The sequence below is a fragment of the Dryobates pubescens genome, chromosome 15 (assembly GCF_014839835.1).
Source record: "Dryobates pubescens isolate bDryPub1 chromosome 15, bDryPub1.pri, whole genome shotgun sequence".
NCBI classification, from domain to species: Eukaryota; Metazoa; Chordata; class Aves; order Piciformes; family Picidae; genus Dryobates; species Dryobates pubescens.
The window spans coordinates 9382442-9451974 of record NC_071626.1 but is presented as its reverse complement, the minus strand read 5'-3'; the positions used below and the strand labels follow the sequence as shown (position 1 = coordinate 9451974).

Here is a 69533-nt window from a genome sequence, read left to right as displayed (position 1 = left end):
GCAGTTTGGGCTTAGCCCATATTTTTTCAGGAGACAGAGTTGGCTACAGGCATTAGTCAGAGGAGACAGCATGTATAGGGAATGTCCAGTGCAGGATAAATGCTGTTCTGGGCGTGGATGTAGCTCCCCAGTTTCTTATCATGGGAAGGAAAGGTTTAGGTTAGTTTTACCAGAAGAGGGGAGGGAGCAGATCTGTCTCTCTTTGCACCAGGCACTGCATGTCCCATCTCCTGTGCCGTGCTGAGGCTGGGACCCCACAGCTGTGTGCACCTCTCATCCTGCCCTGTGGCAAACCGTTCACCACCTGGCCCCTGTCTTCCGTTAAAGGCACACGTGAGATACATCATTTCCCGGAAAAGCACTCAAAATACACTTGCTTGCAATCATTTGATCCTTGATCCATAATTTCAGTTCATCAGTTAATTAATCACTTAATAAGACTAATCACTCTTCCCTGGAAGATACTCATGAGAACAGCCAGGATAAGTTGCTCCCATCTGGTTTTCTGTTCTTGTCTCCCATTTAATTTTTGGGCTCTGTGCTGGTGTTAGCAGATCTGTAAAGAGAGGCATGTTCCAGCACCATGGCTGCCCCAGCCCAAGGCCTTCCCCACCATCAGCTGTTGCTGCAGTTGGGGCTAATTGGAGAGCTGTGGCCTGGCTTTGTTCACTGAGCAGCAGGCTTCACCTTCTGAGTGTGAACACTGTGTTCAGGTAGCATCACCAGAGGTTTGCCAAGGTTTAAATGAGGAAAAACAAGCCCAAGCACCCAACCCATTCTGCCTCAGAAAGCCTTAAGATAGGATTTCCAGCTTGCATGACTGTACTTCCACTCAAAGAGGCAGCCGAGTATTGGAAAACTAATGTTCACATTAAAACTCCATTTCCCAGTAGTTCCTTTTCTCATTCTTATAACAAATGCATAAAAAATAGTGAATTGGGTTCTTTTTCCTCACTAAACAACAACTAGACTGTATGCCTGTGCCATATGTTTAGTCTCTGCTGTCCCTTGCTTCTTGAAAAACCCAGAAAACAAAGGAAAGTCTTCAGCCTTAACACCTTCCCCCTGTGGAGGATCCTGATGATTATACATGTCTTCAGGTCAGGCTCTTCTTCCAAAGTCATTGTCATTGTCTTTAAAGCCACAGAGCTCACTGATGGCTCGTGGGCTCTTGCAATCAACCTTGGCCATGTATGAACTGGCTCCTGCCACAGGCTGGTTGTTCACAGGCTGTGAAACCCAGTGTCCTTCCCTTGCCTTCCTCTTCACATCCCATTTTTCACATTGCACTTTTATCTGCTTTCTCAGTGTGCTGTTCTTCCAGGCCAGGTGCTTTGCTATGATGCATGGCCTCGTTTCGAGTGCCTTCAGCCCTCTCCCGGGTACCCTGGAAGCTGAACTACAAAGGTACCCTCCTCATGTGGCAATTGCTTGCCAGATTTTGGGGGGAAACGTTTGACTGGATTTTCAGGAACCCTGGAAAAATGTCCATAAAGCAACTTCAGTGTGCACATACTGCGAATCTGATTTTTAATTTGCTGCCTGTGCAATCTGGTGGGGCTGAGAGCAGGTGGCACCTGGCGGATTCGCTGCGTGTGTTCAGACCAGCCATGTCCATGCAGTAAGGTCCACGCAGGGAATGTGCTGAGTTTATTATCCTTGGTAGGAGGTAGTGCTTTAACTGTGAGGTTTTCGTCTTCTTCCATGTCCTGCTGTGCTGAGTTCTTCCCATGCAGGCTGGGCCAGTCTTGCCCTCAAGGACAGACAGAAACCTGGCAAGGGCAGGCTTCCCCTTCTTAAATCACGTTACTTCTGTAGGATGGGCTCAAAGCCTGGCCTTGCGTTGCCTGCTCCTTCCATGCTACCAGGGAAAGTCACAAATTTATGGCAGACCCAAAAGTTGTCATTCTCTGAAGTAGTGCTTTGTCTTGCTTTGCACTGACCATTTTTAGCATGTGTCAGCTCTCTCCCAAGGCTTCTTTAGCTTTGATTATCAGTGCCTGGACTGTGTGTATCATGGGAGAGGCGGTGTCTGTCATGCTCCTTGGCTGCCAAACACTACCCTTTCCAGAGCTGTAGAGAGAGCCTGGGTCCAGCTGTCTCCTTGCAAACTGTCAGCAAGATTGCCTCCTTTGATCTGCACTCAGTGCTGGATTTTATCCCAGCAGCCAACAGGCTAATTCCACAAGTTTATTCTACAAAGCTCAATTAGAGCAGCTGGCACCAACAGCATCCCTGCTGGCTCCAAGCCCACAGAAGGAGAGGAAGGCTGGTGCAGTGGCTGGGGTATGAGCTTCAGAGTCCTCAGGCTAGACTGCAAATCCTTGCTCTGCAGCTGTCCTCCAGACCACCCATGTAAGCTTCCTCAGTGGGAGCTTGGTACCTCCATGCTGCACAGGGAGCAACAACATTTCCCTGCCTCACCATGGAGCAATACGTTAGAGATACAAGCTATCATGGTGATGACAAACCGTGTCGACAGAGGCAGAAGCAGGTCACGGCTGCTGCATCTGGGAAATGCTGCATAGATCCAGCTGGACCAACAGCAGGGAAGAGGATGGGGCCCCGGGTGATGTAGCGTGTGAGGCACACTGTGCCTTCTCACCACTGAGTTAGCGCTTTGCTTTGCAGCTGTGGAAGCCCTGCTCTGTGCCCTGCGGTTCTCCAGTGCCTGAGTTACATTCAGCACTGCTCTGAGAAGGATCCTGTTGTGTGTGAGCAGAACCACTGGCAACATGGGCTTTCTTTTTGAGGGCCCTTGCCCAGCACAGAGGCACCCAGTTATCTCCTTCAACATCATCAGTGTTATGTGAAAAATCATGATTTTTGTGGGGCTAAGCATGCTCTGCAAATGTCGGTGCCTGGCAGGTCCCTCCTCTGGAAAGCTTGCTGTTTATGCCAGCCAGGCAGAGATGCGAGCAGGACATCAGGAGGCAGAGAGTCCAAGCGATTTCTGCTAAGGAGTGGAGTCAAACCCTATTTGTGCAAGACCTAGTTATCAAGGCAGTGAGGAGTCGAATGCAGATGCTACCTATGTATTACAGGCTGTTCCTCTCCCAGGGACTCTCACTATATTCATTACAAAAGAGAAGAGTGGCAAGGGACATGCAGCAGCCCAGTGAGCCTGCGGTTGCCATTCTCTCCCCTGCCCCTTGCTAAGTCAGAGATGGGGCTGGCAGACACGCTTGGCCAGAGACAAATGTGCCTCTTGGGGTACAGAGAGTACAGAGCCTCGGGGCTATTCCTTCCTCTCCTCTTGAGCAGATTTCAGTGCCATCTGCTCTCTTCTGTCTTTGGAGGAGTCAGCCGGGTGCTTTTGTACCTTCTGGCAAAGCTGTGCTGTGTATGTCCCCCATTGGGCATCGGGCACCTCAAGGCAGCTGGGAAGGATGCACAGTCTCAGCCTTGCTCCAGAAAGCTCACACTGCAGCAGCCCAAGGTCTTTCTTTCTCTTCCCTGTCTGCAGGCTGTCCCTCAAGATGAGGCACTTCCCAAGGTCACAGCTGACTTCCAAGGTCAAGGCCAGGCTTTTCTGTGCTCTCTGCAGGATGGGCTGGGAAGGGACCTTGCTTGCCCTGCTCACTCTGAAAAGGACCCGCAAGCAGTGCCAGGCCCTCGGGAGAGAGCAGCAGGGGCAAGAGGAGATGTGGAGCAGCCATGGGGCAGCCATGGGGCTTCCTGACCTGGGAACTGCTCAGCAGGGTTGCTTATTTATCTGCATGCTTGAAGTATCTCCCCACTAAGCATTCCTGGACAATCCTGGGCCTGGCACCAGCTGGAGACCAGAGAAGCTGCAAAATTCTGGGGAGGTGGGGGAGGCTTGGTGATGGCAGGCAGCTTGCTAGGACATGCTTCTTCAAACCTCGTGGCTGCATGAAGCTCAGAGTTAAGAGCTTTTTTGTCTGCCCTCCCCCCTTCAAACCGTACCTGCCTCTGGATAGGCTGGAGTCTGTCCCAGGCAGGAGTGAGTCAAATCCCCATGTCCAAATGAGTTATGTCACTGTGTCCCTCTGAGCTTTCCTGCTGGAAGGAGATGGGGAATGAGGGGAGCCCTGGCAGACTGAAAATGGCCCCTGCACACCAGAGGGAAACTGGGCAAAGGTCCCACTGCTGTGTCTCCTGTGGGAGCCACGTGTCTCCTCTGGCTCCCACGTAGTGCAGCCTTGAGCCTCCGTTGCTGTGCTGAGCTCATCCCACAGGATGGCACTGCCTGCTCAGGAACGGGCAGCCAGGCCAGCACTTCTGGCAGGCATAAATTCAGCAAATTAAACTGTGGTGGCAGATTCTGATTGACAGGTCCCTAGAGAGCAAAGTCCCTTGTTTTCTCCATCCCTGAGGGAATCAGGAGCAGCAGGAGGAGCAGCAGTAGAGAAAACACTTTCCCAAGCCCAGTGCTTTGCCCTTGCAGATCTTTTTCTGGGACTCAGCCTATACCTGCATATTTTGACCCCTTTGCTGAAGCTACCAGTGCCAGGCCAGCCAGCTGCTTCATTGTGGACTTTCCACAATGCCAGGAGCCAACCACTGGTGCTGAGGCCAACTTGTCTGAGTGCTCATTGCACACACGAGCTGTTGGACCCAGGTCTTTCTTTGCCCAGGTTTCATGGCCTGGAGGTTTCAATAAAGGGCAAGCGAAATGAGGCCAGCAGGGTTTGGCGTCATTCACACGTTACTCCTCTCTGCGGTGTAAAACTGGCACAAGTGACAACGCTCTGCCAGAATGGTTTATGTCTGCCTTGGCTTTGCCAGAGCCAGGTCAAAACTGGGATTTGTAGCCCAAGAAGATGAGGGCTTGGGTGAGCATCCAGCCACCAGTCTCCTGCCTCTGCTGCTAAGCCTGCAGGGAAGCAGCATGGCCCATTGTGGTCCTGGATCCTCTAGTGGAGTCTTCACAGCAGCTGGATGCTCAGCACCCTACTAACAGCCAGTGGATGGAGCATCCACCATGGACACTGGGACATTACAGATGTCTGTCCTGCCCTCGTGAGCACAGGTGCCCAGGAAAAAGTCTTTGTAGGGCCTGTCCCATGTCCTGGTCTGATGGAGTTTCTCCATCTCCATAGGACATTTTGGCTTCATGGCTGCTCTGCAGCTCTGCAGAGCCCCCAGAATGTGTGGGTACACTCAGCTTGGTCAGGACTTCTTGTAAACATCCTTCCTGAGAATTGGGATGCTGGATACTACTCCCAGGCTTCAGTTTAGTTAGGTGGGATGGCTTGTTCTTCACTCTTGGAAGGAAAACTCAGGCTGGTGGCATTTAATTCATATCCTCTTCAGTATATGTCCTTGACCACTCTTAAAATTTACCTTCCCTCTGCCTCCCTTCCCTACCAAAACCATTGCCTTTCCTTTCTGTCTCTCCAGAGGGTGTCCAGAAAGGCCTGGGCAGAGGAGGGGAGAAGCACCCAGCAGCTGGAAAACACCCAAGGAGGGGATGCTGAGTCATCTGGAGCCACATCAACCCTTGGACAAACCTCCAGGACATTCAGCTGTCCTGCCCTTTGCCAGACTTGCTTACCTAACAGCTTCCATTAGGGTGACTGTACCTCCTCACAGACTCCCTTTCTCCATCAGATTTCCTTCAGATTCTCTCCATACTTGGCCTCAGTGCTTGGCTTTTGAAAGGTGAGGTATGTGGATCCTCCCCTGTGTCAGTCCTCACACTCAAGCAAGACAGCAGGCTTGTGTGATGTTTGGCCTCTCTCTCTAATCATTTGGCACTAAAAAGTATCTGCAGAGAAAAGTACTGGTCTCCATACCTGGGTCTTAATTTCCTCCCTTACCAAACCATTATTACTAATTACTGCTCCTAGGTGTTTAAGCCATTTCAATGATGTTGTTAAAAGACCAGCATTAATTTAATAGGTGAGTATCTGGGTTTCCCCACATGAGGGGCTCTCAGAATGTCTCCCACAGAAGCAAAACTCAGCCAGCCCTGGCTGTGGTCCATACGAGAGAGGCCACAGAGGAGTGCTGAGGGAGACCCACCAGCACCAGAAGCCAGGCATTGCTCTGCAGGAAGCACTCCCTTGCCTCATACCACCCCCTAAAGGAAGCCCACTCTTCAGCCATGCTGCCTGCCTTCCTGGAGAGGGAAGACTTGGCACTGTTGCCAGCACTGTCCAGCATCCCTTGGGCAGAGGCATGCCCTCTCAAGCTCGGATCCTTTGCCAGAGCCATCCTAGGGGATTGCTCCACCTAAGTGGGGCAGCACTTTCCTTGGAAGATACATCTGTTTGCTTTTCATCCATCCCTGGCCAGCATTTGAGAGTGTGTCGTCAGATTCAGAAGCAGGGGCTGTCAGAAATCAGCCCCATGCAGAGCTGTGCACTGCTATCTTCTGGCACCTGAAAGGAGGCAACGACCATTGCACCAGGAGAGGTTCTGGGGCTGGGGTGCAACCTGGCTGAAGATACCAAACCAGACTTTGCCTACTGCATTTCCACTCATACTACCTACATTGCAAAGGGACTGCTGGCTCTCCTTTCCCATTACTGGGAGGATTGGGCCTTGGGCAGGGAAAGTTTTCCAGGATGGGCACAGGGTAACATTGTAGGTTCTCACACCCACCTAAGCATTATTATGCCCTGGGAGAGAGGGGTAATGAGTGCTTCCACCCACACAGACCTTTGCTTTCAATGCTACCCCTTTAAAGCATCACTTCATATGGCAGATTAATTAGTTAATGTTTGCAAAGTGCTTTGCACATGAAAAGTGCTGTATATGTGCTAAGTATTTGTATTAATTATGATGGCATGGAGGCTGGCCCCACCTGAGCAGCACTCCCCATGCCTGGTAAAGCCCAGCCTTTAAAAGCCAGAAGGAGAAAGAGAGAAGCAGAGAAGACAAAATAAGACCATCTGTACCCAGCAAGGAAAGAGCACCTCATGCAGTTGTGTACAGGGGCTGAGTCACGCACCCCCTCCACTCTGAGCTGGGCATTGTGTGGGGAATGGAGCTACATCTCCCCAGTGCCCCAATGGCATGGGGGGTGATAAGGGAGCACCCTTTTGCCCCCAGCTCTTCATTGAGCTGGAGTTGGAAACATTGCGGGGAGGATAGGAAAGATGTGGAAGGGTTTCTTTAGCTCATCCTACCAATACCTCTGTGTGCCAGAGCCAGGAAGGAGGATGAGGAGGGAACAAAAAGGTTTTGGGGTCTGTGAGCTAGACGAAGTGGGGAGGTGGTTGTGTCCTAGACATGTGCATGGCAGGGCTGGGAGCAACTTGGTGTCCCCCAGTGCCTGGCCCGCTTTGCTACTTCTCCCCTCCTTGTGCCCTCCTTCTTGATGAGACTGCTCTTGGGAAAGGTCCCCAGAGGAGGAGCCGAAATGGGGTGGTGCATGGCCCAAATTACCTCAGTGGTGAATACTGCTGGCTGGCCCATGAAACGCATGTGCTGACAGGCATGCTGGGGAGGTATGAGGTGAGTATGAGGGGATATTGAGGGGTGAGATGGAGGGGATTGTGCTGGAAGGGAGAGCTGAGGAGAGCCAGAGTGGGGACCCACAAGTGCCAGCCAGGAGAATCCAGATGCTGAGTGCAGGTACCAATTGAGATGCTGAGTGCAGGTACCAATCGAGATGCTGAGTGCAGGTACCAATTGAGATGCTGAGTGCAGGTACCAATCGAGATGCTGAGTGCAGGTACCAATCCAGATGCTGAGTGCAGGTACCAATCCAGATGCTGAGTGCAAAGCAGGGAGCAGGGAGAACTGCCATGCTGTGATCACATTGTCAGGTGTGCCTTTACCTTGCTCCCCACCTGCTGTCACCAGATGAACCCTCTTCATCCCACCTGCACGTTCAGCTCATGGTCTCACTTACCTGAGACAGGTCAGACCCTGGCTGTACTTTGGAGAGGCTTTGTCACTCAGGTGGCTGCCCTTCCCTCTCTGAGCTGGTGGTGACAGGGTCTGGTGGGGATCCTGGTCTGCTCCAGAAAGCCATGGAAGGTCTCACAGTGAGTGGGTGCTCAGTGGGGATCCAGGGGATCTCAGCACATTGCTGGCACCCCTGCTGCCAGTGGGGGGGTTGGAGGTGAAGGGACATGCCAGGAGCCTAGTCCCCTTTGCTGGGCTGTCACCTCCCTGCCCAGCTGTCACTTCACCCGTTTCTGGATCTGCAGGTCTGGTAGGAAAGTCAAACTCCCCAATAAATTCACACCACCGAGGACCAAGTTATAAAAAAAAATTCTTTATTTCATGTACCAGGATTTTTTTTTTTTTTATCATTTTCTCTTTTTAAAATTTTTTTTCTTTTTAACAGTCTGAAAAAAACCACAAAATAAAGAAAATGGAGGTTGGTTTCTTGTACTGGTTTGAGCTGGACACGAGCAACATCCTTGGAAAAAAGCCTCCCCACCAGCCCTCACCTGCTGCCCACACGCTCTCCCTTTCCTGCCTGGCCTGGGGGCACGCTCGGCGGCTCTGTGAATGCTCCCCAGCTCCAAGTGGTGTTGGGCAGGTGAGAGTGGCTGAGGATGGAAACCCCAGTGCCACCCTGCCTCTCACCGGGGTCTGGGAAACCGGCATTAATTTATTCCTTGGGGGGCATCTGTGGTGGTGAGGGGGGGCGTCCCTGTGAATCTTTTCTCATGGGCTTTGGGGGGGGGTCATGGGAGGGGCTTTCAGTAGGGTCTGGGCACCCAGCCAAGCTGCTTGCATCCTCCTCAGGCCTTGTGATGTTGTTTTGTGGGGGTCACCCCCCTCCTACTGCTGCCCCTCACCCTACCTTGGAGCAAGGAAGGGATGTTAAGCAGTAGTGGGAGGGGTACAGGGAGGATCAGGCTGCTTTTAAGCAGAAACCCCACTGGGACCCGAAGCAGGGGACTGTGCGGCTCCTAAAACTGGAGCAGCAGGAATGGGGACGGAAAAATACTCCAAAAGTGGGTCTGAGCTGCTGAAAGGCTCAGCGGCCCCATCCTGCAAACCCCTGGCCTCGTGCCTGCCCAGGCCACTGCCGCTTTTCGGCAGGAGTCCCAAAAGGGGCTCTGTCCTTGCCCCAGGCTGGCCAGTGACTCACAGGGCCCCCCTCTGCTGCCCTGCCACCATCTCCCCACCCGCCCGTGTCCACAGCGGCCGTCATGGGGGGGAGCTGGATTAAAAGTGGTTCCTGGCACCCCCAACGCCCCGTTCCCCTGGCACAGCAGGGAGGCAGTGAGCTGTGGCCAGGCCAGTGCTGCTGGGGCAGGATGGCAGGGGCCCAGCTCTCCTTGCTGCTGTGGAAAAGAGCGCAGCAGTCCAGGACCCACTGGCAAGGGGAGGATGAGGACAAAACCCATCGGGAGATGCCTGGTGGCTTTGCACCTCTCCCTAGCACGGCTGCCGGGTCTTGGGGGGCTCAGGATCAGAGCAAGCAGCTCGCTGGGATTTGGGCTGGGGAAGTTCACGTGTCAAGGCCAAGCAGCCAGTGGCTGACTTTGGGTGGGGGCAGGCTGGCTCTGCCTAGGGAAGGAGTAATTGACTTCAGGGGGTGGCTAGGTTTACCTCGCCATGCCCCTACATGGCTGCAGCCCCAGTGGTAGGACCTAAGGGGATCTGGGCAGTTTGGGGGGACACGCAGCTGCCCTGGGGAACCTCTGGAGTATTCACAGGAGAGCGTGCACGCACCTGGGTGTCTATGTGTGAGCATGGCCACGTGTGCACAAGTCCCACCCCCACCCCACCTCACACCGCCCTCAGCTTTGGCCTCCCGTGTCCCGACCCCACCACAGCAGCAGCCTCCTGAAGAGATGAGAGAGCCCTGGTTCACCCCACCAGCCCCCCACCCTCTGCCTGCACCTCCCACCCTGCTTCCTGCTGCCTTTTTCCCTTTTTTTTTTAATTTCACAGTTTAAAGTTGGAGAAAACAAAAATGAAAAGAAAAAAATACTATCTGTTTTTCTTGCAAGTAAATCCACTTATTATATTTACATTTATTTATAGCTGTTGTTTTATTAAAAAAATTGCCACTTTTAAGAAACCTTTTTTTGTCCTTTTTTTTTTTTTTGTTTTTGTCTCTGTGTGTATATCTTTATTTACTGTGTCTGTTTGCTTTTTGCACTGTCACTGTTAACCCCAGGGTCCCCAGGGCTGAGGAAGCAGGGACCCCCTCCCCCCCGCCCCGGGGACACTGTGGAGGGGTGACTCAGCATCAGCTCCTGCACAGGAGTCACTTTTAACCCCTACACACCTGCGGGGGCATGAGCAGATCCCCACAGATCCTGGGGGAATGGAGCAGATCCCCACAGGGAACGGAACGGGTTGAGGTTGACCTCAGGGATCCTCCATAACCGGTCCAAGGACACCAAAGCTGCTACCAGCCAAAACCCCATGCCCTGTCCCCCGGGGAGCTGGTGCTGGGTAAAGGTATGTGGGAAACAAACCATAAAATTAAAGAGTAAAGCCTCCCAAAATCCAAAGAGCTGCCTCTTCCTCCTCCCACTCGATTTATTGTCAATTGTTTGGGTTTTTATTTTTTTCCCCCTTCGTTCCCTTTTATTTTAAAGTCTGTTTTTTTTTTTTTATTAAATGTTAAAATAATGGTACATGGGAAATCATGCATTTTCTTTTAAATTTATTTCTATTTTTAAATCTCTTTCTCTTGATTTTAAAGTTTTTTTTCTTTTTTTTTTCTTTTTTCTTTTACTTTTTTTTTTTTTGGAAGGATTTTTTTTTTTAAACTGTTGTCTCTTTCCTCATGTTTCCTTTTCATTTGCATTTGTTTGTTTCTTTGTTTGTTTGTTTGTTCACTTGCTTGTTTGCTTATCTGCTTGTTTGTTTAGGTTTTTTTGGTTGGTGGTGGGGTGGGGTTTTTTTTTTTGTCTTTTTGGTTTTTTTTAATAGATTTTTTCCTTTTTTTTTTCTTTTTTTTTTTATTTTTTGTTTTTTTTTTTTTTTGAATTGGGAAGGTTCCCCACCCCCACCCCCCCTCCCCCTGCAAAGGGGCACATCCACCTCTTCCTTCCCACCCCCCTGCTGGCCCCTGCCCCTTCCACCCTCCCCATCCCGCAGCCCACCCCTTCTCCTCCTGCCCGCTCCTGCCCCATTTTCAGCTCATGGTGACAGCTTCATACCGGGGTGGTCCGGCGGTTGGCTGTGTTGGTGTGGATAGAGTCCTTATTCTCTTTCTGGATACAGTTGTGAACCTGGAGGAAACTGTTATCCCTGTCGGAGTTGTAGGTAGCGGTGGGGGTGGTGCTTGCCTTCAGCGGGTCCCTGGTCAGGGTATACATCGAGATCTCTGTTGATGGGAGGGTATTGAACCCTTTGATCCCAACGGGAGAGGCATCCCTGGAGTGTGAAGGCTCAGTGGAGCGGGAGCTGGAGCGGCTGCGTCTCTGATAGCGGTACCGGTAGCTGGGGATGCGGGTGATGGCGGAGGACTGGAGGTAGTCCGTGGCACGAGCGTTGGCGCGCAGCTGTTTGTGCCGGTCTATGAACATGTGGACGGCCAGCACTCCCACCATCTCGGCTATAATGAAGGACAGGGCCCCGAAGTAGAAGGACCAGCCGTAGGAGTAGCTGTTCTTCTTGGAGTCACTCTTGGAGGGGTCTCCAGCGTTGGCTGATATGTATACGATGATGCCAATTATATTACTCAGACCTGCCAGCCGGCCAGCAGAAAAGAAAGAGAGAGATGTCAAGAAGGTCACACGTGGCCACTGGGGGGCCATGCACTTGAGCCCCTGCCTCCAGGATGTGGGGAAGGGAGGGCACCAAGCCACCTGTCCTCTCCCCAGGGGCAGCTTTCCTTGGGAAAGCTAAACAAGACCCTCCTCACATGCCTGCCACATCCTCACTGGTCTCTGAGAGATGCTGGAAGTAGGGAAACTCCCTCTCTCCAGCAGCCCCCAAGCAGCAGGAAAGCCCCTGCCTGCAGGGCACTGCTGCCTGCCTCTGCCCAGACTGCAGGCAGGGCAGAGAGGCATCCTTGGGCTGCTTTCACCCTGAATAAAGCCCATCAGGCAAGAGAAATGCATGCAGTCCTGCCTAGGCAACTCTACCTCTGCAGGTTGCCCTAGTTGGGCAGCCCCCCTCCACCTCCCAGAGCCCATCTCTGGGGCATCAGGTCCTGGTGCGTCCCTTTACCTGCAGACACGAAGAAGATGCCGGCACTGAGGATGATGTTGTGTCGGGTTTTGTAGAACTCGCTGGCTGCAATGCAGAGTCCACCCATGAAAAGCAGAATCACACTCAGGATTGGGAAAATACTAGAGGCTCTAACAGCCCCTGCAGAGGAGAGAAGGAGAGGGACAGAAAGAACAACACAGGTGTAAGAAAAAGGAAAAAGAAGCATGGAAATGGTGGCAGGGTGAGGGGATGGAGAAATGCGAGCACGTTTTGTGGGTGGGGGCAAAGGGGAGAAACAGAGGGTGATGGGCAGGGTGGGGTGTGGAATAATTCAAGGAGGAATAAAGGCATCAGGGGGTGGAGGGAGGGAGCGAGAGAGAAACAAAGTGTGTCAAAGAGAGCAGTCTGAAGCAACTCTCTTGTGCCTTGGCTCTGCTGCTGCTGCAAAGCTGCTGGTCCAGTGTGAGGAGGAGGAGGAGGCTGCAGGGCTGGGGGCTGCAGGGCTGGTGCTAAGTTGGGAACCTGCCTGTGCTTCCTGTCTCTGCTCATGCTGTCTTTTCCCCCGCTTTTTGGGGGACTGTGTGCTGGAGTGGGAGCCCTGGCACCATCTGTCTTCTCCTCCTGCAGGGTGCTGCCACTCAAGCCTGCTCTTCAAAGAGCAGCAACCCAAATGCTTCCTGTGGAGCTGCTCAATCTCGAATCCTCCCGAAAGGGCACAAGCATCTCAAGGAGAGATTTATTTATTTATTTATTTATTTAAGGGCTGAGAAGGAGCTACTGGTGCCATAGACTGCTCTGCGGCTGCAGCGAGGACCGAGAAGTGCAAGTCCCAGCCCTGCATGCTGAAACGCGGGGCCTGTCCGAGTGATTAAACAGCTGGGCTCCTTCCAGAGGGCAGGCACGGTCTGGATGTGCCAGCTCCCACACACGCAAGCTCTCCATCGGTCGATACGTGAAGAGCTCAGCCAGCAGAGGGCAATGGCACAGATGCATGTGTGTGCTCAGAGGCACATGAAAACATACCCCACAGCTTCTGGGGGGACTCTCTCATAGTCACGCAGGGAACAGGCCAGGGCTGTGTAATACGCGCACCCACGCACACGCACACGCACACGCTGCTCGGGGGCTGTTCAGTGGGTATCAACAGTCTGCCTGAGTTCATGTTGCCAATATTCGTATTTTCAGAGTGGGAAATACCTTCCTTCCTCCCTTCCCAAGAGAAAAGAAGCCATTAAAGTATGAGATGAAGCCTTGCTTGACAAAGAAAGATATCACATCAGTTGGTGCAATTATGCTTCTTGAACAAATCTCTGGGAGGGGAGATGAAAGCTAATCCCTCCTTGCCTGTAAGAATGAATCCTATAAAGCAAGCAGAGGACTTTTTCCTAAGTGGGCTTCAAAGACCATGCTTCAAAGACCCTGTTGGCATCAGGATCCTACCAGGCACAAGGAATCATCTCCTTGAGGGGGACTCTAGCCCACTGCTTGTGCATGGGAAATGCAAAAGGCAGGGAGAAACCTCTCTTGCTTGCTTTCCAGTTCTGCCTGGCTGTGTTTCAGGGAACAGGATAGTGATAATAACCATCTTAATAGCTTCTGGAAAGCAAGGAGGGATTTGACAATGTGAAGCTTAAATGGCAGTAAGCAAACATCAAGCAGGCATCTGCTGTTCAAAGGATTTCTAGAGAAATGGTTGGTCAGTCCCACAGCCTGGCCCTGACCACATCAGTTCTATCTGGGTCTTAATTCTGAAATTCATGTCTGTTGGGAGAACACAAAGTTGCTGGCTGACATGAGCAGCTGCAGGCATTATGTGATGGAGAAGGACAGCAGCCTTGCTCAGCCCCTGCATTCTGCCCCTCAGGAAGACCATGTCAGCAAAAGAGAGGCAGAATCTTATCCAGTCTTAAGTCCAGAGCCTTTGGTCTAAAGGGAAGAGGTCTCCTGATGGTGTTTGAATGCACCCTTGTATCATCTGTCCATTCTCTACCTTGAGTGTTTTCTAGCAAAGAAATGCAGGGATGCTTCTGCTTCCTCTCTGACAATAGGCATTTGATTTCTAAAAGCCTAAGACATCTTCAGTGGATGGCTGGCAGAAACAGAGTCTAAGCCCTTCTAGCCAGGCCATGAATGCTACTCTGCAATCATCCTGGTCCCTCAAATGAGAGAATCACCTAGTCTGATTCTAATGTACCACTTCCTAGCTGTTCTTGCCCGTATCACCAGGCATTGCCCATGCACAGCACTCAAGGGACTCCAGATGAACAGTAGTCCTGGGAAGAAGCTGTTCAGTGGGGTCCCTCTCCAGTTAGGTCTAAGCCAGCAGAAATCCCATTTCCCTCAGGAATGACCCAATAGTTCTTTATTGATTTGCCAAATCTCTCTTTGAACCTGACTTCTTCTTAAGGAGGGCTCTATCCTGGGGACACCCTCAGGTCCTGATGCTAAGCCAATTTTTGTCTTCAGATCTTGTTCACTCTGAGGGAGCAGCCACATCCTTCTTGAGATGTTCACCCCCTTCCCCCAACTCTTTTTTTCTGAAGTGCAGCTGATGCTGCAAGCAGCTTCCTCGCTCCCAAATAGCTCTGCAAGAGCTGCCTCAGAGGCAACCTGCACAGTCACGGTGCCAAACTGGATCAAACCCTAGTCTTCAGCTCTGTTGTTCAGAGGCTACGCAGCGATTAAGAGATCGATGCTGCAGAAAGGCATCTGAAAGAAGCAATCTCCCTGGGTTATTTACAATTTACAGTGGATGAAGAACTGTTTGAGAAACCAAGAGGAAGCAGCATAAGATCCACCTCTTTTCACATACAAATGAGCCTCACAGAATTTAAATTACCTCTTTCATCCCTGCCGCAGGGCTGGTTCTCCACATCTGGCTTGGAGCACACCCAGATAACAAGGAGATATTCTGAAAGACTCCCGGCCTTTGCAGACCTCTGATGCTTAACCTTGGGAGGTCAAAAGCTCTTATCTCAGATTTCTGAAGGGAGAAGATCTCTTCTCCTGGTGTCAAAAGGCTTTGGGCTTGTGGAGAGAAGGCAGGATATCAATGGGGGGACATAAGTAGAGGAGTGATCCCTTTTCAGCTGTGCTAAAAGACCAGCAGACTCCTGCTTCTGGGGCAAATGTGAAATATGGACTTGAGTTCAGGGAGGGCAACACATGATGTGCATCCGCCCTGCTCGCCACGCTGCCTTCCCTGTCCCCATGTTAAAAGTGGCATGATCTTCACCTGCATGTTCCACGCTGGACTCAGAGCTCAGATTAGGCTTCTTTACAGAGACACCATGTGCCTGGGGTACAGCACCTCTCCTGGGGGCTCTGTGTGAACACCAGGTCTATTTTGCAAAGGGCTTTGACTGTTCTTATTCCTGCTTGCCGTTCTCATCACTAGAATCACTAAAGCCATGAAAGATCAGATCTGTGGTCTCTGGAGGCAAGTGGTGTTTGGGGAAAGATGAAGACAGAAATAGGTGCTTCTTGGACATAGTCCAGCTAATTTTTTCAATCTGATGCAACTTGAGTATCAGAGAGGGAAATAGAAAATTCCTCTGCTTTAGGAGGGTGCAGAAACACACACACACACACAGACACACACACACACTTACAGACACACAAACGCTCACACTGTCCCAGCTAGCTCAGTCCTGACCTTATGACCACTCAGCAGCTCTCCAATGGATTTGAATTAAGACTCTGGATTTATAACATAGTCAATGGTCATTACTAAAAAATGACACTGGTTGTTACTATGAATTTGCAGCTTGCACTGAACGGGGTCCCAGAGAGGTGAGAGGGGCTGATGAGACTCTGGGGTCACTTCCTCGGGCATGCTGAGCCTCATAGGTCCCAGCATCTCCACCACCCTACCTTTAGAAAGCAGAAGGCACCCGACGCTACCACCTATGAGCCACTGCAAGGAGAAGAGCCTGCGGACTTACGGAGGAAATATTCTGCTGTATCGGCTTCATAATCTGCATCCTCAGGGAAGTGATCGATTTGCTTACACAGACCTTTAAAATTCCCTAGGGAACAAGAGAAAAAAAGAACAAATGAGAACACCAAACCCTGCCTCTCAGGAACAGCTGCCCTCTGTGTTGCCCTTTGTACCCGCCCTACCTTCCTCCCGGGCAGCAGACCTGCTCGTGTATGGATGCCCGTTAAATGCCCGAGTGCATTTCTTGCACACTTGCACACATATCTCCCTCTGATTTGCTCTCTCTATCCAGTCTGATGACCATCTAGCCCAGCACCCTTTGCTCGGTGATGGAAAGCACCGGAGGTTTTGGTCAGCAGATCTGACTCCTGCTGCAGATGGCACTGCCTGCCTCTGAGGGATGTGGAATGAGAAGAGGAGCCAGGGGCTGGGACATGCTGCAAAGACGAGGGTCAGGGTTCCTTCCTTCAGCATTGACCAGTGTGATTGTGGGTGTTTGTGTTGCACCTTTTGTGGCCTTGATGGATCCCAGCAGCACTGTGCACAGTGGGGTGATCAGGTTTGGGTGGAGAAGTGTTTGCTTCTCTCAGCTGTGAATTTGCTGCCTATTCATTTCATTGGCAGGATGTATCCCATCGTTCTGGTGTGGTACAAGGAAAACAAAACCTCTTAATTGACTTTCTCCCTATGACTGCTTGTTTTGCATACTTTTATCAGGCCTCCTCTTGTTTTCTCTCACAGACTAAGGCTGCAAGAAGCTTGGTGGAAGTGTGTGTATGCAGCTCTGCAGCAAAACACCCTTGGAACTGGAGGAGCGAAATCTTCTGCCACAAGTGAGGGAAACTGGACTGGTCCATGTACAGGGCCTTCTGATGGATTTAGTCATGGGACATCCTTTTTCACATGCTCCATAACCAGCAAAACCTTCCCAGCAGAAGGCCAGTCTTTTGCCATCTAGGACGCTTACCAGCCTCTTATTTTCATCATTCATGTCTCTCTCCTCTTGAAATCAGAAATACCATATCAGAGAGGTAATGCTCAATCCATGTAATCACCATGACCACTGGTTGACTAGAATCTCAAAGGAGTAGTCATGTAGAAGGCAGTTTCATCATATCTCCTGGAGTTCCCCCCATTCTTTTTCTCATCCTTTGCCTTGTATTTCCCCTGGGCTCTTGCACCGGCTGGCCATTAACATAGAACTGATTAACATAATTGGTCCAGAAGGGAGGAATGCAGTGTCTGCATAAGGTGCATGGACAGGCATAGTGATCCCATGGGCCCCTTCACCAAAGGTCAGCCACTGATGTGGCTCAGGCTGACTGATCCCTCAAAGGAAGACTTTGGAGTCCAATTCTGGAGAGTGACAAATGCTGTGGCAACATGGGAAAGCCACCTGCCACCTTGGCCCTGAGCCCAGACACTGGACCAGCTGGGCATGCAGGGCAAGGGGAAAATGAAGCCAGCACAGTTATGATTGCTGCATCTGGGAAGGGTTGCTTGTGGGGAATGTAGAGCTCTTCTAGGCAAACTCTGCCTAGGCTGAGACCTGCAGGGACCGTGTCAGGTCCTCGAGTCATGTCTCAGAAGGTTTATTCCAGATGAATTCCAATTATCTTTTAGATATTTGAGAAAAGCTGGAAGAAGGACCTAGCTCAAAGGCTGTCCCCTGAGTCTCTTCCTGAGGCCAACCTTACTGGAGCAAGGTTATGGATGTGTTGAGAGGCAGTGCTGAGCAAATAAATGTAGAAAGCAGGCAGGTGAGTCCCTCTAGGTCAGCCCCCAAGCTCAATTCCTTCTACATCCAGTTGGCTTGTGTCTGATGCTTCTGAGATACCTATTGCCTTTAACTAGTTCAAAGAGCTTCCATGAAGGAGCTGGAGACAGCAGAAAGGAGTGTGTGTGCATGTAAGAGGTAAGTAACAGGAGAAGAAAGTAGGAACAAAGCTTCTCCAGGTACCTCTGAAGTGTTATTCCCACATTGAAACTGTGAGTTATGAAAGGAGGCTATTAATCACTCACCCCCAATCCAGTTATTATCTCATTCAAGAAATGTCTGCTTCTCAGCCATGGCTCTTCCAGAAGGAAGGCTTCATAGCCAAGCAAATTCCATTTCTGCACTCCCACCCTTCTATTTGCCCATTTAAATATCCATGGGGCTCTTTTCCCTTGCTTGCCCATGACTGCTGTAGAACATCCACCCATGACAGACAAGTAGCTCATCACTCTGGTTCCTTGGCTGAAGTCACTGATGCACAGTGCACAGGAACACTGCCACTCTCCAAGGCACCAAGGAAATATTCAGCCTCAGATTTCATCTTTTTTGCCCAGCATATCCTGAGCACTGAGCACCTCCTGTCCACACATACTGGGGGAGTAAGCAGAGCCTGCATGCACCTCCCAGCAAAGGCTCCTGGTGCAAAGCCAGAGCCCCCCAGATGGAATCAGCCAAGAAGGGAAGAGGTACTACATCTGGAAAATCTCTCACACTGTGCCCTCTTTTCCCTGCTTCCTCTTTTCTCCCTCTGCCCTGCTCCATTTCTTGCTATAGCTGTTTGGGAAATGTGCTGCACCTTGTGCAGGGTGTCTTTTATATGGACTCATGTGGGATAGCAGGTTAGAGGTTCAGTTGCTCAGGCAGGGTGAGGGGACATGGAGGCTCTTTGAAAATCTGCTCCTGGTACTGAATGTCCAAAAGGCCTTGCTGATGTGGCTCAGCAGGGTGCTTGGCTATTAAAATGTCCAGACTTGACTTGCTTAAAATGCCATGGCATTGAGGAGCTGCTCCTCATGGCAGCCTGATACGCTGTGGAAGGCTGATCCCCTGCCCTGGCTCAACTCTGCCAGGGTTGGTAAGGGCAGAGTGGGCAGCACTGGTTCCACTTGAGCCCCACTTTGTCTGTGCTCAGCACAGGGTGCTGTGACTCTGGATGCTGACTATCTGCCTGTGCTACCACACCCTCTACTCCAATGCCTCCCAGCTCCTCTGGGCAATGGATGGGGAAAGGATGCAGAATTTAGGTCATTAATGCGCTAACTGGGAATATAAGAGAACAAGATTCAGTTTTTGCTCTGCCACAGGCATGCTGTTAAAACAGCTTCTTCTCTCTGCCTTAGAGTCCCAGCCTGTAAAATGGGGGTGACAGCACTCCTCTGCCTCATGCTGTATGGGCATGTGTTAAAGAGGGCATGGTGTGGGTGCACTGGTGCCAGCAGCTGTGCAAGTACATGGAGTAGGTGAGTGATGAATGGTGGCGGTTGAGAAGCCCACTCGGTGCAGGGAAGGTCATGCTGCCACCTCTTCTGCCAAGGTCACTCGGCAAATCTCTGACAGACATCTGTGGCCTGCTGAGATGGTGCGGCAGCCTCCCTGGCACCTGTGTTGGTGGAAGCATGGTGGCCACACACAGGGAAAGAGCTGAAGCAACTCGGCAGTGCTGCTGAGGTCTGACACAACAGCCTTTTCCCATGCTGCATATGCAGTTTGAGGAGCCAGGGAGGGAAGAGCCATGTACCACCCTATAGTTAATACTCCCGAATACCTGTGCAAGAGCAAATTGTTTTTTGGGAAGGCATGCAGGGCTCTGAGAGCCCCTCAAGAGAGTAAGAGCAATGTCTTTGCTGTACTTGTGTCCCTTTGCCCTTCTCGTTCTTCCTAACTAGAACTATTCCATGCTGTGAACCCTGAAACAGGCAGATTTTGAGTTCTCTGGCTTCTCCTGCATGCCTCTCTGAGAGACTTAAGCCACGTGCTTCCACCTCCTCACAGCAGCTCTCCCAGCACAGTTCAGGTTCTCCCTTCATCCTTTCTTGTGCTCACCCACCAGATCTTCCTCCTGTTTCTCAGTCTCTCTCATTCATGCAGCCACCTCCATCTCCCTGGTGTATTGGTGTGGGCATCTTCAAGCAGCCTGCTCTGGGGTGTGCAGGCTGCGAAAGGGCCGGGGAGGAGCTCTGACTTGTCTCAGGACAGAAAGGCTGGGGATGCCCAATCCGTGAAAAAAATCACAGAGCAGCCCTCAAGTCCCCTGAGTATTACTAGGAGTCCTTAGATGAGATCTTCACTGCTTGCTTGTTGCCTGCTTAAGCTTTGGGAGATGTAGTATGGAGGAACTATGACTGCTGCAAGAGACACTCCCCCAGTGCCTGGACCCGGACACAAGCTGCCCCAGCTGGGTCATTAAGAGCAGAGACAACCTGCCTGAGATGCATGAAAATCCACACTAACTGTGTGTTCAGCCCTCAGAGATACCACCTCCAATGTGGCTGGGTCATTGTTTGGGTACATGCTGTCTATCCAGGACTACTGGCAGCCATCAGCTCTGCTGCAGCAAGTCAGACCAAGTTACCCCCAATGAGAACCTGGCTTGGTGTTGGTGATATGTTTTATTTTTGTGCTGCTTTGTGCAGCTCTGTCCCTTTCAGAAGTCTTGCTTGCCTGCAGAGTGCAATCCATTGCAAAATAGTAAGTTCCAAAGAATGAAAAGCTACTCCCTTCCTGCAGGGTAGGAACACTTTAAAATGGTCAGGACGGCACATCTGAAAACTGGGAGCCAGAGGCAGAGGAAAAGACGTCCAAAAGGAGAGAAGCAGACAAAGAGGGATGAGAACAGAAAGACCTGTTTTCCTGGAGTGATTTGTGATATTTCCATTTATGGAAAAAAGCAATCCACTGAAAGCTTTCCTTCAGTCTCACTCTCTAATTTAGCTGAGGTTTTGGCATGATGGCTTATAGAGAAATAAATAAAGGAGACTGGATATAGCTGTTGTCTCTAAAAGCTCAGAAAGATGGCTTGGTGCTGGTCAAGGATTCAATACCTCTTTTCTGCCACACACTCCCTGGATCATTTTAGGAAAGTCACTTAACCCTGCTCTGCTTTCATTCCAAATGGGAATAAGGCTATTTCCTTGCCTTAGGAAAATACATCAGTGATCATACACTGGATCATCCCCACTTTCTAGTTCAAACATAGCATGCTCAACTTTGGTGTGACCTTCCCTCAGATAAATGTGAAGGCTACCTACATGCGAAAGCTCTCCCAAATTCACACTTGTGATTCTTGCCTCAGAAATAATCTTTGCTGCAGGTTGATATTTACTATCTACTCATGAAAGAAATGTGAGAAACAGTGCATGAAGGGTGGGTAGTCAGACACAAACACAAACATTTATTTCTGATCCAGGCCTCTGTTTCTGAGTGGAGTCTGTTAGGTACCAGGTGGTGAAATGGGGCTCAGAGCCAGCTTCTGGGCTGGGAATACAAATTCCACAGCTACATGGCAAATTGTTGGCATATCTTTCTTGCATGTTTTGGCAAAGGGCTTCCAAACCAGAAGAGGAGGCCTGCTGTCCCTGTCAAAAAATGCTACTTGTGACACCGAGTTGTTAATGCCCAGCCTGACATGACTTCAAGGGGAAGGAGTGAGGTTTCATGAGGTGCCAAGGGAAGCACAGGAAAAGCCCTTCAGAGGCAATTTGATTACTCTCCACCCTTCCAAGAACAAGAACACTCATTGTTTTGGGGGATTTAGTGCTGATGAAGAGCACAGTGGCAGGGAGCACAGACAGTGCTTGCGGGCATCTGCTTTTACCCACCTGTGCTGATGTACCCAAAAGAAAGGCTGGCTTTTCAAAAGTGCTCATTATTCCTCTAGGGGAATCTCTCCATAGATAGCACCCTGCAAAAATTAGGCCATCTTTTCACATGCCTCAGTACACATTTAAAGGTCTTGGTTACAGGGTGTAGGGTTATACCAGCAAACGCAGCCGTTGTGCCACAAGGGATGGTCATTTCTGGGCTTGAGCAAGTGATGCTCGGGCAGTTCTGACCCTTCACAGTGGCAAGGGATGCTGTACTAGTGGCAATATCTTTTGATTTGTGGGTGATTTTAAGACCAAAGAATCCACAGCTCTTCTCAGGGACAGAGGAACTTTCCACTACAAGGTGAAGCTCAGTGGGGCAGCAAATGAGGTCTATGGGGTAAGCCTGGGACAGTAGCAGAGATCCTGTGAGAGCAAAGGACCATCAGAAATTGGTGCAAATGCAGTGTGTGCCTGCTTTGATGTGGTCTTCTCTAAGATAAATGTGCAACAGTGCATATGTTAAAAAACCCAAACAAAACCTTAGCAACACAACCAGTATGTTGCATACAGAATTCTCTCCCTGGGGAGAGGATAAAAGAACAAACCACATGTGACTGATATCAAGCCCCATCACTTAATGTGCCACTGGAAATCATTCAGATACTGTGGTGAAAAAGCTTGTAAAAGAACTGATGCAAAATAGAAATTGATCTTACAGTTATGAAAGAATATCCCCCTTGCCTACAAGGCAGAACCATTATACCAGCTGTCCTCACCTTATTATTAATAATCATGTTTATTACAGCTGTTGCCAAGTATCAGATGATAAAGGGAGTTTACTGCAGTAAAAATGGTACAAACACTGCCTTACAAACCATTGCTACCTTGATGGGCACGAAGGGAAGGGTATATCACAGTGCATTAGCAACGACCAAAGCTACAGCAGTAAAATGGCTTGATAATAACAGTTCTGGGGAGAGGAGTTTAGTCAGGAGATTGTAAATAACCAGGAAAGGAAATGCAGAGACAGATGGGCAAGGAAGGAAAAAGTAGGAGAAGCTCGTATAGGGTAGCACTGAAGAGATGATGAGGTGAAAGGAGAGAGGCAGAGTGAACGGCCACCGAGCACTGGGGAGAGAAGTCCCTTCCAAGCCACTATTGAGGCTCCTGTTCGGCCTTTTTTCAGCTGTTACTCTGTCCTCGTTCTCCGCAGCGTTCCCCGGCAGTCACCCGGTGAAGGAGAGAGGGCTAATGACAGAAGAAAACTGTATGTGTGTGGCTGCAGGCAGCTTGGCTTACTCCCCCACAGAGCCTCAATGCTCTGGGAGTGCAGAAGAACCCCATCACATCTCAGCATCCCCCACACGGTCCCCGCGCAGCACCCTGGCTTGCCTGGCGCTGCAGCCGCAGCAGCGAACGAATGGGGATCGCGCTGCATTACGGCCGGACCCTGCGCCTGCTCTCTGCCTTCAATCGCTTTGCATTTTTCCTTGGAGGCAGCAGCCGCCTCACCTTCCCATCCCGCTCCCGAACGCTGCTAAGTAGCCGATAGACACTGCCTCAGAACTGGCTGTAGCTATTCCTCGTACGTGGGTAGAGAGGCAGTGGTAGCAAAACCTATTATTAAGATTATATGAAGATTTCCATTTTAAAACACCCTCTTTTTCCAGGGATGTAACTTTCAAAAATATCCTCACCAGCACTCGGGTTTTCCTCTGCTTTGTCACTAGCAGAGAGTGGGATTGGCTGGGAGAATTGGGCAAAGGCTGTTGAACATGCTTGGTGCTAACACAGACCCAGCACTTTGGAGCTTTACAAACTGAAACATTGAGGGTGGGTGGTTCTCAGGGACTGCTAGACATCTGTCCGAGTTACGGATGAAAAACCTCAGTGCAGCAATAATAACAATCATTCAAAACCCCCTTTTTGCATACAAACATCTCTGAGGAACAATTGCCTCCATGTTCTAGACTGTGGCAGAATCAAACCTGAGCTGAATTTCTTCTGAAAATAGTACTGAGCATAAAAATATATTAGGCTCATCTAAATCATCCAGAGCTGTGGATAACTTTCCTCCTCCTAACATTGTATTTCTCACACTTCCTTGCTGTGCTGGCATTCTGGAATTGAAGAAACATGTTGTATATGCCTATATAACAAATGCATGTTGTGGGTTCATCCATATGTCAGCGAGATGATTTGCTTTTTTCTAACTGGTGTTCTCCTGTGTGATTCAGTAAATGTGTAAGGCATTGACAAAACCTCTTGTTCCTCAACACAGAGGTCAGAAACTATTTCTACAACCGCTAGAGTGACTAGTGTCACTCCAGGTAGGCACACCATGAACTTTCTGGCATCCAAGCTCTGTTGCAGAGTTTTCAAGCTAGGTCAGCTGAGTCAGCAAAAGCCGTTTCCTTTGCTTTGAGAAGAGGCAGAACTGATCACTGAATGAGCTGGGAACCACAAGAAGAATTGAGGAAAGTGTTTGTAAATAGTTGTGCTCAGGCGGTACAGCGTGATGCTGGGGTTTACATTCCAAGAGCGGATCGGGATTGCTGGAGCTGCTGGGGTGGAAGATGAAAAAGTGAAGGCAGAAGTTGATCAGAACGTGGGGAGAAGTCCAAGCAAAACAGAAAGGGCAAGTGAGAGAAATCAAGTTATTACAGAGGATTAAAAAACCCCAAATCTGGCAATTTGTAGCAAGAACATTTGTGTGTGTGTGTGTAACGAGTCAAATGTGACACTACAACTGTGAGCCAAGTGACAGGAAGGGTGATGCAATTATCTGCAGTGAGAGAGAAATGATGTGCATAAGGTGTGGGAGGAGAGGAGGTGCTCCATAGCTACCACAGGCAATCCCCATCCATGACTGCACATCCAGATATCAGAGGAAGTGAGATATTAATGCAAGCCTGGAAAGAAAGGGGTGGATGGGATGAAAGGAGTAATTAAGAGATGTCACTTCTCTCTTTTGTTTTTGGTGGGTGCTTTTTTGTTTGCTTATTTTGTTTTTGTTTTTTTTTTTTCCCCTATCATGGCAACAATATTGTAACTAGGCCAGGTTTTGCATATAGGGTTACAACATCAAGCTCTCCGAAATCAAAGCATGTAAACAACATCCCAGCCAGATGAGGACATAAATACTGGACCGTCTCGAACTTGAACTCAAAGACCCAGAGGTCAAGTGGGTTACTTTCTCCCCAAAATTATGCAGAGGAAATCCAGGGGTCAGAAAATTTATAACTCAGCTGATCCTGCTGGGTTGCATTTTTCTTCCCAGACATAACTGTGTAACTGACCTGTAAGTGTGCAGCAGAGGACAGACCCAGGCTCACTTTGTACAGTAGGTCATCTTTTGGGTCAGCAGTGAGAACACAGCTCTAGGGGTGACTGGAAGTTACAGCACTCAGGCATGGATTTACCAGGGAAGAAAAGAAGGAAAACCAGGCCTCCTTACGCAGTGAAAAGTGGTCTGTGCAGCCTGGAACACAGCCACGAGCTGCACAGTGCCTTGCTTCAGATGGGGGCTGAGCACCTACAGTAGTGGCAACTTGGGCTTGCCTGTTCTCAAAGTCCAAACTGTGGATCTTGCAATTGTAATGCTGTGCTCACAAGGCTTTTTGAATGCAATTTCCTTAGTCATTTTTAAATTACGAAGGAGGAGAAAAGGCAATTCAAATCTTTCATTTCCAACTCCACACTGCATTTATCTCTGACATATCCAGCTGGATCTATAGGGAGATGCTGTCCTCAGTTAAACTGGTGTAAATCTAGTGTGACTCTGAGCTGCTCCTTCAGCAGATGTGGTCACAACCAAAAGAGGAATTAGGCTTGCAGCTGGTAATTAGCTTATGAAGTATGTGGTGTGCTTTAGGGTCCTTCAGGATGCAAAGGGCTTTATAGAAATTATTATTAGTTATTAATAATAAAAATACCCAAGAACCCCAGGGAAATAATCCAAAGAATGGAACAAGTCAATGACAGAGGCAGCTTTTAATCCATCCTCCCTCTTCTGCACCACTTAAGCTCTCCTCATTCCCCTCCAAGGCTCAGACACATGGAGGAAGGGAAAGACCCCCATCACACGTTTAGCAATTTGGCAGTCTCAGTAAGTCTCCTGTGTTCTCCCACACAACACTGTCAGCCTGCAGTAGGAATTGTCAAATCTGTACCAGAACTGACAGCCAGCAGGAGAAATTTTGGGAAATAGCAAGGCGTGGGAATTCCTCAGCTTGATTCCCATGGAAAAACAGCAACCCTGCTCTGGTGGTCTTCAGAGTCTTCCATCTCATTGCCCTCCCCACCCCTGGGAAAAGGACTGGGCAGGTAGGCACTGCTTGCTTTCTTTAACGATCTCTGGGTGAGGATTTGGGGTCTGGCTAAGGTTGTCTGAGTTGGAATGAGCAGCTCCACTGGGGATGTACAACCTGTTTTGGCTATTCCAGTCCAGCAGATGAGTATGAAGTTTATTTTAGGTGAGGAAAAAGAACAAGAGAAAGGCTAGGTTTTCTCTAGCACTTTTTATACCCCAGGGAACCCAAAGCCCTTCATGCAACACTGAGAAAGATCCCCCAGCGCGGTGGCTCCGCAGACGAGCATGGCAGCCATTACGTGCTCACTGAGCTTGCACACGCTTGCCCTCGGAGAGCGGGGGCGGCTTTACCCAGGAAGAAAGCACACTGGGGTTTTTGCTGTCCCTTCAGGCAGCCCACCAGAGATGGCCAGGAGGGAGCTCGGTGTAGGATTTCCTTGGCAGAAAGCCCTGCTGACTGCAGCGCTTTGGGTTGAGCTGCGATGTGCAGGGCTATGTGCTTGTGGAGCTTTTCTGGCCTGTGCCCTTTGTGCCCTGAAATGCCCCACCTTCAATGAGGAAAATAAAACCCCTGAGGAACAGGTCAGGACTTCATAATTTTTGCAATGTTCTCTAGCAGTTGCTGCATCTTGCTCCACAGCACTGATGTTGAGGGAGAAGCCCAATGCAGAGCAGTTCCCCAGCTGGGCCAGGGCTACCCAGCACTATGCTCTGGGGAGCACCCTGGGATGAGGGGAATATGAGTGTGATGAATCTCTTAGGATGCTCACGCTCAGTAAATCCACTCCTGACCTGGATCTCTCTCATAAAATGACCCAGAGCCTCCAGAATGCTCCTAAAGTAGGAAAGAATCAGGAGGAAAGATGGGGCAGGAAGAGTGGATGGCTGGCTTGGTGTCCCCAGCTATTTCAGAAAGAGGAGCTCCCTGCCTTGGCAATGTCCCCAGCTCTTTCCCAGTCACCCTGAACATTGGATCCAAATGTATTAGTATTGTTTCCCGCATTTCCCTGCTATTCTGGGACCTAGATTTTGAAGGGTTGTGTGGGTTACATGTATGGTCATAATTCCCTGGGGTGATTACTCTGGTGCAATTGCTGGCAGGGAAAAGACAGAGTAACAACCGGACTGGCCTGCGGAAGCTGTCGGAAAGCAATGCCCTCTGTGCTAATCGAGTCAGGACACAGAGTTTGCTTTGTTACACACAAAACAAACATCATGCTTATTTTTTCACTTGGGCCCTTGGAGTTCAGAAAGTGTTGGTAAACACAGCCTGTATCCCACAGGGCTGAACAGGGTAGCTGGCCCCTGTGAGTCTGATGAAATTGCCTTAGCACAGCTATTCTGCAGCTCTCAATGTCTCCAGACAAGCTACTGCTGTTCCAACTGCTGCTTTACTCATAATCCACATCAAACATTGGGTGTTAAAGTAGATATTGCACAGATTTGATTTTAGGTCCCTTTTTATGCAGCTGAGCAAAAAAACAAATGCCAAGCCTTGCAAGTGGAGTTAGCTTTTAGAGGCTGCTATTAGAACATTAATAATTTTATGATTGTTATTTCCACTGGGTTGCAGGTACCCCAGTGATTTACAAAGAAACAAAGTGACTTGGCTCCCTTCTGAAGTGCTTACAACAAAAATTAGACTTAAGCGCGGCACTGGGCTTATTTAACAAGCAAACAGTGCCAGCAGGGTGTTTGGAAGAGGGAGGTTTATAGCAGCACAGGATCATGAGACATTTATGGTTGTGTATGCATGTGTATTCTGGCTTTTCAAAAGAAAACTCTGGAGGGAGAAGTGTGTTAGATTTACAGACAATGCCTGCAAGAAAGGTAAGGGGAGGTCAGAGAGGGAAGAATGATTTGGTAAGGGGAGGTTGAAAGGGAGGCTGCAAAGAAGGAGTGTGAAACTATCTGTGGCATAGCCAGAGAAGGCATACGGGGGAGCAGGTACTGCTGCTCAGTCATAATAACCCCTTTGAAGCTTGACTGCAAGCCGTGCTGCTGCACCAATATTTTTTCATCCACTGAGCACACTAATTTATTACAGAAGCGTTTGTAGGTGTGAGCTATGTGCTAGGGCTAATCTCTGAAGCGTTTTCAGCGACTCCACACATAACATTACTCTTGCGTCCTGGGGAGGAGGCTATTCATAATGGGATAAAATTTACTCACAATACTAGACTAGGCAATATTATTTCTAATGTGATCTGATCCAGTTACACTCAGTTAGAAACCTGAAAGGCCGTTTCAGGGGTTTGAATCATGTCCAAGCCAGGTACCAAGCCACCCTCTATGGCCAGGATTGTATTTCTTGGAGACATGCCTATCAGAGCTTGTGATACCAAACCATACCTCCCCACCTACCATACATGTAGGTCTCAGAACTGAAAATTCCCTGGGTTTGAGTCAGTAGAATAAAAGCTTGTCTCCTAAAGAGTGCCAACCCCCCCATGTTTCCTTGGGGAAAATTAGCAGTTCTCCACTAGAATAACTGATCTGAAGTTCCCTTCCTTAGTTTCTAATTTACTGCTATAGGCACTGCAGTCTGTGAAGCAACAACAACTGTTGGGCTGCGCCTTAGATCTTAACCCATTATCTTACCTTCGAACTGGAGTTGCCAGTCAGGAAATGTGCCAAGATCAAAGAACGGCAGCATTTGTCTCAATGTGTTTGTCTCTCCATGAGTTAATCCCTCTTTTAGTCCATGCTACAGCCACTGCTGAAAGTCTGTCTTTCTTGAAGTTGGTCAGACTTTTTCAATGAAAATTTCTCAGAGGCATACAGAGACTTTGAGCTGATCACTTGAGTTGATCACTTGAGTTCCAGGTGAATGAGGTGATACCTGAACTATTGGCTGACTGACAATTTCAGTGCATCTAACTCATGGGTTTGGTATGAAAAAAATAAGCCTTTCAAAACTGTCTTTCTTCACTCCAATGTAGAAGATGAAGCTTTACCATTTTTGTGTTTTAAGGGACAGGAAAATAGTTTGCCATGCTTTCCCAGCCCGGTCTCTGCACCTACCTGACTTCATGTTAGTCTCTGGTCACAGAATGACACAGAATTATTCTAGTTGGAAAAGACCTTTAAGGTTATCAAGTCCAACTATTATCTAACTCTACTAGGGCCACTGCTACACCATATCCTTGAGCACTATATCTAGATGGCTTTTAAATACATCCAGGGAGGGCGATTCAACCACTTCCCTGGGTGGCCTGTTCCAGTCTTTGATAACCTGTTCAGTGTAGAAGTTTTTTTTTCCTGGTATCTAACCTAAACCTCCCCTTGCATACCTTGTCCCCTTGCCATTTCCTCTTATCCTACCAGTTGTGACATGTGAGAAGAGACCAACACCCACCTCTCTACAACTTGCTCTCAGGTAGTTGTAGAGAGTGATAAGGTCTCCCCTCAGCATCCTTTTCTTCAACATAAACAACCACTGGTCCCTCACCTGCTCCAAATATCCCTCCCGGAGCTGCTTCTAGTGAACACCAAAATGAGTCTTGGGCAAGCTAGAATCAAACCATGCATGTTCTCCTCTTGTTTCCTCTGTGACCACCCCCACATAAAACTCACACGAAACAGGGCTGGCTAAAAATAAGCCCAAGGACAGCACAAGAGCACCTGAGAGCAGCCAGGCAGAAACTAGGATCTCTCATTACAAAAAGGTGATGAGATCTTTAGACCAGCTGAAGTTCATCTACACTAATGCATACAGCATGGAAAGCAAACAGGAGGACCTGGAAGCAATTGTCTATCAGAAAAATTATGATACAGTAGCCATCACAGAGACATGGTGGGCTGTCTCACACCACTGGAGTGCCACAGTTGATGGCTATAAACACTTCAGAAAGGGCAGGAAAGAAAGGAGAGGTGGTGGCATGGCCCTGTATGTCAGGGAGTGTTTTGATTGTGTTGAGGTTGATGATGGTGATGATAGAGTTGAATGTTTATGGGTAAGAATCAGGGGGGAGGCCAACACAGTAGATATCCTGTTGGGAGTCTGTTATAGACCACCTAACCAGGATGAAGAGACAGATAAAATATTCTTTAGGCATCTGGCAGAAGTCTCATGATTGCTAACCCTTGTTCTCGTGGGGAGTTTTAACTTCCCCGATGCCTGCTGTTTTAATGGCCATGGTGGTGTTAGGTTGATGGTTGGAGTTGATGATCTTAGAGGCCTTTTCCAACCAAAGCAGTTCTATGATTCTATAACAAATGCATTGTGCAAATGCCTCTTCAGGTCTGCCCCTCCATCCCTGCTGAGGGGCTCCACTTTTCCTGCAGTACAGTTGGGAGTGTGCTGCGGCACAGAGGTGGTTAACACATCAGCACAAGAACGAATGACTTTGCCTAGCCACCGGGATCCTGTAACAACCCCACACTCGGAGATTCCCCTGCGGGGGGGAGAAGAGAGAAATTTCTTGACTAGCTGGAAGCCCTGTGTACAGAATACCTGTGGAGACTGGCAGGGAAAGCGAGTGAGCTGAGACTGGATGCCTTCCAAGCATCAGAGCAAAGCTGAGTCTCTCAGTGGAGGATGCTAAATTTTGACAACAGGGAAGAAACAGATAGACAAAGGGTGAGTGGGAGCAGAAAGCCTTTCCCTGCTATTGCCGTCTGCTTGTAGCGTTCAGCATTATTATGTGTTTCCACGTGCTGTCACAGGTACCTGGAGTTTTACTGGCAGATAAAAAGGTGGAATTGTGCCCCCAGGACTTTGCACTACTAAGACCCTAACCTCTGGGGCACTAGGAAGTGAGGATGCTCAGCTCTGCAGAATAGGCTCTTGGCAGCTGTTAGGCAGCAGCTATGATGCCTGGATCCTGTTTCTGGTGAGGTCAGTGGGAAAACAGTAGGGACAAGATTAAGTCTGAGACGTGCAGGCTGCAATGAGGGAAGAAAGTGCTTGAGAAAGGTCACAAGCTGAGCTATGGCATGTTCATGTCATGTTTGCTCTTGGCTTTGGCCAAATATCTGTGAATCATTCCTCATTTTTAAGATGTAATGCAGTAAACAAAGTTAATAGTCAGAAGGGGCAAAGCTTGCCAAGGGCACAGGAGAAGTGGAAGTCATTAACACAGGAAGACTAGCTGCAATAAATGACCCCCGAGGGCAGGCATGATGGAGGTGAATAAAGTTGTGCCATGAAAGGCAGGGAGAGGGCAGAAGGAGCGAAGGAAGAGAGTCATTGGCAGCAGGGAGATGGAGAGGGGCCAGAGAGAGGGAGATGTGCTGTATGAACACCGTGTAGGGTGGAAGAGGAAGGAGAGGGCAAGCTCCAACAGAGCCACATGAGGCCTTGAAGATGAAATGAGGAACTGAACTTTGATGTAGAAGGAAACTGGAAGTCAGCACAGGGATTCATGAAGAGAGAGTGACACAAGTGGAACAGCAGGTAAGGAAAAGATAATGTAGCTGCTGCACACTGGGTGCTTTGGTGTGAGCATTAAGCCTCCCCTATAGTCCTGCTGGGCTGCTCTGGCTCTGAGAATTGAGTGGGTTTGTGCTTTTGTGATCTGGTCTAAATAGCTTGGTAGAGCACTGTCTCTGTATTGCTTTTGCCTGATCAGTCAGCCACACATCAGGAGTGTTAATTTGTAAGGGGAAGCAGTTGCAGGGAAAGGGCTGTCTATGACCAGTGCGATGGGTGCCGTCACAGCAGCAGGACAATATGACGCTGAGGGTCTGCAGATCTCCCATCCTGGCCCATAGGTGGTAGAGTGCAGAGCATGTCTACAGAGGGGAAAGCAGTGGAATTGCCTCCAATTTCGGGATCTCCCCAGAAGGTGACCAGGGAGATAACCCAAGCAGCAGAGCATTCCCACACTCTGCATGTTCTCAAGGAGATCAACCTTTGAGCAACCTGGTCTAGTAGAAGATATTCCTGCCAATGACAAGAGAGCTGGAACTAGATAATCTTTAAGGTCACTTCCAACACATACTATTCTATGATTCTTTGATAATACTGCTGTCTCTGGCTTTTATTCCTGCCTTCTCCAGATCATGTCCTACCAAGGGCAGAACTTCCAGCATGAGCAAGAAACATAGAAATGTTCCTATTCCTGTGATTCATATCTGAAACTCTGAGCAGATCTTTTGTTTTTGAGCAGATCTTTTGTTTTTGAGCTGATCATCTCTCCTTTCACTCCTGAAACAAATTTCTACATGTGAATTTCTGTTCTTACCTTCTATGATCTCTCAGACTTCTTACAGTCCTTGCTTTGTTGCTCCAACTGTGGCAACTCTTTCTTCAGGCTGTCCCTTCCTATTTCTTCTCCTTTTTTCCCCAACTATTAGAATCATAGAATCATTTAGATTGGAAAAGACCTTCAAGATTATTGAGTCCTACCATAAACCTAACACTGCCAAGTCCACCATTAAACCATGTCCCTGAGTGCCACATCTACACATCTTTTAAATGCCTCCAGGTATGGTGACTCAATCACTTCCCTGGGCAGCCTGTTCCAGTGCTTGATGACCCTTTCAGTGAATAAACTATCCTTAATAACCAACCTAAGCCTCCCCTGGTGTAACTTGAGGCCATTTCTTGTTGTCTTATCACTTGTTATTTAGGACAGGAGGCCAACACCTCTACCTTTCTGCAACCTCCTTTCACGTAGGGGTAGGGAGTGATAAGGTCTCCCCTAAGACTCTTTTTCTGCAGACTTGATGTCCCCACTTCCCTCAACTGCTCCTCACAAGACTTGTGCTCTAGACCCTTCATTAACTTCACTGCCCTTCCCTGGACATGTTGCAACACCTCAATGTCTTTCTTGTAGTGAGGGGTCCAAAAGTGACATGCAGTTTCTCACCTTCAGCCTTCTGATCTCTGTGACTGTTTTAAAAAGCCCAACTTTTCCCTCCCTACTCGGTGCAGCCTTGCTTAATCTGCTCCTATCTCTGTTGTGTCTTCATCTCAAGATTACAGTAAACCTTTGATGCCCTTCAAGCATTATCCCCACGTGGTTTTTAGCGCCCATCTGCAGTTTGACTGGCTTCTCCTTTCCTCTCTCAGTTCATTATGGCAATACCTGCAGTGTTGTGTTAATCTCCATTACTGTCCAACACCATCTGCATTAGAAACCCAAACCAAACAAGATCCATCGCTTCAAGATTTTCTGCCAGACAATTAGTCCAGTCTGTGATTTTCAGTCATTTGGGTTGTGCTTTCAGAAACAGCAGTGTGAACCCCTCCATCATGTGCAGCAGGAGACTTAGGGCAGTTTATTACGTAGAGTTATTCCTTCTTCATTTTCCATGGGCCCTTTCTCCCTCTTTCTCTGACACTGGTATTCTTCCCAGCACACCCATGTTGTTCTCACCTAGCCCTTTTCCAGACAAGTACAATACCCTTTTTTTCATCTTTCAACCACAAATTGCGCTGATTTGTCTCACTTAGACTTAACACACCCCTCTCCCAAGCCCTTCTCATGCCTCTCCTCCTACTCCCTTTGCAGCCCTGGAAACAGCTGACATAATTCAGTCACTCAAGAAAACAACTACTTCTCTTGACCCTGGTACCTCTCATCATTTAGGCCTGTCTCCTTACTCCAGCTTTTTACTTTACTCCCGTTTCCAGTAATTCCTTAGCTTCTGGTACTCTGCTCAGCTCTTTGAAAATAAGCCATTATCTGCTGTGTCCTCAGGCTCCTCCACCGACACTGCTGTTCCATTTAACAAGCACCCAGAGCCTCCTTATTCTTCATAGAGCACTTAAGAGAGTCACTCCCTCTTATCTCTCCTACATGACTGTCCTCGTCCATTTTCACTGTAGCTTCATGCAGACCGTAGTGCAGGAATCTAATGATCTCCTTCCTGCTAATGAAGCTTGGTCCCATTTCCTTTTTACCTCGTGGCAGCCTTGTGAAATGGTTGCCCACTCCGTCTGTCTCGGGGTATTCATTGCGACGAGGGTACTCTGGTTTCTTAGCAACTGCTCAACTTTCAAGCAGTTCTTCGGACAGGGATGCTCCTTCTGTGCTGGGATCCCTTCTCCAGGGACAAATGATCCTTTTCCTAATAAAAATGACAATCCTACTTAACATTCATAGCTGCTTTTCGTCGGTGGAGCTCAAAGCGTGTCGCAAAATCAGTAAGCATCGCTTTCTCCATTGTGGAGCTGGAAAAGCTGAGTCACAGAGATGTTAGGGCCAATATTTTCATGTGTTCATTCACTTTATGCATCTTCATTTCTGGGAACCCAGTCTGAAATAACTTAACCTAATTGCTTTGCCGTAGGACTTGAAAGGGAGCAGTAGGTCTTCAGCACCTTTGAACGAGGCAGAATAGAACAGTAGGTGCAAAATAGCTCAGATGAGGCACTGAGAAATGAGTACCTATGAAAACGTAGCTGTATACCATCTGATCAAGAGCACACAGAGCTCAGCTGCTTCTGGTATCAGAGTCAGAGACCTTCATTCACGAGGGCCTTCTTTCTGCCTTAAGTGGCAGAGAGATGTGATGGTGCAAGCCATCAGGGTACTTTAGAAGTTTCAGAATAAATCTTCAGTTCATACTGTGACATATCCATACCTCCTGAGTTGGTTTTCTCTTTTTTTTTTTCTTGTGTCCCTATGGGGAAGGGAAAAACCAGTCCTGCCCTAGAAATGGTCTAGCAGCTAGGCTTAATATTGAGGTGGTGAAAACCGTGTCAAAAGCCTTCTTCTCACCCAGCAAAGGCTTCACCCCAGATTTTCTGTATCCTAGATAAGTTAATTAACCATTTGGCTCTTCTGATTGCCTCTTCTCTTTCTCTTCTTCTGACTAGTGATCCCATCTCAGATCTAAGCAACCTTTTCTGCTGAGACTAGAAAGCAGGCTCCTGCAGAGTGTCAGCTTCAACAAACTGACGTTCACAGACAAAAAACCTCTTTCAGTAAAAAATTCCTCTGAGCTCTACCAGCTGCTTTAATGTCAATAGTCCTCAAATACACATAGCTTTGATACCTGCCCTGGCCCTTGCCTGCTTACCTGCAGCCTCTCTTGCCTGAGAAAGCTTCTGGGTTTGTATCAGCTTTTCTCAGTTAATTTCTCCACAGGTAGAACAGTTCCTCTTAATCTAAATTACTTCAAATCAGTTGTATTTCTCTCCTGCCCCATTCTGTACGTGCTAGTCACAATCTGGGTGTTTCTGTGAACTTTTAAAGTCACCTTCTCTCCATAGGTTTGTCACAGCAGCAAATCTACATAATATCTACATAATCTGCATAATATCTACAGCATGCTCTGACCTTTGAGATGCTCGTAGTTGGGGCTTTTCCAAATGTATATATGCAACTAAACAGAACATTATCTGCGTGCCTTTTCCTCTCAAATTCTTGGTTTTGCCTTCAGTTCAAAGCAAATGTTCATATGCCTCTCCTTTTTTTTTCCAAGCTGATTTGCTCCAGTCTGGGCCATCACTCGCATTTCTCTGCTAGCACCAGCTTCCTCAGTGTCCCACAGCTCCAGCTGTTGACATCTTGCCCTGGTACTGCTTCCTTTGCCTTGACTAATGTTTTCTTCTCTCTGCTTTTTGGAGTCTTTCTCTCTTTCCCCTTTGTCTTGATTTCAGTTCATCTCAGATCTGTCATCACTTGTTTATTAAGAATTCCATCTTGTATTTTTCCACTGTGAACCCAGACCCAGGTCGGTCTGCTGCCTTCTAGTACAACTTTACAGGAGATGGGACTGAAAACCAGTGTAGAAGTACAATTCCATGCACGATCAAGAGAAAGCTCTACTCTCTTTTGAAGAGTCTGGGAAGCATCCACTCCCTCAAAACTATTAACCCTCACTCCCATCTGTTTTCAAATAATTCTGGGAGGAAAATAATAATAATAATAATATTAATAATAATAACTTCCCTTAATTTGCTTGTTGAGTGACATGTTTTGACAACACCAGTGCAATTCAGCCTCTGATTTGTTTGCTAATCCTTTTATGCCAGCATTTCTTTAAGGGCATGAGATGTAAAGTTCAGTTCTTTTCTGACTGGACACATCTACTAAGTTTATTTTATCCTATGCTCTTAGTTGGAAAGCGTTTTATTTCCCATTGCCCCTTAAGAGGGGAGGATTGGTGCATTTGCCTCACACACACAGAAAAATCCCAGTGACATTTTGGTAGTGGCTTTAACTCATTAACAGTAGTGCCTCATCAGAGTGAATGCTTTTTGATTGTAAAGTCAACATTTGCCTTTTTTTTTCCCCCAAACATGTTCACTTAAACGTTTCTGTTGGAGTGAAAATCCATGCCAGTAAATATGTTGCTGGAACAGTCACAGAAGGGAGACAAATGGAGTGGGAACACAATTGAAGCACATTTGTTTAATGTAAACTGAATGATCAGGCACAAATATTTTGTGTGATGTTTGCTACAACCTGTCTCCTTGCCTGGCTGATAGCCGCCACGGAATTCTTGCAAGATGCAACATCCTGACATCAGACCCATTGGAGCGTAACCTGTCCCTTCAAATGGTTGGAGCTAACCAACAGTGGGAGATGTAGCATGCTGAGTTTTCATTAAAAGGGTAATCTTAGAGGTCAGCCTAAAATCCAGGTCACACACACTCTTCACTCCAGAGGCACGTATACACTCAGTGGCGGTTTGACTGCAACCACAGAACCCTTCCTTGATGAAATCAGCCATTTAACAAGGAAAATGTGACTGGAGAGGCAATGCTTCAGGATAATGATAGGTAGAGGGTATGAATTGCTCCCTTCTCCTGGTGGAAATGTATCAGCTTTCTCAATTACTGCTCTGTCCAGCTATGTTTCTTTTCTTGGCTGCTTCCTGGAATGCTACTGTTGTAGTACAAGGTAGTGTTGCAGGTGCTATTAGGAGCACCACATCGCTGTCCTGTTTATTGAACAGCAAGGGGCAAGTGCAGGGGAGTTCAGCAGTAGTTAAGATAGTTTAAGTTGTGTGAGTTATGTGCTGGCAGGACAGGGAAAACGACACATCACAGCAGCTCACACTGCCTCAAATTCACTCAGCCCAGGCTGTGAATGCAGCCAAATCTGTATGATTTGCTGGCATTTTTATTAGCTAAAAAACTTCCATCTTCTCCATCTGGGCCAGTAAAACTGCTCTTGTAGCTTGCTGAATGAAAAGCCTTCGCCTGTGAGTGGAGAAGTCCTGAAATTAAATCCCAGACGGTGCGTGCAGCGAAATGGCTGCAGCGCAAAGTAATGGCTGTGGGTAAATAAAGCTGGTATTGGCAACTTATAATGCAAACATCTGATGAACTGTTCAAAAGAGAGATGACAGCGATGACAGTGCCACCACATCTAGCTCTGGATCAATCATGCTACTGTACACCATTACAAGCCTAACATATAGATTATAAGCCATCTATAAATCCAATCAGCAGCCCTGGGAATCACACACGTTTCGAACCCCACAAAACATCAGGTGCTCATCTCCCTTATGTGGCACAGTGACACTCTGTGCCATGGGGTACACTGGTGAGTGTGAGCAAGCAAATCTGGGGCCATTTCTGAAGTCATTTGACTGGGTTCCACTGACTGCACAGCATTAGGTTTGGAGTACAGTATGTCCCCAACACAGCCCCCTTTCCTTGCTGGCCTGGGCAATCAGCTCCAAAAAAAAATGGTGTTCACAGTTACCAATGTGTGTGTGTGTGTGCAAAGAATTACCAGAGGCAACTGTAAAGAAGAGATGTCTGCAACCAGTGTAGCCACTGCTACAGCAAAGAGAAGCTTCTGATCATACAAGAGGCCCAAGCTGTTACTGAGGGTTTGCAGAAAGCTGTTTGCAGCCCTCTGTCTGGTGTCTCTGGAGCATCAGTGTGCAGAACCACTCAGAGGTGCAGTCTCTCTTGGGGTCCCAGAGTTTGGGAAGGCTCCTCTGACTGCAGGTTTGACTGCCCAGACTAGACTAGATGCAGTGGGCCAGCCTAATGCCATTTTCTGTGTGTTTGTCTAACACATATCACAGCAGGAGATACTGCTTTATGAAATACTTACTGTTCCTAATTACAACCCAGGGTTTTCCAGAGCTGTGGCATTAGCTGACAGACGTTCACGTGGTCTCAGATTGCCTTTTACCGTGTTTCTCATCCTCTCATTTGTCCAATAGACCATTGAACTATTGAGCAGCCCTGGGTGACACAGTTTTGCAGCTCTGAGACCTACAGCAGCAGATCCTCAGCATATGGAGATTATGATCCCTTGTCATGTTCAGGGAAAACACAAAAGTAGGGTTTTTTTTCTGCGACAGCTAAATTGGTCAGTGTTGCTCTTAAAACTTCCCTGTCCACTTTGTGCTGCATCATGAGAGTACTATACTCCCTGAAAAAAATAAGCCAAATAAATGGGATTTCAGAAGCATATTTTTGTCCTTGTCTCTCCAGACCGGACATTATCATGGGTGTATTCGAGTAAAGGAATTCAAATCCAGTATCATCCATGCTGACCAGAGATAATTTCCCTGGATTCAGACACCCACCCTACTCCCAGGACTCTGAGGATGGGCAGGTTGGGTAATGATAGGGTCTAACTCTGTCAACAGAAAGGCTTAACTTCCTGTTACCTGTGCAGAAGCCTGTAAGAGGTGGCTCACAAAGAGGACTCCACTTATCCCCAGGACAGAGGGGAGCTCCATGTCAATCTGACTGCAGGGACTAGAACACAGTGTGTGGGATTTCACCTAGTAGTGCAGAGGCATTAGAGATGTTCCCATGGGTTCCAACCTCCAGTGTGCACACAGTGAGCTCCCAAGGAGCCTGGTGCTACAGAACAGGTGTTTGTACATCTCTTACTCTCTGGCTACTCTCTAATTATTGTGATCAGTTAGATGAGGCATTGCTTTCTCTCTGCTTGTGTGCACCTCCTGGGAATGTCACAAGGTGCTTCCTTTGGCTTTTGTAGAAGTATATAGTCCAAGCAAGGCTTGCAGCTTCTATTAATTTGAGATCTAGGATGGGCTATTCTCAGGTCTTGATCAGTACCCAGCGAGGACTGCCAGACTGAAGAGCTACGTTTTGAAGATGTGGTGCACAAATGACTAAGACCAAAGCATTATTTTTTCAAAAGTCATATGCCTCTGGAAGTTTGGGCATGGCTGTTCTTCAGTGATATACCACAGTCCTTTAAAGTTCTGCTGGGATGTGATATCAAACATGGCCCCATCTGGATAAAGGCCTGAATAAACTGGTCTGGCTTCATAGCTGACCCTGCTTTGAGCAGTAGCTTGGCCGAGAGACTGTTGTGAGATCCCTTCCCACCTGAATAGTTCACTTACCCTGTGATTCAAACTTAACACAACTCTGACTGACCTTTCTTTTACCAACACTCCCTGCCCTGTGATCGGAGGGTCTACAGAAACAAGCACAACTGAAGGGGAAAGTCAGTGCTATGTCACTGCAAAGCCTGGCAAGCCAGTGCTGAAATACATATGCAGAATTACAATGATCAGACTAAAAACACCTATGGAGCAACTGTAAAATTTCATCCTACCACAGGATGCAGATGCTGAAGCTTGAGTTGTAACTCAAGAGAATTTACAGGGAGAAATGGAATCAGATTGAAAAACATGTACAAGGGAAAACAGCCTCACAACATGCTGACAGACTGCCATCCTAGTCTAAACATAGGAACAGTATGAGTGCTCCATCACATCCACTCCATTGGCTGGTCATGATGCTCTCCATAACTGATAAGCACCTGAGAACATTTTGGGATGGAAGCCTAGGCTTTGCAGAAGACTTATGTTGCATTATAGTTTCCAACTTACCAGTGAAAACAAACCAGAGAAAAAGAACTGAATCTCCTTTCTAACTCAGGCCAGGGGTATTTTATTCATCTTAGGGTAACCATGAGTCCCACCACATTTGAAGAGTGCTGTGTACAGAGCAGGAAAATTGGAATCCTAACATCCCAGTGAAGGAGTCTCAACAGCCAAGAAGGGAAGCACTTCACTGGATGTTGCTGCGTTCTGGTGGAAAGTGAAAAACCAGCTTGTACTTCACAAGAAATTGCATCAAGAGTCTGAAATCCACTAACTCTTAAAGCCACCAGTAAAACCTAGCTCCTTCCCCCTGCAGTCCTGAGCATAATGTTTCCTCAGAGGCACACCAGGTCGCTTCTGGCATGCACTTGCTGTAGAAGAGGAGATGGGGATTATTAGTTTTGTCCCTTCTCCAGTGGGGCTTGTACAAGTTCATTCCACTACTGCACTGATGAGAGTGGTGCAGGCAATGAGGTCATGACTACAGTTACCTTAGACCTTCGAGGGTCTCTGGGGAATCGTAGCCCTTTTCTCTAGGAATGCAGCTGCATGCTTTCAACCTGCATTTATCTTACAAAGCAATGTGTCTCGAGTGGAGGTTCTGCACAACAGGATTCTTCATAATGGACTTGACAAATCTGGGGCAGTGCATAGAAAATCTCCCTGCAAGGGAGCAGGTTCAGGTGCACTGACACCAATTTTCACTCTTCAGCAGATGGAAGCCTATTTAAAGGTGGAACACTGAAGATGGCATTATTGCCAAGACTTGCACCCTGGGCTTGAAGGGAAGGGAGTTGTCAAACGGAAAGGTAACGCTGGTAAGAAACTCCCAGGCCACCCCAACTCCATTGCAGCAGGAGCCCTGGATGCTCAGTGACCTTGAGCAGATACTGCTTGTGGTGGTGAGAGGTAGAGGGCTTCACAAAGAATTGTCACTGTGGAATGTGTCCAAGTAGAGATATGAGATGTGTTTGAGAAAAGAATCTCAGACAAAACAAGAAGTGTAGAGCCATCCAAGCAGATGGAAAGTGGTAGCACTGACTGGCCTGACAGACTTGTTTGTATGTGCATGGTGAAGTTTGGAGGTGAGCTGCCAGGGATGGCTGACTGCATTCTCTCCCTGAGGACGTCTAGATGGGAACCTTGGACTGGGATGTCCCTGTGAACTCAGCGAAGCATACACCACTCAATAGCTTGTGGGAGAGGAGTAGTGCAAAGACAGTCTTGCTGCTCTGGGCTTCTAAGGTTACTCTAGCAGGGGTCAGGATCTTCACTCCTCTGCTGAAATGAAGGCATGAATAGAATCCTGGGGAGTCATACAGAATAAAGCTAAGACAGGCATGCTTCCACTTCTTTTGAACGGTGGGAGAAGATGGATGAGAAGGCACTTCCTTTTTTTGCCCCATCCTTTCAGTAGCTATTGGACTCTGTAAGGCTGCTGAGGTTTTGCTAACTCACTGCGTTAGAATCTTCTTGTTAACTCCCCATGGATGTAGGAGAGGACAGAGGGCTCATTTGGGAAAAGGCAGAAAGAGAGGGAGTATGGAAAAGATCTTGGAAGGAAAGCCAAGGACAGTCAAATATAGTCATGATGCTTTGGCTGGCATGTATATTGAATAATACTTCCCAGTTGCCCATAAAGTTAAGATCCTGGCAAAGGATGGATCTGGATACTAACTCAGCATTTATGTGCTGTGGTGAGAATACCAAGAGGACTCAGTCCATTTTCCTCACTGAAACGATAAACTCAAATTGGTTCCTACCTCATCCAACCAAAATTACCCCCCTTTGAAGGTCTCTTTCCTCATTCATGCCATGTTTGTGCTCTCGCTGTAAAAACTAGCGTCTCTCAAATGCAGCTGGAGTTGAAACCACAGAAGGGACACAGAGGCCTCTTATCCAAAAGAGACCTACGCAGAAAATTAATCCCATTTTTGCACACTGCAACAGCTCTCAGATAAAGAGACAGAAGGAAGCAGCATGGCTGGACTGCTGACTATCCCTCTGCTTGCTGCCCTTGAAAGGGGACTTTGCTCACCCACACTAAAATACACGGTGAGTTAGAGGAAGGCAGAATGTGGAAGATCTTGTCCTGATGTTACATAAGCACATCGTGTAACTTAAACTGAGGGATCAGTTCAACTCTGTAGCTGCGAGCAGACATCACTACAGTGAAGCAAAATTGTTGGAAGAGGGAGTGAGAGGGGTTTTAGGGACTGACTTTTCTGTCATCTCTCTCAGGGAGAAAATCTCAATGAAAGCCACCAGTATTAATGAAAGCCAATTGGAACTTGATAGGAATTATTTTGCTATTTTGTCAGCGCTGGTTGGAACGCAGGGATTTAGGAAGATTTCCTTTGTGGAAGCACATCTAGGAGCTCCGTGCCATCTTTTCTCTGAGCTGTGAGATGCACAAGCTTTTGGGAATTTGTATTTCTCTCAGGATCTGGTTTGTATTCAGCTTTTCAGACTTTTATGGGAGACCAACAAACCCACCTTGCTGGCATCCGTTAACTGGATGAGGAAACATGAGCACAGACACAAATCCTACCTCTGTGCTGTGGGAGAGCCAGAGGAAAGGAAGGGAAATTCAGGTTGACAACTCTAACCACTGCATCTCTTCTATCAGTCACTCCCACAGGCTAAGAAGAGGAGACCCAGGATAGATAAACAAATTCCTTTTCACAGTGGGGTAAACTGCCAAGTCCCAAAGCGTGGGATTCAAGAAAATTCTTTTCAAATCATTAAAGAGATCATAGCAAAGAAATGGCACATGAGAAAGTGGCCTCTATTGCTCACTGTCATGATGGGTCCAGAAATTGGAGAGGGAAGGGGACACAGTAAGTGGGGACCAGCACAGCACGTAGGGACCCCCAAGAAAGGCACATGCTGAGGCTGAGACATTTTCTAACTGCATTTGCTGGTATTGCACTCGGCTCTGATCAGAGCCATTTGTTGCTTTTTCTTGGGAGCACACAAACATTCCCTCCCATTTCAAAGGAAGGAGAAGGAAGAGCTCAGCTGCAGGGGAGAACAGAGAAATCAGAGAGGGAAGGAGGGAGCAGCACAGAAAAGAGCAGGTATAGCACGTCCGATGATGTCCATCTGTTCCTCATTAACCAGCTGTCCCCCACCCACCTCCTGAAGTGCCATTGACTGTGCATTGTCAGGACAAGAAGGGGATAACAATGCCACCATGGCGCAGACATTCATACACCAACAGGAGTCCTGCCATGCAGCCATCCCTCCCTCTACTACCCTTCCAGATTGGATGCCAAGTCCCTCTTTTTTCCTAATCAGCTTTTAAACAGTTCCATCCTCATAATGCTTCTTGCATTATAATTGCCATGTGTTTCATTCTGCTCTGAAATTGGCAAGTTATTGCAGCCCAGTTTACCAGAATCAGACCTGACTTCCTGTGTGTCACCACTTCCTGCAGCATTTAAATGAGAGAAGAGTGAATCCTTGATTTAAAAAATTATTTCCTGCTTGCCAGACTTCATCATTTTAAGAGTCAGAGAGTCCTTGGATTCACACCTGTATCCAAAGACCAGCAATAGATTTATGAACAATTCAACCCACTAAAGATTATTCAGAAATGCACAAAGAGCTGTAAATTATTTTGTCTATGTTGTTAGCCAAGGATCATTTACACTAAGAGCTCATCGAGTCCTTCTTACTCCAAGGGTGAGCTGTGCACTGGTCTGTGTGTGGGCACAGAAGCATGGGAAGACCATGTCATACCCAAAGCTGTATTCACCTCCCTTTCATGGGGAAACTTCCTTTACCTCCATGTCCCTGATGAAACCAAAGCACTCTACCCTCTACATCTTACTGCAGCAGAGCCCATAAGCTGTAGTGCGCAAATGGAGCATCTGCTGAGCTGCAGCCACGGATAACGTGATGCTTCCACCTACTTCCCTTTATAAAAACATGTGGGTTATGCTGTGTACTGGGTCCATGACTCATGTAGCAGCTAGAAGACAACCTGTATTCTGATTTTTTAAATTTTTCTTTCTTTCAGCTTCTGTGATGGGAACTTGAATGGGTGGATGAGATCCAGGTGGGCGGGTGTCCTCCGTAGCCAGCAGCTCTGAGCACCTGCCAGATGAGCAGTTGAGGGCCCCAACCTCTTGTTGAGATAAATAATCTCTACTTCTTCCAAAGTCATTTTACTTATTGAGCTTGCAGCACTACTACAACAGCACTAGGTTGAAATGTCTCTTCCCTGGGTCCCAGCTGTTGAACAGCTGGTCCTGAGCCTCATGTTGACATGGGACCTCTGCATGAGTTGTGCACTCTCTTTGATGTCATAGTGTTATTAAATGGCTGTAACTATGAGAGTAGCTGCAGTGTGGAGGCCTGCTCACTCTCAGGCAGAAAAGTCCTTCATATATCATTGAGAGTAGCTGGTCTTTGAATCCTTGAATTCTGGTGGGTGATAACTGAGACTGAACACAAAAGTGAGGAGATTGCTCAGCCCTTTGCACATTACAAAGAGGTGAAGAAAGCCAGGCAAGGACAAAAAAGGATTAAAGAAAGACTTGGGCAAGGAACAAACCAAGCAACTGCATCAAGAGACAGGAGAGAATGGATGGCAGAGAGAGGAGTGAGTGGTTTTTGAAATAATAATAAAAAAGCCTAATTTAGTGAAGGTAATAACCACATGCAGAAAAGACAAATTATAAGCTGGCAATCGGAAGGCAGGAGATCTCCCACTGAGTCAAAGGGAGAGGGAGAGGTGGGTGGGGACACTGTTTGTTGTTTTCTTGTGATCTGTATTTTCTGAGAGATGCTGGGTTCAGACACTATGTGCACAAAGTTCATCTTTATCACACACATGTTCCTTCTAGCAGTGCCATAAGAATTAAAGCGCAAGCTAGAAGGCTCACACCTCATGATAGGATTCTGTGAAAGGCTGCACTTAAGCTACCTGGGGGAAGCTGGATGAGCCTGCAGGGAAAGGCAACTGCAGTAGGAGGTCAAGCTCTCAGGAAGAGATGGTCGATAGAGGCTCTGTGCCTCTCAAACATCCCTGGAGATGCCCAGTCAGGTGTAGAGCTTTTGTCTCTCTTTACGCTCCAAAGCCTAAAAGCACATTGGAAACCCAGCAGCTGGATTCTGCGGCAGCAATCTGATTAGTGTCCAACAAATGGCTCCCAGCCAGGTTTGTGACAACCTGATCAATCAAATTGAGAAAATCCCTTTTTAGCTACACAGCTGATGTTGGAAAAGATCTGGGAACATGTTTGGGAATTGAAGGCACCTGCTGAACATGAATGAGAAGGAAAAAAAACCCAGAGATAAGCAGATGGAGAAAGAAATGAATGGACAATGGTGAGATGATTCCTTGTGCCGGTGTGTGGAAGAAAGCAAGCAACAGGAGGTGCCACGCCGTGTCTTTGCCTGCATCACGTAGTACACATGAGGCTGCCCTGTGTTGGCAAGTTAATATTGATGCATTTCCATGTCTTGCTTTTGCAGTGGAAAAACACACCTGAAAAATTCTCCAGGTGAGTTACAACTGACATGGAAAGCCTGGGGAGAAAGCTGTAATCCAGCAAGACATGGAAAGGCATACCCAGAGTGGCTGTTGTAGCTATTAAACACCATCTGTCACAGATGTACACAGGAACTCAGTATTGGATCCTCCTTACATTGCAAAGGTTAAATGAGATAATCTGTGTCTTAGCCTCATGCACACCGTTGCTGAGCAGAAGAACCAGGGATTGATACTTGCTTGTAGCAGCTATGGATTTGACCTGGCATGTCAACCTCAGTCCTTACTTCCCTGACACTGCCCAAGACTTCAACAGCATGGATTTTCTTTTTATTTTTTTCTTTTCCCATTTTCTTCTTCTCACTCAAAGCATTATGGAGTTGGTTTGCTTTTTAATAAAACCTTTTTTAGGTACCAAGTAAGTCTGCGACTGCGGCAAGAACAATACCCCAGTGTTCTCTCTTTCCCCTTTGGTTCTAACAATCTCTGAGTATCAAACAGGCTTTGCTTTGGAGAGAAAAAAAGATTATAATGAACGACTTAAAATAGCTCTGCTGAGGAAAAAAATGAGTTTGATTTCAATTGCAGAGGGAATAACTTTTTTCCTGGCTCACTCACTGACTCCAAGAGAAGACCAGAAAGATCTGATGCAGCTCCTGCGGAGACCTCCCTTGTTCAAAGAATCTGGGAGCCTGCAAGAAGTACTGTAGAGCTTCAATTGGCTCTAATACACTACTGATTGCAATCCATGACATCTCCATGGTGTTTTAGAGATAATTTAGATACTTCACTTGGAAAACAGGCAGAACTCTTCTGTGGTGTGATAGACAGGTGAACGCTGCTCTGGAAGAATGGTAGAGTGATCTGTATGTGAACCTAAGGATCAGTGAAAAGTGAGTTCAGCTCTGCTGCAGTCTCTGTGCATTCTTGGCTAACCACTTAACCTTCCTGTGTCCGAAATTTTCCACATATAGAATGGGCTTGGGAGCATTTTCTTATGCTCCAGAGACACTGAGTGATGAAATGCATCAAGGAGTGAGAAAACATGCACTAGCAAGAATGACCCGCTGCTCTGAACAGAGGACAGCAATGGCACGCATAGAGAGCACAAGTTGAGTACTCACTAGCAGCATGGGGTTTGCTGATGAAAAATAGGACATTTCCTTCACTAATTCATCTGTTAGTCTTTGTTTACCTGACCAGTGATGGCACTAGTGGGTTGGGAATGTCATCCTGATTGGTACCAGCCAAACTTTCATACCACAATCTGCCACTCTATTCTGGAGGTGCCATGTGTGTCACGGAAACACACATTTATTTTGAGAGGTTTAAAAATGTTATTGAGACTATTCTTATGTTCCTTCTCTGTGAAGGCAAGCATCAGCTACTACTCATCTAATCACACAGCTCTCACAGGAGGTCACAATGATCTTTTAAAAAAATCCTGGAACAATCTTTCTACACGTAAAAATGCCAACATTTTAAACTCTTGCCGTTCAAAGTGTCTTCTGTAGGGAAGCTGTGGATTTCCAGCTTTCTCAGTTGTATCCAAAAAGGGATGGACAGTGTGGGGGTTAAAGGTGGCTTTGTGCTGAGTTTGTATTTTTCTGACCATCAGACCAGAAGAGATTGACTTAGGTTCTGATGCAATTTATAATCACCTCAGGGCTCTTCTAACGTATACCTGACCAAAACTGTAAATCAGCACAAGGTACCACTGAAGCAGGGGACTCCTGGAACATGTTATCTTGTGACTTGTTCCAGTCCTCCTTAGGCCACATCCCCTAATTGAGGGGAGTTTGAAGGGTTATGGCTGTGTGGGGTCTTCCCTGTAGCAGGGACCTTAAACCAGCAGTGTGCAGCAATTTTAGCAGAGGGCAGGAGCTCTTTCTTACTCTGTGCCATCAGGCAGTAACACAATTCACTGAAACAGTGTTGATGTTTTCTGTTCTGAAAACAAGAAGTCACTGGCTCAAAACTAGATCTTGCCTGTTTTGGGCCTTGGGCAGGTGCTGTTTTGAAGGGAACAGATCACAAAAGTCACAGTGTCTGTTTAAACTAATAAATGAGACAAATGCACATTTTTCTGAGAAGAGATACTTCAGTGAAGAGGTCATAACTATGTGCACTAGAAAGCTACACAGCAAACTCTTCTCATCGTTCCCCTGACATACTCCAGCAGGGCTCCTCATGAGTTCAAGAGATGGTATCTGAGGAACCCAGCATGACCCCATGACCCAGCATAAACCTGTGTGACACAGCAGTACCTGATACAACCAGTGCAAAACCACCATGATAACCTGGCATGACCCACAAGACTGACCCTGTGACAACATTTGATTTATTCCAAGTGACATGGATTTAATCACTCACTGGAGAATGCCGAATGACGCAGCAGAGCGCTGCTCACTGTGGCTCTACTGAACTGGCATGCTCTGATTGGCTTTGGGAACACACCCCTTGGGTGGCTCATCCAATTAAGGAGCAGCCAATCCTCCCAAAGCTAATGAAATACATCCCTACTGCACTTGTAGCACTTTCTAGCAGCCCATTTAGGCTTTGCTGCTGCCCTCATCACCCTAAGGTATGAGTGTATCATAACTGACAGACAGCTGGTTTGTGGTTGAGGTTAAAAGGAATAAAACTGGTTCCTAGTTAAATAATTTGTAAGTTTGTAATCAGAATACAAAGGTTCAGTCAGCTAATTAATTACTTGCTAGCTTAGCACCGGTTGGACGTTATTCCAACAAGGTTAACATAGAATAGTTAGGACTGTGTGTACTAAGCAACCCAGTGTTAAACCATTGTTGTCTGTGTAAACTGCATCTCAAATATGGTTTGGGATTTCCTGCAGAACATGAGAAAGAGATGGTGGCACTTCTCCAGTGAAAGGAAAAGTAAAGATAGCTTCAAGGTGGAAGGCAAACTGCCCACTAAGATCACTAATGCACTGGCAGATGTCAACCAAAGCACAGAGAAAGGGCTCAGCCCTCAAATTCATTCCAATTGTTTTGTTCCATTTGATAGCAAAAAATAGCAAAGAATTCTGCTTAAATTCCATCTGAAGACATTGTGTATGTAGGGGAAATCCTGGAGGGCATAAATTCAGAGCCATGTGAATGTGACAGTAGTTTGACACTTTTCTCCTCTGTCATTCTGGGCCAAGTATAATCCAGGCACACTGGAAGATCTAGTCCACATGTGTAGGACAGCCAGCGTGGTCTGTCATGAACCAAACAGGCTAAATAGTATTGTCTCAATCTTCATAACAGACCTATTTATCTATTACAGCCTCAGTTTCCCTTACTTCTTTTGCATGTCCCTTGGTCTAACATCCATGAAGCCTCATCTCACTTCCTTCCTGCATGAAAATGAAATGTCCCCTTAGCTGTAGGCTCTACCTCCATTCCCCACTTATTTCACTGCTGCACAATTAAAAACCAAATTCTCCCTCATTTGCTCTCCTCACCCTCCTAATCTGCTGGGCTCCTGTTATTCTCATAACAGCATGTAGAGATGTGAACTGATCTGCCTCCCATCTTGTCATCTTCTCTCACATATCCGACCCAGTTCCCAGGGTCTGATTTTGTACAACTATGAACACTTGTTCTTGAAAATTGATCAGTGGCCCAGAGGCTAAATGTTTGCTATCCAGAGAAAAAAACAACAACACACAAACAAACCCAACCCAAACCAAACAAACACTGCCCTCCCTACCCTCCAAAAAAACCCAGCCAATCCCCCCCCAAAAGAAACAACCCCAAGAAACAAAAAAAAAAAAAGGGATGCCATTCCAATCATTCTTATTTTAGGTCCTGAAAAGAAAGTCCTACCACATTGGCAGTGAAAGGAACAAGGGTGGCTCAAGAAGCTCTTGGCAGGTTCATTGCGTTACAATATTTGAATACAAAGTCCACATCTGATCACCTATCAACAATTTATCGATAGCTCGGTGATCAAAACCAAAGCTCTTTCACTTCATTAAACATATTCAGTGCCACTTGCTCCACATTCCAAATGGCTGAACTGATGTTCCAGTGCAGCCTATTTTTAGTACTTCTGATTGGGGTTCATTATTTGGGAAAAGCTCCTGACTGTGTATCTTTTACAAAGATCCAATTCTTCACACGGGTCTGAAAGAAGAGCAAGGCTTCATATGGATCTTAAGAATTTGTTTGGATGTGGGTTCAACCTCTGTCACTGCTGTGGTGCAGCTCAGTGACGTGATGGCCATCGAGCTTTCCCCTCCTTCAGGGCTTTCCTTTGTTTTTATTATGGGGAAGAAGCCATGCAACATATTGCACCTTTTTTTTTCCCCCCAAGAAAACTAAGATCAAGAATGACAGAAAACTAGCAGTCTCAGTGAGAATTAAACAAGATACTCAAAATAAGTGATCTCTTGGGTGTCTGAGTAAATTGCCACCTCCAGATCAGATTTTATTTATTTTCAGAACAAACTATTTCTTTGCTGGTAAATCCTGCAGTTTTGTCATGAATCCAATGAATTTTCACTGGTAAGCGACAACCCTAGAGACACAAGTGGCCGTGTATCCCCAGGGCAGATCCCACATGGGCAAAAGCATTCCAGCATTGCCTCTTCAGCAAGCTTCAGCCTTCATGTGAAAGGACAGGATCTGCAGGTCACATGGAGATTAGTCTCTGTGTCCTTCAGCCCTGCCTGCTAAAACTGCAAAGGAGAAATCCAGCTATGATGGCATCTTCTGACTCTGGTTTTCTCAAGCACTGGAGACGTGTCTGGAAGCAATCTCCCTTTCAGACCCCCAAATAATACAGTACCCTTCCCATAGGAATGGAAAGAAATGTGATCATCCATTTCTTTCAGACCACCTGTGGTTACCAAGCATAGGGGAAACCCCTGCTTATAACCACACAGGCATGCCTGTATTTGAATTAGATTTGGCTTGAGTGTTGAGAGAGGCTCTTACCATAAGTCTCCATGACAAAATATAATGTGACCTTGCATGGGTCTTGGAAGCAGCACACCTGAGTAAGCAGTGCATCCTGACAGCTCTCAGACACACTGCTAATTCGTCTGTGCAGAGCACCATGCTTGAGTACCCATTAGGGCTTGAAAGACCTAAGCTAGCTTGCTTAGAGTTATTTGGGTATTCCCCTCTGGCACTGGACAGACATGCTCTCTCCTGCATTCTGCTCTGCCTGGAGAAGGAGATGAAGTCAGTTCTAGGTGTAATACTCCCTTACTGATGTCAAAAGCAGCAATGCAGAAATGAGTTCTACACATTTGCTGTCTTCTGCTTTGTTGCCTTTCATATGTCATTTGTCATCTTAGATTGTCACTTCTTTGATGTAGGGACGACAGCTTTTGTGCATACATGGTGTCTATAAAGGTGTTTCCACCCCACATGGAAGGATTTCAGTGCAGCCACAATGGCAACAAAAAGTGAAAGACTCTACTGAAGAGCAGCAGTCAGAGAGGAGTGTTTAAGTTTTGGTTCTCCTTCTTTAGTGGAGTTAATCTGGTCAGACTATGGGTTCTGTTCCATGAAAACTATGCCTCAGGCCTCCAGAAGAAGGAATCACAGAATCACATAATTAACCAGGTTGGAAAAGACCTTTGAGATCAAGTCCAACCTATCACCCAAGGTGCTTCATTTGCTTACAGCTGCAAGACCAGCAGAAAGCCTCAGTGGAGAAGATGGCCATATCTGAGTTAAGTTGCTGACACAGACAAATTTCCTGGCATCCCCAAATTGGGGGAAAAAAAATCCAAAACATATTCCAGTTCCTTTGATTCGTCCTCTTTCCTGCTTCCCTTCATCACATTTTACTGCACTGAGCTGCAATCACCGGTCACACTTTCTAAATTACTACAGGTCCATGGTTGGTTGGTTTGTGTAATTGATTTTGCCCTGTCTGTGTGTCTGAACCTTTCTTCCATGAGCTGGAGCAGGGTGAAGAGGGAGAAAAAAGGCCTTAAATCCATCCCATTCCACAAGGCAGAGAAGAAGGATGAGGAGGTCTGTCTCTCCATCCATCAGCTCCAGCTGATATTCCTGCTTCTCTCAGCAATTCAAGTCTCTCATACCTCTGAGTCCCAGGGTTTCTCCTGACTCACCCTTCTCTTTCAGACCATATTTCTCAATTATCTCCTTCCAGCACTCACACTGCATTCCTATTATCACCTCCCCATGCCATGCCATGGCCAAGTCCTGGCACCCCTCTTGCTTAGTGTTTCCTTCTGGCCATCTGTGATTTCCAGCTGCAACAGACACTTCCAGCCACCACAAATCCTTCCAGCCCTCCAGCCCTGTTTCCAGCGTGCAGAAGCTCTTTCCTCCACATCTGAGTCTAACTACTCACAGAATCAACCCACCCCATTCAGTTTCTGCAGATGTGTCTCCATCCTCCCTGGCCTTGGTGCCTTTACACCCTTCCAGTGCTCTTTCTTGCAGTCTTGTTTTGCTCTGAATGCTTTTCCCCTCACTGTTCCTCTAAATGTGGGCCAAGCTGTAATGATGCAGCACATGGAAAAACACCTTTCTCCTGTGATCTTAGACAGCCCCTGGAATTAATTCCTGGAAAGCTGTTCTTGGCCTTTCTGAATAATGCTTTCCTGCAAACACACAGTCAAGGTGACAACTGGGGAGCAGAAGAGCGGAGCGGTGGCTGGGGAAGAGTGCTGCAGTGATTGATTGGCCACCTGAAATTCAGGAAAATTGTCAATCCCACACTTTTCCTGTGCTCTGTGCTGCTGTTTGGATTGCAGCTCACTCAGCAGGGTAGACATATTAGTTTCTCTATTGCTTCTTTTCCCAACAGCAAAACAGCTGCTCTGCTCTGCTCTTGGCAATTGTTTCCTTTGAGACTATTGAGTAGGGTTGCAATGGAGGTGTCTCAGCTAGAGAACACTCTGCAACATTCAGCTCCAACACCAAGCCTGTTCACAGCTGCTGTTAGCCCAAACCCTTGCACTCCATGACAGACCTTGTCATCCTCCCTGCTCTTCAAAACCTCCTATTGAACTTTTCTTTGAATTATCTCTTCTTTGAAAGGAATACATGGCTCCTACTTTTGGAAACACAAGTGGAGCTGGAGAGTTTTAAACACCTCCATGACTGGAAGACTTAGGGGTCTACCCCACTGTGCAATCTCTCCCAGCCTGGGAGATGTGAAGGGACCTAGATCTGGTTATTTCTTGAGGGAACAGCTGCTCCCTCTCCACTTCTGTTGTTTTGCAGGTCAACTTAAAATTTCTCTTTGTGCTGCATACACTGAGATGATAGGGCTCCAGGCAGGTGAATTATCTGAGGAATATCTGGGACAAAGCCTTCTGTACCAAGCTGTGGCATCTCTCCACATCCCAAAAGCACAAATTGCAGGGATGCTCTGAAGCAAGTTGGAGGAGATAGAAGCCTGGAGATAACTGTTCCTAGACTTTTCCTCTCCCCTAGCTGCATTTCAACAGTATATTGGGGATCTCTGTCTCTCATTCAATTGTTTCCTCTGAACACCAGCCCCTCTTGCTGTCCTCAAAATACTCTAAACCAGCTCTACACCCTGCTTACAATATCCCCACTGCCTGTGACCAAGTATGGACACTGAAATACAGGGAAATTATCCATTCTGGGGTCATGTCATTCAGGAAAACTTCATAGTTGCTTCAAACTATTCCCTGCACTTCATTTCACCTCTCAAGCACCATTCCTTAGTCTCTGAATATTTGAGATATTCTGACTCCCCCTCTTCCACCTTCCTGTGAGAAGCCATTCTTTTCTGCTTGTGTCCTTTCAAGTGCTATTGATCTTGAAGCTCCCCAATTACAACTTTTCATGTGATGGTGACACCTTAAGAGACAACAGCAGCTGCCTATAAAGGGCCTCTGCCATCTGTTTCCTCTGCCACTTCTTTGAGACAGCTCTAGCTATATACAGAAAAATATTTATCACAGTTCATTCACTCCTTCACTCAAAAATGAGCAAAGAGGAAAATGTCTTCTTTCATGGTTCTGCCACTGCCCTTCAAAAACCCATGACCCTCAGCCTAAGGAAAAGGGCAATGCTTGAGTCTAAAGGGAAGCAGCAGAAATTCTTGATGATTGATCCCTTGAGACCCTGTCTTCTGAAGGCAATTCTGGGGGGCATCTGCATTTGGAAATGACTCTTCATGTCTGTCTGAAAGGCAAAAGTCAGAGCCAGGCCACTTCATCTCAACCACCAAGCTTTCATGCCAACCATATATCTGAAAAGAGATGCACGTGTGCATGTGGTACATACATGCAAATACACTTAGCTGTTGATCCTTTCCCAGCAACTCTCCATAGACTGAATGGGATGGATCAAAGGGGAATAGCTTCTACCCAGAAGGAATATGAGCTAGAAATGTAAAAGGAAGAGAAGAAATAACATCAGGGGTGGAGGCTCGGGGTGAAAATGACACACATGAGAGATGATGTGAAGAAAGAGGGAAGAAAAGAGCAAACAGTGAATTCTGAAGGGGATCGAAGGAGAGAATGAAGAAAAATTGAAACTGAGAATGGTAAAAAAATAAATTAAGTCTGAGAATGAAAAAGAAAAAAAAAAAACCAACCAAAAAATCAATTGAAACTAAGAATGGGAAGTGTTCAGCAACACCTTCAGGAGGAAATAAAGCTCTAGGAATAGGTTCTCTGAAATTTATTGGTTAGAATCACAGAATGGTCTGGGTTGGAAGGGACCTCCAAGGATCATCTAGTCCAACCCCCTGTGCAGTAAGCAGGGGCATTCTCAATTAGATCTGGTTGTCCAGAGCCCTCTTGAGCCTCACCTTGAGTATCTCCAGGGCTGGGCTACAATGGGCAGGTCATAGTATGGTCGCAAGAGCCAGCAAAGAGGGTTGCATCAAAAGCGGTTTGAGTGACAGTGCTTGGTTTATAATACTGAACATGATCATAAACCCGGGAAATACTCAGTGTGGAAGCATGATCCATTGCACTGCAGCTGCACTGGTGTGATGGCATAAACAAGATCCGAGGAGAGGAGCTCCCTGAGCGGTGAAACATTTAAGAATGGAACGTAGTTATGAAGCAGTGGGAGGAGAAAAATAAAACAGACACTAAAAAAAAAATCATGTTCAGGAGGAGAATGAAAACTGAGAAATGAGGGAAAAAAAATCAGAAAGGGATAGAAAATCCATGGGGACGGAGGTGGATTGTGTTATTCCTTATCTGACAGACTGTGTACTTCATACAACAAGTTAAATCAGAAATTTATAGTTGTTTGCTTCCAGCAGAAACACACATCAGGAAAACTTCCTACCCATGGACAGGATGGTGTTTTCTTCTCCAGTTTTTGCGTGCCAGTCTAATTTTCTGGTTTTCACAGCTAGCAGGCAGGGGATAAATGCTCTGGGGGAATAGGAGGTGCAGGATGAACTCCATACATTCCTCCGGAGAGTAGGAAGTTTGGTAGGAAGCTCGCATAAAGATCTCAGCGGCCTGTGCCACAAAACCAGAGGTGGATTTCACCTGTCCTGCAGGGCTTGTTATGGAAACTCTGATTGTGTAGTTTGGAATTTTAGGGGAGAGCTTTTTTTGTAACACAGAGAGGGCAAATGGGGCCGGGAGTCAGAAAGCTGTCAGTAAATAGAAGAGATTCAACAAAAGACAGGGATGCAAAAAGAGGAAAAAGAGAAAGGCAAATGCCAGAAGGTGGACAGTCCCCTCTGCTGTTTTACCTGCTCACCGATCCAAGGTGAGGAGTCCTTAAGAGGATTTTTGCCCCTTGAGGAGGGCAGTCAGGATGATTTTTTTCTAAAGAGAGTGAAAGACGATGCAAACAGAAATAGTTAAAAGAGGAACTGCTGGACTGGGTGAGCAGCTGGCCTAAAGAAGTACAGAATCTCGTTAACTTCGCACCCACTCACAATGGAAGAGAATTCAGCCCCTAGTCTGTCGTGTGTGACACCAGCAAACAGGGACAGGCAGTGACCTTGGGAGCGTGGCTCTTTCAAGCACGCACAACCCTTCCTCTGCCTCATTCTCCCCTTGTCTACCCCGACAGCGTAAGCAGCGTGGCTCCATGCGAGTCAATGAGGTTGCATCAGTGCAAATGAGGGGAGAATAAGGCCTTCATCTCTTGTGCATAGAAACACTACAGCACCGTACGTCATCAGATGCCAGTTCAGTAATCATTTCCACAGATACAAGAGAAAAGAGACAACCTCGTTTCTAATTTAGTCATGATAGCATCAAAGAGACGCAGAGCCTATCGCTTTCTGGGAAGCAGGGACTTCAACAATAATAATTCTTCACACATATATAGCACCTTCATTGCTAACTACTTACTTTATACCCTGGGGTGTGAAGAAAAAGGACTCCACTTAATTCCATATGCTCTTAATTGCTCTCTATCCCAGATCCTTCCCAGAAAAAAACACATGATAGAAATACCTAAGCTTGCCGTTAATTTGTCAAATTAGGGCAGTCATTGACACCGGCAGCAACGCCGGCCCCAGTTCGCATCATATATTGCAACTGCAGAGCATAGCATCTAGAAACAAAAGGAACACCAGACTAAGTAAATCTGAGCTCCATTGAATCCCTGACAAATGTCTCAAGGAAGAGGCAAGCTCCACATGGCAGTCGGATAGGGGACCGGCTGCCCTTGTGAAACGTTACCCTGGCTTTGATGGCGGCTGGTTTTAATTGCTGAGTTACGAAACACCCCAAATGCTGTTCGCATCCATCGGGAAGATGTTTGATTTTCGTGGGCTCTGTCGTAAATGTCCACTTGATTGCTAAACGCCGCTAAAATCTTGGCCGCGGGAGCTCCGGTGGCAATGAGCTCCACGGCTCTGGTACGCATCAAATGAGAAAGCTTTAACTGGGTCTCCAGTGACTCACGTCAGGTCCTCTTGTCTCTGTGTTACAAAATGGGGAAATCAAGAGCTACTGATCCATCTTCTCTAGCCCATTCATTATTCAATACAATCCAATCACTTTCCCTCTCATTCACCTCTTGTTCCAGGTAAACATGTCTAATCTTGCAGGCTGCCATCAACACATGGTCTTTTCTACACCTCCTTGTCCCTGTCCCCCTTTTATGAACCCCTTTCTGACTTTGTAATCCCCTCCCTTGGGTAGCCTGTGCTCCTGCACTCTGTGTTTTCCTCTCTGCTCTAGTCTTTATGCCTGTAAGACATCGTGGTTCATGTAAAGCCCTGCATGTTACACAGTTCTCCCTTCCCTTTCAGCCAGTGGTATCTTCTGGCCTGACTTGCTGAGGTTTGTTCAGCCACTCTTCGAGATCCAGTGGGTCTGGAGACCTCAGCCCCACATCCCTCACCACCTTAGGCATTCCTGAGGATCTCAGAGAAAATCATACTCCTGCAAACAGCTTGGAAAGGACAATTGCTTGCTGAGAGACTTTTTTCCTGACAACTGGAGCTCCTTCACTGTAGTGCACAACAACTGCCCCAGGGTTGTGGCTACAGAGACCCTTATTTTCCATTTGGATTCTGGCCTGATCTGTGTCTGAGGGTTGCCAGAGAGGGTATTTAGGGCTGTCGTGAGCTCCTTCCAGCCCAGTTGCTGGCTGCATGCAGATGAGCCAGCTCATCGACTGAGCTGCCAGTGAGCCCTCCGGCCACGAGTGGTTGGAGGCAGCAAAGTGGAGGGATGTTGGCTTGACCACAGGCAACAAGCAATGAAAGAAGCAGAAGGAGGGCCTTGAATCTCTTTCCCCTCATAGGTAGACAGGCTGCCCTGGGGGCAAAAGAAGACAGCAACTGGTGTCCCACACTGTTTTGAGGAGGGGGCACACTGGTCAGAGGAAGCAGGGTCAAAGCCAGAGAGAGGATGTAAAAGAGTTGCCTTAGAGCATAGAGGCAACATAGCTCCAAAAGAATGGGGTTCTTCAGCTGGAGGAATGACTGCATGTGAGATGGGAGAAAGCCAGGGGGAAATGAGGGCAGAGGGAAGAGAAAGAGGACAGAGAGATGAGACAGCAGGAGCAAAGGGGACAGAGAAGAGCAAGGACGAGATAATGTAACAGAGGGAAGAGCAAGGGGGATGGGCCTCACAGAACTCGGAGAGAAACAGGGAGAAATAATGAAGGAGAAGCTGCTCTTGAGAGAAAGCACAGAAGAGACATGAAGATGAAAGAGAAAAATAAAGATGAAAAACAGGGGAGGGAAACGAGAACAAATTTAAATGGAGATGGATAGAATGAGTCAAAGATGGAGGGCAAAGAAAAAAATGGGGTCCTACAGGCAAGGGGAAAATAACTTTTAGATGTATTGTATTTACAATACGTTCTGTGCATGCCTGACCTGCTCTGCGCTCTGTGTTTCTCCTGCCGGGTAGCTGTCGCCCTAGGATGGGGGCTGCGGGGAGAGGAGAGAAAGCGAGAGCCCCGCTGCTAACCCATTCCCTTGGCAGCAGCCCTCCTTGCCTTCCCGAGAGCCCCCTGCAAGGGGAAAGGTTTCGTGCCCGTGAAAAGCAGCAGCACATCCCCTGACAACGGGTGCAATATGGAAGGGAGAAGCAGTGCAGAATGGAGCAGCGAGGGCTCCCCCTGGGATAAACCGGGTATGCTTGATTGGGAATCTGCTCTTAAAACAGGGGCAGGGGGCAGAGCCAGCTGAGAGCCTGAAATGTTTCCTGCTCCCCCCGGCAACCCCCTCACTGCTGCTTTTAAATTAAATAAATATGGAGATTCTGCTGTCAAACCTCAGCAGTCTTCCTCCCCCAAAAAACTCCTGCTTAGATCGTAGCAAGCGGCAGCAAAGTGGGGCTGGGGCTCAGAGGGCTGCAAGGGGAAAATGATGGGTTAAAAGGGAAACGCTGGATAGGAATAGCTCCTGGTCTTCCTGGCAAAGAGACATTTGTTCTATCTCTGTGTAATTTCTTTCTACATTACTGCTGCCACACTGCATCTCCATGTCCCTCCCACTGCATTTCACTCTCACTCTCTTCAGCAAGGCAATTTCTGGTGCATTTCAGGACAATATTAACCCATTCCTCTTTCTCTGTCAGTAGGAAGATTTGTAGTTTAAAAGCAATTCAAAAGTCAGTTCTAGCAACTCACTGCTGAGGAACCACATTTCCTTGTCAAACCTTACAAAGGAGTTTCACTTGCAGGTTTCAGTCCCGAAATCCCTGCCTTCTCAGTGACTTGCAGTCAGGTGTGAGTTTAAGTTGCAAGGAGAACCAAACCTACCCAAGTCTGGGATCTTGAATAGTTATCCCTCACCATCCACCAGCCCACTTTTCAAAATCCTTCATCTTCCTCTTCATCCATGGCCTGTTCCGCTCTGCATCCTCCTCCCTGGTAGATGCAATGCCAATAGCCTTTGCCTCCTGCTGCATCTCAGAGCTGTGCTAGGCTGCTCCTTGTCCTGAACCACGAAGATATGGAGACCCTGACTTAATCTGTAGCTATTTTCTCTGTGGGTTCAGAGAAGTCCCTAGATTAGGACAGCAAGAGTCAGGGGAAAGGACCCAAGCAGATTCATGGATCTTTGGAATTAGAATGGCATGTAATTCCACAGCACAGAACTGGAAATAGAGAAACAAAGGGAAAAAGAAAGGAAATTGGGAAAAGTAAGAGGGAAGATAAGGGGAAAAACCACTCATAAGATGGGTGTGAAAGGAAAGAGGTGGCCCAGGAGCAAAGAGCAGTGGGAGAAGGCAGCACGAGGAAGCAACGCAGCGCCAGAATTGTCTGGCAGAAGCTTGTTCACTGCTTGTGCCCTGCCTCACTTTGCTGTCAGCTCTTCATTTCTGCAAACACTGAAACTGCACTTAACTCTCATGCACTGTTCAGATATAACAAGCTGGAAGGGAACTGATCTGCTCATTAATTTTCCTTGGGAAGGGTCTCCAGGCAGGAACTATTTTCTGCACCAACATCCATTCAATTACTTGCCTTCACACCAGTCAGATCTACAGGGATGTCTAACCCCATGCACATCACTCATGCCTGCCTGCCCTGGACTCTTCTCTCCCTTCTTCTCAGTATAAAAGCCTCCCAGACCTATCCCTTTCCTAATAATAATGACAACATGACAAAACCAATAACCTGCAAATACAAAGTACATTTCATTTGCTTGCTTCTTAAGACCCTGATAAGGCATCGTCGCTCACTTCTTGAGATCCTGTAGGAGATCTACAGGAGCTAATGAAAGAATTAGACAAGGCATCACTCATAATAAAAAGTGGTTATAAAGCATTTGGTGCCAAAAAGGAATTAGGCTGGAAGATCTGCAGCCATTTCAAAGTTGTATCCATGTGTGGCACGGATACCAGCGCTAGAACAAGAGGACGCAGTCTCAAGCTGTGCCAGGGGAAGTTTAGGCTCGAGGTGAGGAGAAAGTTCTTCACAGGGAGAGTGATTGGCCATTGCAATGTGCTGCCCAGGGAGGTGGTGGAGTCACCACCCCTGGAGGTGTTCAAAAAAGGATTGGACGTGGCACTTGAAGCCATGGTTTAGTTAGTCATGAGGTGTTGGGTGATCTCTGATGATCTCTGAGGTCTTTTCCAACCTTATTGATTCTATGATTCTTGCAGATCTCAGGTGCTCGGTGTACGTGTGTGGCTTGTGCCTATGCATTGAAAGCACCAAGAAAGGCCATTTTTCTCGAAGGCTAACGATGTTTGAGAGCCCCTGGAACACATCTGGGCAGCTCCAAACTCTGAGACAGGATTATCTTGAGAAAGATTAGGAAAACAGTCAGAAGTGAGATCTGCAGTTTCACAAACTGACACCACCTTTCTGCTTTAGCCCCATCGTGGAGCAGGGTTTACTGTAGGACACATGAAGGGAGAAAGAAATTCTGATAGAGGAGGAACATCCCACATGACACTCTTCTTTGAAGAAATACAAAGATCTGAAAAATTATGACTGAAAATCCATTGTGGGGAACTGAATGACTGGAGAGAAGGGAACCAGAAAACAGAAAGCCTCAGGACCAAATTCTCCAAGAGGGGCTTGTAATGTGTCTGTGTGTACAGCATGAGAATGAACCCCTGTGTCCATTTTTGCTACTGGATAGCTTGGTCAGGAAGAGAAAAGACAATGTTGCACAATATTTTGAACATAAGGACACTTACACTGTTGACTAAAGCCAGCATCCCCCCACATCCCAAGAAGTTAACCTCATCAGAGACTCCCCACCAGTAGCAGGAGGAAGTATGGGCTACTTCTTTGATTATTTATATGCTACAAAGCCTTTTCCTTTTCACTGCCTGCCCTCACACTGTAGACCTGCCCTGACAGCCACCCCAGATAGCAGAAGCATGTCTGTCCCATGCCCTTTCTCAAGTGCCTGTGTCACACAATGGATAAGGTGTGAGCAGAGTCCAAGGGGTTTGCCCTTTTCACAGCCTCCTGCAGACAAGCCTTTCCCTCCACAAATCCACCCACCCTGTGCTTTATGGGGAAAAGGAGCCTTTGCTGCAGGCATCTCCCTCCTGCTCACCAGCGAGCAGCTTTTACCAGGGAAAGCAAGTCAGCCGGGGACACCTTTCTGATTCCTTCTGCTGGGAAAGAAGATAACCACCCCTAAAGTGATCAGAAGTGACACTAAGGGGCCTGTCATCCAGGGGCTGGTGAGGTTATTTGGCTTTGCTGTTCTGCGAGCAGGAAAATGCAGTCCGTGAAGGCTGTGGGGCTGCAGGAAGAGGCATCTTAGCAGCAGTGGTACCAGACCTGTACCATGCCACCCTGTGAGGTAAACCTGTGGCCGTAGGGCTGGTTTTGGCTCCTGCTGAGATGCTTTTGCTACTGAGCCTTTCTCCAAGTTTTGGTGCAACCGGTGCCCTTAGGCTAGGGACTCAGAGCTGTGCTCAGCTCCTGCGTGGTGCATTGCACCCTCCTACCCCATTCAGTGCTTCTGCCAGCATCCAGGGTCTGGTCAAACAGGCCAGACCAACACTCACAGGGCTGCAGTGAGTGAGAGCACCCTGCCAAGAGCCATGCCACTTGCACTCAGGCTGCGTTTCCCATCCCTCATGTGGGGCTGTAGCCTGAGCTCACCGGAAAGTGGCAATAGGGAGGGCAGTGGTCTGGGCTGGCAGCGCAGCACTGGTGGGGCTGGTGCTGCTTTGGAGCTTTTAATTGGAAGCATCCTGGCACTTTCCTTTGCCATGGAAGCCACTTCTCCACAGTGCCTGTGGGGTCCTGTCAGATGTAAAGGAGAAGGAGCCCCGAGCTCCTCCGATCTGACAAACCTCACCCGCCCCTTCCTCCTCCCCCTCAGACCGCGTCCCTCTGGGTACGGCTCTGTGGGCAGATAGACATGATCTGAATTCACTGGCTCTCCCGGCCGGGGTCCTGATACCTCTTGTCTCCACCCCAGCCTCCCTCCACCCTCCAGCTTGGGGACACGGCTCAGGAAGGGAGTTCTTCCCCGCAGCCTCCCTTTCCCGCATGGCTTTGCATTTGAGCTTCCTTCCCCCCCCCCCCCTTCTCTCATTAATTTTTAATTAAGGAGATGTCTCCTTCCCTGGTTGTAATGAATAGCTGTGTGAAAGGCTTTTCATTTTTTATTGATATATACCTCTATATATTTATCTATTTGGAGGAAATGTGTGCGTGAGAGAGTGTGTTTAAAATATCCCCCATTAAATTACTGCTATTGATTTTCTGGCGTGGAGACAGCATATAGTATTCAGCATAGAGCTCCTCTGCAGGATATGTTAAAAGGCAGCAGTTTGGGTTGACAAAGGGCACTAAATGCAGTATGCGTCAAATAGACCATCGCTCAATGAAGTCACTTAGCTATTCAAAACATGTCCAGCCATCACTCAGCCGTTTGCACCAAGAACGGGGGGGAAATTCGCGCTTCTTCCCGGACACAACCATTTCCAAACAGCAGCTTTAGCTTGCTTTGGTGAGAGGCATCAGGACATACACAGTTTATTCCCCCCCTCCTCCCCCCTGCCTTCCATCTCCCAGTGCTGGTCTTTAGAAAATCAGTTCTGCGGTACCCACTCCCTGTTCTCTACCAAGCAGGAGCTCCAGGCACACCCAGCTCTGGTGGACACTGACAGACACAGACGTTATCCCTGGTTGTCCATAAACCCCCGGCAGCCCACCCTGCAGCTGGGAGCTGATTCATAAACAGGGCTTTTACACTGGGCTGTGATGTGCACTCTTGTGCTCCGGCTCACTCCTTTGCTACGTGTGTAACACAAACCACGCATTTACAGCGCTTGCCCCTATCCCTCCGGCGCGGGCTGAAGACCACCTCCCCAGCCCACAAGTACACCAACAGAAGTACTGAGCAGCACAGATTTAAAAGCGAATCACTGGCCCCCTCTTTTCCTTCCCCCTCCCTTAGGAACGTCTGATTCCAGAAGTTGGCTGCGGCGGTGTCTCTCCTGCCATCAGACATGTCACTGAGTTGCTGTTCAGTTTCACCACATCAGACTTAGGCTGATTTTCCCATGTTTATTTTTAGCCTTTACCATAAACCTTAAAAAAAAAAAAAACAAAAAGGGGAAAAAAAAAAAAAAAAGAAAGAAAAGACCCCAAACAAAACCCTACCCCAAACAACAAACAAAACGGGGGGAAAATCCCAGCCCCAAACCAAGCCAATCAGCCACCAACTAGACCCCTCTGCACCCAGCCCAGTGCGATGTGGTTTCTTACAGACATTACGAAATGCTCTGAACTCTGCTCGAGATGACTGGAATCGTTAGAATCACTGTACCAGGCATTTTGGGCATAACAAGGTTGCTTCCCTTTCCCTCTCTTTTTCCCCTCCTCGAGTGAACTAATAATCACATCCAAATCGCTTTGCAGTCACCCCCTCCCCACATCTCCCTTCGCTCCCCGTCTTGTCTTTGCAGATAAGCCATTTGCAAAGAGAGCAATTATTTCACTCTGTGCCTACAGCCGGAGCGCAGCAATAATACAGCTTTTTGGCATTGCTTTCCCAGGCAGTACAAGCAAGCTGAAGACAGGCAGACTGCACAGTTGCTTTTTGAAAGGGTCTCTTGGTGTTTTTGTAACACACACAGTATTCCAGTTGGAGGGGGAAAGTGACTTTCTGGGGAAGGTGGGGTGCGAGGGGGGGCGGAATGGGAATGGAGATGGGAACGGAACAGAGAATGTTTTGCCTGTCTTCTTGCCTCTGTGCCCTGAGCAACTGAGCCCACCGTTCTTGATCTGTAGTGAAAGGAATGAAATGAGAAAATGGTGGAATGTGGAGGGATTTATTTGAAGGGGGAGAGAAACATGGGGCGGTGGGAGAGGAAAGGGGGGGGTGGGGGTGTGTGGGGGGTGTGGAGATCCGGAATCAAATACCTTCCAGGCAGCAGGTTCTCCATAATCCAGAATGGGTCATGACTTCCTCGTTCTTTTTGCTGGTTTCGTTCTCACTGACAGTTTTAGTCTTGCAAACCCCTCTGGAGTAAAGCCAGTAGTCGGTCCCCACAGCTATGGTCATCAGGCTGAAGGCAGCGAAAGCACCAACGGTGGTTAAAAGCATCTGAACACCTCTGTCAAAGAGCCCCATAATTCTTCATTATACAAATACCCAACCGCCTTCTGATTCTTGGGGTGTGTGTGTTTAATAAAATAAAAAGAGTAATAATTCCGACTAATAATGTAATGGGTGTAGAGAGAGAGAGAGAGAGGTATCAAAAAAGGGAGGTAAGAAAGCCCACGGAAAAGAGTGTAAATTAGAAAGACCACACGGGAAGAGGCTTGCCTTTTAAATCGGAAACGTTCTGGTTGAAATATAAAAAAAAGGAAAGAGGAAAAAGGAGGAAAAAAAAAAAAAAGGCGAGAAAAGAACCAAGAAAAAAAACAAAAAACCAACAACTAAACAAATAAAGAGAGAAACCCCCCCCAAAACGAGACGCCTTAATCCCTTTTTCTAAAATTCTGGTCTCCAGTTTCCATATGTAATGGCTAATTTGGAGATGGCTTCCACAGTGAACAGGGGAGCAGCAGCAGCATCCTCAACACAATCTCTCATTATCTGGACCTAGACAGTTAGAGACTGTAAGAGCAGAGATGCAACCTTCAGTCTTCTTGCTTAGCTCTGCAGCCTGCGCCATGAAAATCCTTTTCCTTCCCAGTTATCTTCCTTGGGTTTTTATTTTTTTTTTTTTCCCGGCAGCGGCAGTCGCTCCAATCCTCTCTCACTTTTTCTTGCTTGCTTCTCCTTCCTTTGGTTCGCTTCTACCACCAAGCCAGACTGCCCAGTATACTGTAAGCCCTTGATTTCAGCTGAACAGGTGCCGAGGTCTCGCCTCCCATGGCTTTTCCGCACAGCCGCGGCGCTCGCTCCCGGCGGAGGTGGGCGAGGAGAGAGAGGGGGGCTCCTGGGGGAGGGGGGAGGGCGGGCGGACGGGGACAGGCGCGGCGCCCCTCCCGGGCGGGGGGCGCGGAGCGGAGCCCGGCTGCGGCACCCCCTGCCCCGCGGCGGCCCCCGGCGACTCCCGGGCCCCGCTACTGCATCAAGGCGGCGGCGGCGACGCGGCGCTGGACGGCTTCCCCGCGGCGACGGTGGCCGGCGGTGCCGCAGGACAGCTCCCCGGGCGGCGGCGGCGGCGGCGGCGGGTCGGGAGCGGCACTGCCGGGCCGGTGGTGCCGCAGGACAGCTCCCCGGGCGGCGGCGGTGCGGGAGGCGCGCAGCCGGGCCCGCGGTGCTGAAGGACAGCTCCCTGCCCGCGCCGCCCGCCCTGCCCGCGCCGCCCGCGCTCCAGCATCCGCGGGCGGCTGCCGCCCTCCTCCGCGCTGCGCGGGCAGGCGGGCGGGCAGGCGGGGAGGGGCGGAGGGGCACCCCCCCTCCCGGCTCCGCTCCCCGCTCTTGGCCCCTGCGAGGGCTGGGTGCTTCCCCACGCTGCCGAGGGGCCCGGAGGAAGGCGTAGCTGGGGCTCTCCCTCTTGCTCGCTTTCTGCCTTTCTATCCCTCCACCTCCGCCCCCCAGCTCAGCCTCCTTCGCAGCCCCGCCAGACGTGCCCAGAGCTGCAAGTGCAGCCCCGCGGTTAGACCTGCACAAAACTTCGGTCAGTCCTTGCTCTCCCCGAAGGACGGGTGAAATGTAACGTGGAAGGGTAATTTGAAAATATGTCTGTTACTATGGCTGTTGTGATGATTGTTAAGTGCTTGCTCTTCGCTCTTGGGTTTGCTGCAAGTTGCATATGTTTCGGTGTTGCTCGTTTCCTGTCCCTCTGTCTACCCCTGACCAGTGTTGTGTGAATCCCCACGTTCCAACTTTGCCTTTGTAGCTCTCTGTGAAATCCCAACGCCTGCTCCAAGAAGCAGACATTTTGGGAAGATTCTTCACCAGAAAGGGCGATTTATTATTACTATTATTTTGTTAAGGAAAGGAAGAACCACACCTGACTTCCTTCGCCCCTGCACTCTCAGCCCCCAGAATGTAATCTGCCTTTCACATCCTTGTTTTACCCAGAAAGATGCATGAGCTGAATGGGTGCAGAGTGAAATTTGTCACTGCTCAAGTTTCCTGTGTCAGACACAACCTGATAGTACCGGGAACGTATACAAAATTGTGCAGTACTGACATCTAAGTCTGTCATAATCCTCTCTCTCTTCCTCAGCAGTATCATTACACCAGGTTAATTACATTAGTCACCTCACAGTTCTATACATGTAGCTGCTCATTAATGCAACAGTCATAAAGAAAGAATCTAATTCTTGATGCTGCCGATTTTGTTTCTCTCTGATCGGATTCATTGTTCAGTGAAGAAGAGACCAGAGGAGCTGCTTTAGGTTCAGTGCTGTTCTGTGTGTGGGAGCAGGCCTGGGGGAAGGAGGTGCTGGGAAGTGGAACCAGTTGGAGGACTTCAGTCACATTGCAATATCTTAATTCCCTGTTTTGTTTCCTCCTCTTCACTTGCAGGACAGTCTGCTCCAGGACTGTTGGGCCTGAAGGTCTCTACAGCAAGCAGCAGAAGGGCGTACAGACCACTGGTCATTTCCTCCACTTGGAGAGCACCATCCAGGCTGTCCTTGAAGCTGATACTGAGATAGAGGTGTTTACTAACAAGCACTCATGGTGACTGACATGAACTGTATGCAGATCTTCACCAGGAGGTAGGAAAAGCCCTGGAAGAGCAGAAGAAGGGATCAAGGTTGATACCACTGAAATATTTTACGGGAACTAACACAGTCCTCACCTAGGAAAATCCTGGCCTTGCCCTCTGTTACAGGAGCTGGGGATTGCTGTCTGTACTCACAGAGATGCCAAATGGCTTAGGATGGATAAAAGGGGAGGAAGCCCCCAATGCACCTTTAGCACTCTGAGTACAGCCTGCTGCAAAAGCGTGGAGGATGGTAGCTGCACACAGGGTCTCTGGGATGTTGTCCTTGGTTCAAAGAAATTTGAGAGGCAGTGAGTTGTAGAGGGCACCCGTAAGCTGGTGGGAGATGATGGCTCTACAGGGATGGTCTGTGTTGAGGAGGAGGCTCTGTGAGGCCCTTCTGAGACATTCTTACTGAAATAAAGAGGAGACCTTAAAGAAGGAAAGCATAAAGGAGGAGTAAGTTATTTTTGGAAATCAAAAACCTTTTATTTCAGTGTTGGTGGCAATCCCCATCCAATCCCACCCCAGTATTAAAGTCTTCTCATTCTTCAAAGGTGGGTAGAAAAGGTGGGCCAGGAACCTGGAAGACACTGCAAAGGAAAAAAAACTGCAGTGGTTACTCTGGCACTCAAATCCATCAGGCACCAACATCATATATGTTGATGGGAAAGACACAGAAATCTGTGGAGCTCATAGCTCCAAGGCAGGTGGGCTTCTCACTTACTCTGAGCCCTCAAAAAAGTGTAGCACAGCTCTTCTAGTAATGCCACACAAGCATCCTGGCTGGAGTGAGTGGAAGCAAGAAAGGCTTAGGCCCTCTGAACGCCTACCCATCCTTACACACTAGGGTCAGTCAAAGAGAAGGAGAGGAGAGGTTTTCACTTGGGGCTTGCCTGTGTGGCCCGTGTGGTTGCCTATTTTGCCTTTACAAATAGTAGTGCTGCTTTGGGCAGGGTATGCTGGGCTGCACCAACAGGGGCTGTCTTTGGGTTGAGTAGGCTCCTTCTGTTAGCATCTGAGTCTAGAGCAATCAGTAGTGTGAGGATTGCAGAGGTTATGGATTTGGGTTTGCAGGAGATCCCAGCACTGTGATAAACTGCAGATTTATTCTAGGACAGGAAAAAATACTGCTGCAATGTCACCATTACATATCTGTACATTTACCAAATCCAGTCAGATGCAGAGGACAAGTGAGCAGCCGGGCCAAACCAGAGACACTGAAACCAATCCAGAACTGTTGCCTCTGTTACATATTTGCACATCTTTGACAGGTTTGGTTTCGAGAGACTGCAGCAACAGGAGTGGGGCATGTTCTCCCCAGAGAAACGGCCAGGTGTGTAGGGTGGTGAGCTCTTTCATCTCTGGCTAGGAGCAATGACACCTATGAGGGCTCAGCACACCTCAGACTCAGGACTAAACATGGCTTCCTGCCTTGCTCTTCCCAATTTCCAGAAATCTCTTCCTGCTACCCTTCTTACATACTCTTAGACCATTCACAATAATCCCTCTCCAGTTCTAAATGCCACATAAGAATGCAACAAAGGCAATGCAAATGCCAGGCTGTCCTATGTGACTGCTTGTGCTGTGGCTAGATGCTGTGCTGAGATTTCATCTTTCCTACAAAGAATCATTAAAAATGATAATACAAAGCAAGAACACAGCATAAAAACACTGTGACAGATTTTAAGAACACTTGCATCTTGCTGAATAGCTCAACACAGAATGACATCTATAGCAGAGTAAGGAGAGAGAAATTAATAGTCTGGAGGAAATAGAGAGATTTTAAATTACATTTTAAATTACTTGAAATGAGAAGCTGATGAGACAGGGAGCTGCAGGAAGTCTGCTTCCAGTGGCAGACCAAGAGTGCTGCTATTTGTGGAGAGAAGGGGCAGTGCTGTAGGGGAAAAAAAAGGGGCACTAGAAAGATGCAGGAAGGGAGATGCAGGGCACAAAGTCGGAAGCAGCTCCATGGGATGGTAATAGAACTAAAAAGAGTGTTTGTGGATGAGTGCTGCAGTGGAGCTTTTGGGCACGTAGGAGAAAATCAGACAGTGATAGTATAGGAAAATTGCCATCTGGGAATCTTCATCTTGGGGAGGCCATCTCAGAAGCAGCTGCTGTAATGAGATGTAAAAGAGACAGAGTTGGTGCAGCTATACTCACAGGCAGAGCAGAGGTGTTAATGGACAGATGCACCAGCAGAGGAGATGTTAGCAAAAATAAATTTGGGTTAGGGTGATGATTATAGATCTGGAAGCCAATGGGGCAGAGAAGACAGAAGTGAGATATGATGCAGAAGGAGAATTGAAATTTAAGAGACTCCACTGGAGAAAGCTGAAAAAAGTTGTGTATCATATGGTTAGACAAAGAGAAGGGACAATCAGAGCAGTCACCCCTGCTATCCTAAGCTGAGAGTCCCAAAGCACTTAAGAACCATTATTCACATTGTATCTGCGTATCAGTGGTTTTCTCAGACCAATTTAACAAACTAAGGAAAGAAGATTCGTGGTTTTGCCAGATAATTGCAGGTGGAGATGATAGAGCTAGAGGTGGAGATGAAATAGAGATAAAAGCAGATGGACAAAGCCTCAGTGGTCCTCCTCTTCAGCTTCATATAACTTGAACATAAAAGTTTAAACATCAAATATTCAAATGCTACAGGAGAGTAATCTCTACTATAATACTGTGACCAGAAAAGAAGAGAGAAGAAGGGAGATACAGGGCACAGAGGTCTAACAGTCAAAATGAGTAGGTTTCCATGAAAAGTGGTGCTACCATGAGAGTGCATTAAAACCTTCTGTGTTGGACAGGAATGGAACTCTCATACCAAGGACGAGGTTATAACACTACAATGCATAACCCCCTCAGCTTCTGAGCTATATCCTCTTCCCAAGCTAAATGTTGTGCAAACAATTCATTTAGCCTCACAACACTCTTATGAAATAACATGTTCATTAGTTTGCAAAGGCACTGAGGCACTGAAAAATGGAGAACATAACTGCAAAGCCCATCAAAGCAAAAGTATTGGCACTGATTTTACCTGGGATCTGGGTGCTGTTAGAAATGAGTTGGGTAGCAATGGATACCAAATAAATCTGTTCCAGATTGAGTCTTGAAGCTAGAACTCCTGTGCTTTCCATGCAAGACTCCTTTTTCTCACATAACCTTTTCTTCCCTTGTGGGGTAACTTTTGAAACATTTGCAACTTGAAGATGGTTGGAAAACCAAAATGTCATCTCAATGAGCCCTGTAGGCTGATTTCTTCAAGAGGGGAAAGGCTTCCTTCTTGGCTTGAAAGAGAGAGTGGCAGAAGACTGGGATTCTCAGGATGAATTTTCTGCCATGGTGACTTGTGGGGATGTGAACTGCTTTGCCTCCCTTTCTCTTT

The 69533-nt window shown here is 47.7% G+C and overlaps 1 protein-coding gene across 2 annotated transcripts; it reads right to left on the bottom strand.

Annotated features, from left to right (window-relative positions):
• Window positions 1-10991: 10991 nt before the first annotated feature.
• CACNG2 (calcium voltage-gated channel auxiliary subunit gamma 2) lies at window positions 10992-64632 on the bottom strand. Of its 2 annotated transcripts, XM_054168015.1 has the most exons (5): window positions 64111-64632; window positions 63390-63535; window positions 15996-16079; window positions 12070-12210; window positions 10992-11584 (listed from the first exon to the last, which is right to left on the bottom strand). In XM_054168015.1, the coding sequence occupies exons 2-5, from the start codon at window positions 63529-63531 to the stop codon at window positions 11049-11051; spliced, it is 903 nt and encodes a 300-aa protein (XP_054023990.1). In that variant the 5' UTR covers window positions 63532-63535; window positions 64111-64632; the 3' UTR covers window positions 10992-11048. The 2 variants fall into 2 exon arrangements, with proteins under 2 accessions (XP_054023990.1, XP_009900892.2); XM_009902590.2 differs by having other exon boundaries at window positions 63390-64632.
• Window positions 64633-69533: the final 4901 nt, after the last annotated feature.

What these genes read in the sequence shown, in the direction of transcription:
- CACNG2 (XM_009902590.2), bottom strand. Translation starts at nt 63,600, where the DNA reads ATGGGGCTCTTTGACAGAGGTGTTCAGATGCTTTTAACCACCGTTGGT. An exon ending in GAGAACCTGCTGCCTGGAAG is followed by an intron (nt 16,080 to 63,389) that starts GTATTTGATTCC and finishes CTTGTTCCCTAG; the next exon opens with GGAATTTTAAAGGTCTGTGT. An exon ending in CATCTTCTTCGTGTCTGCAG is followed by an intron (nt 11,585 to 12,069) that starts GTAAAGGGACGC and finishes GCCGGCTGGCAG; the next exon opens with GTCTGAGTAATATAATTGGC.